This window comes from Falco biarmicus, chromosome 2 (genome assembly GCF_023638135.1).
Source record: "Falco biarmicus isolate bFalBia1 chromosome 2, bFalBia1.pri, whole genome shotgun sequence".
Lineage (NCBI taxonomy): Eukaryota > Metazoa > Chordata > Aves > Falconiformes > Falconidae > Falco > Falco biarmicus.
Genome location: NC_079289.1, coordinates 116,606,935 through 116,667,882, shown reverse-complemented (window position 1 = coordinate 116,667,882; position 60,948 = coordinate 116,606,935). Strand labels below are relative to the sequence as shown.

General features: G+C 41.9%; 1 long non-coding RNA gene across 1 annotated transcript; it reads left to right on the top strand.

Moving 5' to 3' along the window:
• The first annotated feature begins 294 nt into the window (after positions 1 to 294).
• Positions 295 to 21,442, top strand: LOC130145169 (uncharacterized). Its single transcript, XR_008820395.1, has 4 exons — positions 295 to 8,800; positions 9,201 to 9,302; positions 20,960 to 21,056; positions 21,330 to 21,442. It is a non-coding gene; the product is annotated as an uncharacterized LOC130145169 (long non-coding RNA).
• Positions 21,443 to 60,948: the final 39,506 nt, after the last annotated feature.

The following is a 60,948-nucleotide window of genomic DNA, read 5'->3' as shown; positions in this document are numbered from 1 at the left end:
CACTGGAACCAAAATACTGCAGAGTGCACCAACTGTTTGGAAGAACAAGTAAAAAGAAAATTAAGATAATTATCATAATGACTGGAATACCAATTTGTCAGTTATTTCGAGGTGTTTTCAAGTGACAGAAAACTTGAATTGCTGGCTTAAAATGAAAATAAGTGTTTGAGGGACAAAACAGAACTCTGAACTGCTGGGTTTGTCCCCTTTCTATGGTCTGATTTGCAGACATTTGTTGATATGGAGCTTCTCACACTATACAAGCAGCAGGGTCTTCATTAAAACTCCACGTTCAGGAAGTTGAGATGCAATGCCCGTGTTTCAATTGGAAGGTCATTTTCACAAGATATTTCTGGAAATGAGGGTGTAATAAGCTGTGACCCAGCACAGACAGAATTATTGTTACTGGTGACCAATTTTGGATGATCTGTTTTAACCACACGCATTGGGCAGGCTCTTGGAGAACCGTACGGAAGAAGCCAGCAGAGTTGCTCTTTGCCGGCTCTACTGAGCGGATCCATGTTTTCCTCTGAAGTACCTGACCATGACTCTGCAGAGACTCAAGGTTGGACTAGATTGGACTGTGCAGGGTTTGGTTGATGCAAGAAGGAAATATCTGTGTTTCTGTGAAAAATGGTCCAAACAGAATTTAAAAACAATAGAAACAGAAGCTTCCCACTACACACACACGTACACACATGCAGAGCCTTTTAGTTTAAGCTCTTCTGCCTGAAAGTTACAAACAGCTAGAGTGTGATTGAGTTTGTGGGATCGGAGATAAGAAGTGAAACCTGATTAAATGCTTTGGGGTGTGATTTGTTTTGTCTGTTTTATCGAACCTGTTAGATTATTAATGTCTTCTATATATTTTGAATAAGCAGAACATTTGGAAGGAAAAAAAACCTCTGTGCTAGGGAGAAATGCCTTAAAAATCTGGTCTTCCAAAGTTGTTTTGGGGTTTTTTTTTTGTGGTTTTGGTTTTTTTGATTATTAAAGAAATAAAGGTGGCAAAATTGCTCTTTCTGAAATAGGCTATAATACAAGGAGAATATAAAAGAGCTTTCCAAGAAAGCACATCCTCTGTTATATGCCACATTAAAAGGAAAACAGGAACTCTCTTTCATACCTTTAGTCTGCCTTAAATGGAGTAAGGTTAACAGTGGCTATGTGACCTATGTCTCAAAGTCATATTCACTTCCTTGGAGACTTTAGGCTTTCAAAATCATTTCAGCACTTTGAAAACGTTATCTTAAAGCTCAACATGGACAGAGGTTTCAGATAGTTCCATAAGGCAGCTCCTCCTCCTCCCATCCTGATTACTTCAGGTACACAACTGCTATTGCTGATGGTGAATGGGAAAGTGCATTTGATCTGCCACAGGGGATTTTAATGAAAATATTGTATAGACTTGTTTCGGGTGTGTGTGTGTGTGTGTGTGTAAGGTTAAATTGTGTTGGAATACCTGTAGCTGGTTTGCACTGATCATGGTTATGATGAATAAAGCAGGACCAGGCATGAATGGGTGCAAAGTTCTGCAGGAGCGATGGTGATGCAGGCAGAGCTTAGAGATGCCATGGGAGCAGTTCATCTCTAACAGCCCCTACGTCTGTGTTTCGCTCAAATTATGTGACAGGGTGTTGCACAGAGGATACCTTTTGGAAGGGAGGGCAGCGTGAAGATGCCTGATGTTGGTATAACGAAGGTAATTTCAGGCTGGGAACCATTCCTTGGGCTAAGGATGTTTCCAAAAGCCCAGCTGATGTCTGCATTCGGGCTCAAAAATGAATTTGGGCCCTGACAATCCCCTTTCCAGGAAGCTGAAGGTTTGGGTCTGGGTGCAGCTGAGCCCGTAGAGGCGCACAGATAGGTTTCACCTTCAAAAGAATGTAAAATCCATTAGAAAAGCCCCATCCCTTTGGATAGGAACTTCCTCCTCATGCTCTGCTGCCAAGCGACGTGCAGCCCAGCAGAATGATCGGTCCCTCCTCCAGGGCATCTCCACTGCAGCGGGCACACAGGGAAGCCCAGCCACCCTGAGTCGCCTTGCTCCCTTTGCTGCTGCTTCTTACTGCTCTGCATCACGTTGCACTTGTGCAGCACCCTCCGTGTTTGTGAAGAGAATTGTTTTGTTTCTTCCTACCCAAAATTTTAGGGGAGGTAAAAAGAAAACCTGCAAGGAGTGTAGGAGAGGCAAGAGCAACTCTGGATGGAGCTGAGCAGGGTGGTGTGGTGGGAGAGAGAAGAGAATGAGTGCTTAAGGCGGTTGCATTAGCATCCAAAGTTGTTCAATTGGAAGCACTGACAAGGATGATTCCTATGATTTTAGGGAAGCCAGAAAGCATATGAAGTGGTCTCCTCTTGCACTTTCTCTCCCAGCAGTCATTGTCTGCTGTACTGGGGGACAAGGTATTGCACTAGTGATGGGTCTGGTCTGATGACATAGGGCAGGATTTAGGGGGTGTCGCAGTGAGATGGCTCACTGCACAAGCTCCTCCCCCCCAAAAGGTAATATGTAAAGAAAATTAAATAATCCTTAAGAACTAGTCTTATTGAATTTGTAGTAATATCGTGATCCCAGGATGCTTTTGGTTTTCAAATTTCTGTGGGTATGTAGTAAGCGTGAAGATTTTCTTTCAAAACAGCAATGGTACTTCTGAATCAGCAAAGCGCGTACCTGGTCTTTGCCCTTCTTTCCGTGGTGTGCTCCCTTTCTGAAAGCACTGGGTTAGAGCTCTGATAAATCTGAGATAAGCCAGCCCTAGGCACAGCCAGCTGGGCAGCAGCCTGTCCTGGAGGAAGAAGTTAACACACGTAACAAGTGATACTGCCGTATCGCTGTGTTGATGCCTTCTTATGTTTTATGTGATATATTTGTTCAGTGAGCCTGATGAGGTGAGAGTGAGCTCTGACCCTTTCCCCTTCCTGCCTTGAACTCGTGATGACAAGCCTATGATGACTTCTTTGAACTTTTGCTCCTGTACTCAGACTGGGGGGTGCATACCCAGTGTTGACCTTTTGTTTCTCAGGGGCTTCAGGTAGGAGTATGTTCTTGTTCTACAATACCTAAATATTATTCAACTGAGTAACTGATTTTCTGACCTGCTCCAAAAGGTGTGCTTACATAAAACGTGAAGTCTGTAATGAATGCCAGCCCAGTAAATTTACTGCAGGGTGGACAAGAGTGAAAGTGAAGTGGTTGTTTTCTTTCAAGAGTCCATGCAAACTGGAGTAACAGTGAAGTTAGACATCAGTCCATTGGCCTAATTTATACTGGATCTGAGCTACTGCAGCCTCTCCTGGAGAATTGTTGTCTTGGCCAGTATCATGTTTGGACACAAAGTCAGCTCTAATCTCGCTTAAGTTTCACTTCTGTGTTTCCAAGGTGAGTCAGCCGAGCCTTGCGTACAGCCTGTCACCCCATTTCGGGTCACAGCTATTTCCCAGAGCCGGTTTTATAACACATTTATCCCATAAACCTCCTCCATTAAAGGACGTCAATACATATGTTAGACTTAAAGATTTCCTAACTGCTTTTACCTTGTAGCGGTGGCTGTCGTTCTGAATCTACGTGCTGAAAACATCTCCTGTCTGTGTCAGCAGGTCCTTTGCTCTGTATTCTTTCCCTACAGACCCCCTGTACTTTGTGTGCCGTATTTCCCCTATGAAGGCTGGCAGGTATGCTCGCAGCCTTGTAAAGGATTTGTTAAGAAATTATCGGGAGACCCTCGTGTCTGATGCAAATATAAACAAGTGAGCTGCAGCTTTCCTGTTCCACAGGAGATGGCATAAAAGCAGGGCTTGAAAAATGGAGGAAAACACATAGTTTGTTTATATGTGAAGGGAGACAAGCCTTCCTGGGATTGCAACCGCTGGCACTGTTACAAGGCAGCAAAACCCTGGAGCAAATCCTTAACAGGCATAAATGTTCTGTGGGACAAACGCTCCGCTGGTGTAACTGCTCGCAGTTTCAGCAGAGCCGTGGTAGCAGACACCAGCGAGGGGTCTGCTCCGTCCTTTCAGAGGGAGAGGCTTTCTGCAAGGTTTTACTTGCAAGTTCCAGATGTTCACAGCACCTTGGCTTAGCAATTAGTTTCGGACTAGAACGCCTGGGTGGCCTGGGGGTACCGGCCTAACCAAGTAAGCAGTGTGCTTTGAGCCAGGACAGCCCTCTGGAGGTGGGTTCCCCCTCAGAGGAAAGGGAAGGGTGTCCCTGGGCTTCCCCCCAAGCATGAGCTTTCTGAAGATGCAGATGTACTTGTAGCTACCAGGGCTTTGCCTGGTTATCCAAAATGGGGCCGGACTGGGAGTACACAAAAAGTAAGAAACTGGTAAACAGGGCTTAACGAAGGGGAGAGAGACCTGAGACCATGAGTAACAAGCTATGACTGGCTCCCCTTTTTGCACACAGAGTTTGCTCTAACACGCTGTAGGCAAACCCAGTCCTATCCTACCTAAAATTTTCTGTCTTTATTCTCGAAGTAGCAAAGACTTGTGTGCTGTCTGCTTGGTGAAAGCTACTGTACGTGGTTTATGCAGTGCTTGCGAAGTGCAAGTTTTCTGTCTTGTCCTATTTGAATACCTGGAGCTGTAAATGAGGCTCACTCAACCTTTAGTGTCTAGAATGGTAATAAGTTGTGCATGTATATATACATATACATACATATATATATATATATGTATACTGGTACATATATTCATGGGAAGAATTTATTAAAATGTAGTGACACAAAAGTAATTTCCACTTCAATTTCAGAGAATAAAGCAAATCCATCTTTCTGTCGGTCATACTTCTCCCACGTTGTCTGCCTCAGAGAATGGGATTTCAATCGTTCAAATGAAATTAGAATGTCATGACCTTGACCTGAATAGAAAAAAGAATAATAATAAAAAAATAAATATTTATACAGAATATGCCTATCTAATCTGTGCGGTTTCTAGGGCTGTTCATTTGTGAGCATTGTTAACTCGGCAGCAATAACCTCCCATATTGGTGCAGCTGAATGTCAATATTAACACGCGGTATTACATGCGTTAAAAATGCTCCCTTTGCGTTTCTTGGGGGTGGGGTAGGGTTGTTTTGTAGTGTGTTTTTTCTTTCCTCCTAACATGCATGATGAGTCTCAGGTATAACACTCTAAATTTTTTATTATATTCAGCCAATCCAGATCTCATTACATTAGACAAACACTGTACAGGAAAAAAGTGGATCACAGAAATGCCACTAATATTATTCATGAATTTTCCTACTGCAGTAGGTTGGAAACATGCTACAAATAGTCTCCTATAAATGACTTTGTTTAAGTTCTGTATTGTATTTCTGTATTTTTTCATTACTATTTAAGAGACTTTGATTCATTTCTTCACATAAAATTCAGCGCTTCGCTGTTGCTGTTTGTTCTCTATCGTCGACGATAATGTTCATCTCTCTCACCTCCTTTCCCCCTTCCTGCTGATCTCTGGGTATCAATCTGTACCACAGACTGGAACTTCACATTGCTGTAGCTTTTTCTAGAATAGGGATTCCCTTTTTTTTTGTTGTTTGTTTTGTTTGGTTTTTTTTAGTGTGCTTCGAATCAGCCATAATTTATGACTGCTCAATACTGTTTCAGCTACTGTAGGTAATAGTTTAATTACCCGTTCTCTTCTGATGTAATGCTGTTTGCTTACTGGTAGTTGCTGTTTTATGTTGTGTTGTAAAACAGCCCAAAATATGGGAACAGAAATAGATTATTTAGTGCATATATAAAACATACAGAATTATAACTTCTATTATATATGTGAAATATATAAGTAAACCCAAATAATATTACATAAAACAATATGGCATGCATATGGACTAGGTCAATGGCATGAAGGTCTTTTGGAGAAGTCTTACTAACGGAAAAGTTCCAATCATAAATTGGACCATGCTGTAGTGTTTAATAAAAATATTATATGTGAAATTAATTTCTATATGATGTTTTAGAACAGTTTTGAAACAAGATTCTATCTAACAAATTCCATAGGTTTGCAGACTAATTTCTGTATAAATCCGTGGCACTTCTATAGAGTTTTATTGTTTCAATTATTCCTTCTTTTAGGTTGCACAAAACCTTCCCGTACAGAAGCACAGTATCTTCTCCTTGTGGTTGGATAAAGTCCTAGGGCATCCTGTGGTATGAAATGCAAAAATAATATGCTCTTGACAAGAACAGGTCTGTGTTTATTGGGAATTGTTGATTATCTGAAAAGATCAGTTGTGCATATTAATTCAAGAAAGCTTTTCTGCTGGCTATGGTACGTGTATGTTGAATGCCTCTCCTGGTCTGTCACTGAAATCGAGAGGGTGAGGATGCACGAGGCTACTAGTAGGTTTGAGCTTCAAAAAAGAAAACGTGGTGAAATGGAGCAATGGGAAAGGCCATGAGTGCTGTGAGTGCTTTCTCGCGAGACTACTGCAGCTAGTTCACAAATCGTCCTCTTCTGTTGCTCTCCTGTCTTTTTGGGAGAGCTGGCAGACCCTGGGGCGCTGCGTCATCTCTGCTCTTTGTCACCCTGGTTCCATTCTCACTGCTTTGGGACCCCCCTGGTACTGATGCCAAAATGACACAGAGTAACTGCTCAGAGACAAATCTTGTCTTTAAGCAGCAAAGGTATTTATTTCGTGCAACGTTGGGGAGCTGGCTGGTTCGCGCCGGACAAACTAGCTCCGAAGTTTTCAGTGAAAAGTTAGGTGATTTATATAGTTTATGTGAGAGGTTACACAACGTCTTTACATACATACTGATTTGATTTTGACAATCATTCCATTCACAATAGGTGGGATCTAGGTGGAATAAACCTTTCAATTTTCTTTGTTCAAGGATTTCCTGACTTAATGGTCTCCTTATCTCCTTCAGGTGCCCACCTTATCTTTTCTAATTATTCAGAGTACATTCCTTTCTCAACACAAACAGAGCATCACCCAGAGCATTGTAACAAACCGGCCCTGACTAATCTTTTTATTTTAAGACCTTGTTCTCTTTCAGTACACTTCATTGTTCACCTGGCCAGGCAGTCTTGAGGGGTTTCTCCAGTGGTGGTGACATTACTCACCACATAACATCTCTGAATACTGCCTTCAGAAGTTACTGGCAAGTGAGCATTTTTTCTGAAGAGTTGACCTCTTGCTTGACCATAAAACTTCAACAACATTTCACAGCTGTTGTTTTTTGTTGGGTTTTTTTCCCCTTCCATGTGCTGTGGAAGGAAGGGCGAACAGCGAGCTCTGCAGGGACCAGCAGATCAGATGACCTGCTCCTGGCTCTTTCATTTGTTGACCACAAGGTTTATTTGTTGAAGTGATCAATTTTATTTATTATTATTTTTATTTGTTTATTTCAGACAGGTGAAGTGATGCATGATTCGGAGTCATTTGGCCAAGCCGAGTCTCTGTGAGTGACAGTGCGCTTTTAATAGCTTCCTCCCGTAATGATTAGGCCAATGTAATATAAGCAGTGCTTGAACTGGTATTACACTCACATATGAATATTCAGTGACGTAGTATTTTTGGTGCCAGAGCTTGTTTTCTGTAATTGTAGAAGGCCTGCTTGTCAGATAATACCAATATATCGATCGCTAGAAAATGGCACTAATTAGAGAAATCTGAAAGGTCTAGAGGGTCAGAGATGTGCTGCTATAGTTGGTGTTTATTTCTTTTGACTCAGCTGAGAGGTGTGAACTGGATTTTTTCTAACTCGGTGGTTAGGGTGTAACAGTCTTCACTTTAAAACAGAGTTGCCATTGGTGCTGAGTTGCTGTAGTCTCTTTTCTATCCTCTCGTGTTTGTGACTTCTGTTCACTAAAGTTATTAAAGCTCTTGTGCATTCTGGATATGAATAAAAAAATAAAAATAGCTATTAGTACATTCACTGTTTACTACCAGAAAACTGCTCTCCACTCCCCCCCACCCTCCCCCCCAGCAGGTTGCTGCACAGAATACTTTGAGTTATAGCTTTATTTACCTTCATCCAAGAATTTTGCAGCAAAGGGGCTGTTAATAAATCTAAGCCAAAAGGGAAACACCGGTGAAAATATGGAAGCATGTCCAGCCTCAGTCCCAGGTAAGCTCGTTTGGGGTTTAATGCAAGTCCTCTGACATAGGAACATGTAAGAGAGACAGGGAGGAGCGCTGACAGGGGTGGCATGGGGGGAAACCCCAAGCATTCACATCTGGTTTATCTGTCTTATTTCCTGAGCTGTATTTCATTGCCCTCATTCTCTCGCTGTGCTGACTGACCAAGAAATCGCTAAAGATTTCCATGCTCCATCCTGCCGCAGGTTGGTCAGGCGAGGAAGCCGGGGGGAGGGGGGGAGGGGAGAGGCATTCTGTAGCCCAGGTTGTGGCATCAAAGACTGTACAGGATAAGGCTGCAGGGCACCTTTTCACGAATGTAGTTCACATTTTCATGAATGTAGTTAAGTGAAGACAGTGCAGCCCACAGGACAGCCTGGGTGTGTTGCAATGTTGAGGAAAACCATTCTACTTTCTCCACACAAACCAGTAGCTGCCTCGGTATTCCCATGGGAGGCTGTGGCACCTGAAACCCTTCATACCTAGGGAAATTGCATACTCCTGAGTATAAGCAAGCAGGGTTTGAGGTCAAACCATTTACTGTGCTGAGGGCTTTCCAGGGCAATAACTATCTTGTCCTCCTTTTCTTGTATTTCTGCAAGGTCTAACACCATCAAGTTCTGGTCCACAGCCACACACCTTAATGTGTACTGTGAAATATACACGAGGTGTAATACACGTAGTGGGTTCACGTTCATGTGGAGCAAGGTGAGCATTGCCGTTATCAGCTGGGTTTGGAGGGTTCTTTTTCCCCGAACAATCCCAAACAATCATGTAAATTCCAGTGAATTTACATAGAAAAAGATTTTGATGCCTGTAGTTAAGAATGCAACATACTGAATCCTGGTATCCAAGCTATTTGAATCAGATTTCTGTTAGACAAGGCAATTTTTCATACTGTGACAACCACCAGCCTAATAGGAGATTTCCCTTTCCTTTTAAAGGTGCTACTATTATTTTTACTAAAGGAAACAAGGTCCTTCCAGGATTTAAAATTCGGAATATATGAAATAGGCTTTGAAGCTCAAAGCAACATGTGATTTTTATAAAGTTATTTTTTTAAATATAGTTATTTTTTGATGTGGCTGCAAATCATGTTTTCTCCTAGGCGTATCTGAACTCAGCACAGACAGGAACTCAGCTTCTGGTGAACACCCAGCCCTCTACATGTATCAGCTACTGATTGATGCTCTGCTTCCTAATTACATGGGTGAGTAGGAAAGAACTAAGCGTGTTCTGTTATGTTCGCAGGCCAGAGAGACACCACTGCAGTAGTCTGATCTGACTTCCCCCCCAACAAAGGCCATTTGCCAACACTTGAAGTAACACACATTTTCATGAATATTGGATCTGTTGTTTCCTTTTTTAATATTTTGTCTATGTCAAGCAAGTGTAAAAAGTATTAGAAAGGAGCTTCAACAAGGAGTAAAAACCAGGAGAATTTGGAGTCCAGCCATTAGGGCTGAGAGAAGGAAGAGGTAATCTTGCAGTTCAAAGCTACTGTGAGAGGCAGGGAAGAGTTTTGAGCAGCAAGAGGATAAACAAGGAAAAAGAGATGAGAATTTCCGTTAAAGAGAGCAGAGACCAAACAGAATTTTAACCTTGAGAGGATGACCTAATACAGATTATATTTTTCTTCAGAAATAGAAAAATGCAGACAGTGTAATTTGTCATGCTAAAAAGTATTTATCTGCAAGACTGTCTATTCTGCCTTTTAAAGTTTCTCCCATGCCCAGTTCTGCACATTTATGGCTTTGATTCAATATCCTTGTCCTTTTTACAGCCGTTAGCCAAAAGCCAGGCCTGTTGTATAATGGGTTGACACATCGTCATGGAGTTTGTTCTTGATGATCCAAGGCTTTACAGAAATAGGCAGACTTCAAACTGGTATCTCCTAGGAACAGCGTATTTTTCTCCACCTTACCTTGTCTTCCCCACCAATTTTTTTCAAGTAGTCTGTCCTATTGTAAGTCAAGACCATAAGGAAAAATCTTTTTGGGAAAGAGACACTGTTTTAGGAGAGACTCGTGCAAATAGCTGCACTCTACATTCCCTTGGGGTAGGATCATGTCTTAGGTTTTTGTGGCATAGCATGACTTGGCAAGCCATATGATCTCATGTTAATATATGATGCAGTGCAGCACTCCCGTGTGTCAGGGAAAGGCAAACTTGAAGCGTTCTGGGAAACTAGAGCTCTGCTGATGCACAGGCTTTGACCCTTGGGTTCATAAATGCAGTTGGGTGGGTGGATGGATTCCAGTCCGCTGCGGAGCTGCAGCGGAATGCAGCGGTGTTGGTTGCATTAGCAACGTGTTCCCGCACCGAAGGGCTGAAATAGTGCGTGGCTGTAGCTGGAAAAGGCTTGCTCAAAAGACACAGACCGCAGAAAGCACCAGGGTCTCAACGAAGCAGGGTTCGTGACTACTTCTGTATTACCAAACACCACTGTTAAACAGAACAGATGTGTGCAGCAGGGCAGCTGGGGCTGAGGACCCTGCGCTGCGTATGTCAGCAGCTCACTCGGGGTCGGCTGTAGCTTGGTGCTGTGACCTCGTGGCCGGAGACCTTTAGGCGGACTCTTGGAGCGCACCATCTGAGTTTCATCCGAAAGGAATCCAGTTGTCACACTCCAAAACCACCCTGTAACATGAACCAAAAGTGTGGCGAGATGGTGTTGCTCCAAAAGCCCAATCCTGATCCAGAGCAAAATACTGATGTACACACATCCCTGGGAACACACAGGGAACCGAGCGACTGGGAAAGAGCTGTGGTGTGATCCTCCTTCCGCTTAACCAAAAGCCATCCTGTGCTGGATGAGCTTAGAAGAGCTGAACCTGCTCGGTGGCAGGGAGACTGCCTGGGCTTCCAGCTGCGTAATCTCTCTTCCCTTCTGCCTGCCCTTTGCTCCCTCCCCAGCCTCAAGCTGTCAGCAGTTTGAGTCGGCTAGACTTCAAAAAGAGAAGAGTGAGTTTAAGCCTTCTTACATGTTTTGTTTTTTAAAAAAAACCACTTGAATATTGGTTTCTTGGTGGATTTTCAGTTCTTCAAAGTTGATGTTTTCAAGCTTTACGCTGCACTTGTTCTAATACAAATGCCACTAACATTTTCTGTGGATCTCTGATCCTTCAGGTTTAAGATGATGAAAGTAATTAGCTAAATGGTTGTTCACTAAATACAGGGAAGCATTTTAAGTAAGGGCATAGAAAGAATTAACCTTTTTTCTCTCCCCACACACCTCCTAGAGACTTGAACAATCGATTTTACATAGGTAACAAATGAAAGTTTAATAGCAGTATGATGAGTACATTTCAGTTCTGCAGCTTATTTCACGTGCTCCTGAAAACCAACGCCTAGGCACATTGTCAACAAAGGACAGGTGACATTTCTGGGAATTGGCATAAACACGGAGTCTGTGGGGCTGTTTTACTCCTTTAGCTGTTGGTTGGCTTGTTGAGGTTTTTGTTAAGGAGAGCAGACTTTAGAAAACCCAAATGGCATCTATGAAATTGGAACGTATATAAATATGCAGTTTCTTTAGTGGACATTTCCAGCAAGAATCCCATCTTCTTCCTGGGGCTACCAACCACCTGAGTCTGTTGGGTAGTTACATGTACCACTAACTAAATAATATGGAGATACTGCAAAATGAATTCCAACTGCTAAACCTTTTGTGTCTTGGTAACTGATTTTGGAAGATATTTAATGCTCTGTAGTCATTAATGTCCCTTGGCTCAGCTCACCCTTTCCACTAATTCTATGTCAAGGTGATCCAACACTTTATACATCATTCCCAATCCATCCTGACATAAGGGAGAAGGCAAGGAGGACTCCTGCTCTGTGTTGTATAACAAAAACTATGGAAAATGGTCTTCCGTGTGATCATTTAGAATAGCTGACACTTTTCTCTGAAGCTTCAGTTTTGCAAATGGTCCACAAAACCTTGTGAACACAGATTTTTATATATAGTTTTAGTATATATTTGTTATATAGAAATGGAGAGGGCATGGATTTGTACAGCTATTCCCCATGTCAAGACCTGTTTTCATGTAATTTTATACTGTATTCTGAACTAACCATGAACAACAGTATTGGGAAACAGGATAATTAGTTTTGAGGAAGAGCTGCTTACAGGCTTTCAGGTATTTCCAATCTCAGTCTGCTGTACTCAGGCGTGATAATGGATAATTCATTTGCTAAACTAGAGTAAGACTTCACACGTAAAACGTCTTGTCAGAAAATTTGTAAACTGAAGCCAAGAAGTCAAAACACAGTGAAAGCAGTCATGTATGTCTAACACAAGACATGTCTGGCTTTTAAAACTCATGAGCATAAACCTATAAATGGAAACATTCTAAATGGTAGAAAAATCCATCACTGAAGGAATTGCCATTTAATACAGGAATTCGCTATGCTGGCTATAGAATCCTACTTCGAGAATTGTTAGAACTAGTTATTCTGTACAATTAACTTTTGAATGCGTTGCATTGGATATAGAGATCACAACTGGAGATACGATTTCCGACTGAGCTGAAGCTCTCCACTTCTTTTTTCATATGCATATGTATATGGTTCATATACAACCTATGATTAAACACGTGCTTTGTCTTTTAGAAAATCAAACACGTAATGTGTGATCTAGAAATGGCTGAATCAACAAAACTACCGCATTGACTTTAGGCATCTGCTTTGATGTATTAATGTGGGGGTTTGGCACCTTCTGAAAATAAAAGATTTTCCTTTGTCTTTTGGTACTCTATGATATTTGTTCCCTTCACCAGAACGTAAGTCTTTGCTAATTTGCAATGGTGAATGAAAAAAACTTGTACGTTAATGAATTTTGTGCACTAGCAAGTAAACCATTTTACAAGGATGGCGACCTCAGTAAACATCTCCTGTTTCTCTTTTTTGTCAGTGTTAGCATATCCTGATTTATGATGCTTCATAGTATACTAGTCAATGTTCTGTCCTACGCCTGCAGAAATGATGAAACGATAATAGTAAGACTGCTTGCCTGCAGCGTATGACCTATCTTTGAAAGGTGAGAACAGTCCACAAATGCTGCTTTCTTCAAATAATAAGCAGTGCTATTTAGGAAAGTGCTTATAAACAAATGTCTTACAGGACTCTTACGCGGCATCATTTTAAAGGTTCTGCTTTTGTCAGAGAATTAAGCTAAAAACCATCTGCTTTCTGTCTTAGAAACGTTGGACTAAATCCAAATCAGGAGATAGTAGCCTCACTTGCAATGAACTAGATTCACTTTAATACTAATTGGAATACCAAGAGCCTGTAATTGCCTCCCAGAGCCTGTGAGAAGGGAGCAGCATGATGTCCTTCTCTCTTCCCCTGCTGGCCAACAGCTCTGCTCTGAAAGCGATGCCCAAGGGCAGGAGCCAGAGTAGAAGAGTGACCATGGGCTTTTTGCCTGGCCTAGGTGTCTTCCCGGTGTTCTTCCTTCTCACCTGCACCCCCCTTGCCTGTGATGTTGTTGTCTCTTATGGTCACCCGTGGAAAATTTACCTTCCTCTCCTTTGAGCTCATGTAGCTACAACCCTCACCAACAGTGTCCTTTCCCAAATTACTCACTCCTCGTTTCCCAAACCTCATGCTCTCTGCTGCTCTTATTTAACCCTTTCTTCCCATCGACATCCATTGGTTTTCCATGCACCCTCACTTTTCCTGTACAAAGGCTTGCTGCAGTGTGAGGCTACACACCGCTGCTCGAAGCAGTAGCTGCGGGAAAGCTGCTTGTCTCAAGCCCACAGGACAATGTCACCCCAGTGCTGACACGCGCTCCTTATACTGCTTTTGAAGGCAGGATGGGGAAATTGCTTCTGCAAGGAACGCAAGACAGATGGCTGTGAGTACAGCAAGTACTTACTTGCCGGAGGGAAATAAAAACCTGTGCCTATTGCACTCCAACAGATTGGTTTGAAAGGGTTCCATGCAGTTTATAATCTCTGACCTGGTAAAGAGAAACTTATTTAGCATCAATGGCTTTCCCCCCATTTAATCCTAACTCTTTCAGTGGGAAGAGAAGGTGCAAGATTATAAGTAGTAGCTTGGTAGCTACAAGCAACTGGCTTAAGCATCTTAAATCACTTTCTCTGTGGGCTATGTGGAAGTTGCAGGATGAGGAAATACTGGACGTGAGAGACAGTTGTACTTTTCCATGAACAGAAAGGTCAGAAGAAAGAGCTTGTCAGCCAGGTAGCCAATAAACATAAATTTTGCCTTGTGTGGATCGATATAAGGTCGTTGTGTTCGTAACTGATTACCTTAGATGGATTAAGATATTGGATATTATTAAGATCATAAAAGACAGGTTTGGCATCATGATGGTACTTCTTTGTCCTTGAAACTCTGCAGCTGGAGAGGTTCCCATTTATGGATGCCAGATGGTTCTTGAAACCTGGTTGCTGAAATGAGGGAAGATTTCTCCCTGAACAGGTAGTTTTCCTATTAGGTTTTCTTTGGATATTCTCTACTCCTGTTTTTATAGTTCTTCCTTCTTTTGTATTGTTTTCATCCTCAGTGTGTATCCATTTTCTCTCTTCATGTTTTGTTAATGACCAATTACTAGCAAGTAGCTTGGTTCTAAAATCTTTTTGTTTTTACCAGCCAGCACATCTGGGTGTGCTCCGAGTTACTTATATTTTTTCAGTAATCTCCTTGGAATTGGGAACATAAAAGTGGGAAGAAAGATTTTACTGAATGTCAGCTAATGTATCCATATCTCCCCACTTGCTTATCTGTTTTGTGGAAGTTAAAACAATCTCCAATAGTCTGTTTCCTCATGAGGATTACTCTATAGGTTATTTTTTTTTTCCTACTGTTTTCACCCTTATGAAGGGATCCATTAGGCTCTCATCCCTGCCTTTGCACTGTTCTGTTGCAATGGAGGGCTTCCAAGAAATAGCAATCCCTCCTTTCCACGGCACCTGAGAAGAATCCCTGTTCTGTAGGGCTCAGGCTTTGCCTCCATTCACACAATGGTAAGTGCAGAACGACAGCAAAGGGGTCGGGCTGGTCACTCTCAGTCTGTACTGGTGCACAACGCCAGTCACTAAAGCCCAACTTTGCCATTTAGTTTTTTGGGGTCCATCCCTTGTGGAAGTGTCACTGTCAGGACATCGTTCTCCTGGGTGATTTTTCTTAGACAATTATTTCAGGCTACAGCTGTTGTAATTGATCTTGCCTGACGACTTTATTGTCCCATGCTTTGTTTCATCATTGCTTTTGTTTTTTGGTTGGTTGGGGTATTTTTGTTGGTTGTTGTTGTCCTTGTGGGGTTTTTTTGGGATGTCTTTTGGATAAATTCTTTTAATTTCTTTTAAGAGTTTACCTAAGTCTTTGCTTTTCAGTCTATATGCAGTCTGTAGTTTGAATATATTTTTATTTTGCTTTATAGGACATCTACTAACGTCTTATTATAGGAACAAAGATGTTTAGTTTGAGCTTTGTCCCCTTCTGATTGAACCCCTGCTGTAGTAGCTAGTGAGTTTCATGTATCTCTTCTCAGCACTATGCCTACATTTTCATAATACGTATTTACCATAAAAATGTTAATATTAAATATTGATTGAAACACAGTATTATCCGAAGCGTGTGCGTCCTGGCACAGCAGTTTTCCAGTACCTGTGTATAAGTACTTCTGGTTTTTTCTTTGCAGTCTCCCGCACTGAAATCCTGACAGTCATTTATGATGAATCATTTTAATGACACCATGATTAGTAACACAGCATTGCTTTAAATCCCGCATGCAAATTAAAGTCGCTTGCTCTGCAGTCTCTGATAGAAATGAGGCATTTGTTCCACTGAGTAATGGGGTAAGATCAAAATACCCAGCACAAATCAATATTAGATACAGTCCAACATCACCCTTAGCTTTGCGCTGCACTAGAGAAGTCAACATAAGATGAGTCACCCGTTCCCTGGCTTGCTTTCCCCTCGTGTGTGGGACCAGCTCTGACCTCAGAGGAGGTGGCGGTGTTTGCTTGCTTGTTTGACTTTGAAACTCTTTTATCTACGCTTACAAAACAGAACTTACAGACCAAAGCCCTAAATGTCTAAAGATGGGTAACCCCTCAGGGCGGAATTTAGCAGATGACAGTGGCTGAAGGCAAGGAGGTTTGTCTTTCCAAGGAAGGGATGGATATAACCAGGGTGACCTGTAACAGCTCTGTGTGGCTCTGGCTAAGAAATGAGAAGTGGCGGTATCAGTTAAATAGCCAAAACGGCCTGAATCAATCTTAAAGCAGCTTTCACCTTGTTTTGCTGCCGGCAGACCCTGTGAGATTGTTTTAGTTCTCAGCACCAGTGGAGAACACATACCTGTCTGGCTTTTCCCAGAAAACAAGAAGCTGGGATGCTGGCATAAAAACTCTTCTGTATGCCGCTGCTCTCCAGGCAGCAATCTCATTTTCTTGTGGTTTGCATATTCCACCAGGCAGTATAACTTAAAGGGCTTTTTTGCTTTGGGTTTGTTTGGGGTTTTGTCAGTAGCTGTGCCTAGTGATGTACCTGAACCTGAGGGTGCCTCGGCAGGGCGCTAGCCGTTGTGGGAAATGGACGGAAGGCAACTGACGCAGTGTGGCTGTCAGGCGGGGGTGAGTCTTTGTATTTCTGTGAGCAACTCTCCTTTATTACTTCAGACTATACAATGAGTGTAGGAATTAACATAAAAGATTAGATCAGCGTTTCAGATACTTAAGTATTCTCTCATCTTACTCTCCTTTGACCCTGGACGCTTCATGGACCCTCCAAAGTGTCCACGTTGGTGATAAACTGGTGTAGAAAGTGGGTGGTTTTTTAGTTTGGGGCAGTGTGTGTGTGTGTGTCTTTTTTAATTATTTTTTTTCCCTCCTAAACAGTGATCAAGGTTGACTAATTACCTGAAAAGTGATTGTTAATGGCCCTTCAAACTTCTGGAGATTTTGCTCATGTTTCTTTATTTTCAGCATGCTTTTGGATGTTCTTGAGAACCACGCAAGGGAGAGCTGCTTTTAACACCCTCATTAGGGAGCAGGAAATATTTTGCTTCCAAAAGCCTGTTCTGTTGTTTTTTACTGCAAGTTTAAAAATAACAAGCTTGGAAATATTTCAAAGTTCTCTGGAGAGTGGAGCCTGGTTTTGGAGGCTGATGGCCAGATTGTGCTACCAGGTATGATATAAATCAAGAATAACTCCGTTGATTGCAGGGCCATTACTCCAGCATAACCAGGAGCAGAATGTGACCCTCAGTTTAATTTCTGAAATGGCTTCTGAATTTATTGGAGCTATGCATCTCTGCAGGACCTTTCATGGCTTTGCTGCAGTGGTAGCATGATGTAAATCAGTTTTCCTTGCAGCTGAGAACAGTGCTGATTATATATGAAACCCTAATAATGTTTGCTGGAGTTGTGTGTACCTAGGACCATCTCAGGCATTCAAACAGCTTACCCTTCTGTCTGTGACCTGAAGAAAGAGGAAAGTGTTTTACAGTAGTAATAAAGAGATTACATTAGATGAAGTTATTTTCAGTAGCTATATCAGGAAGATTGAGAGTCAATTATCCTGGTCAGGTTCATCTTTAGGACACAAGCAAAGAAGAGGGTTGAAACATTTATAGTGTACCAGCAAAAAAAGATTTAAAGATGGTGTGTTCACACCGAGTACTTGGGCCTTATCAGTGAGAACAACTGCTGAGGTCACTGATCATATTTTGGGAAGCTGGAGGGTATTGCCTCAGTCTCCTTTGGGGTGCTCCTTGATCTCTTGGGCTCTTTTACTCAGCAGAGGAAGCGAGCTGTGTGGCTTTCATCACCTGTAGCAGTGAGTATTTGGTAGGGAGAACAGTGCTGAGGCTCCTGGTAGCATTTCTGGGTTCTGTTTTTTAATTTCTCCTGTGTTGCAAAATCTTCTCTGATTTCAGAAAGCTTTCCAGCATTGTTCTCTGCTCACCCTGCCTGCACTCTCACATCTGTATGTAAGTTTTACGTACATAGTTTCCCTACAATAAGATGCTAGCTGCTGTTTTTTGTTTGTTTGGTTTTTTTTTTTTACTTTTTTTTTATTAATCCTTACAAGATGTAGAAGACAAGCTTTCCAAAAGTAGCTCTGCTATTTAGAGACCTGGCTTTATTTATTTTCTTTTTAGTGAAACTTAGCATCCTGTAAGAGAAAAGATACTGCTGCTTCTCTTATGTTTCATCTGCAGAGGAAAATCTTGCTTGAAGAAAGGCCATATGCAATGGCACATCGTTCCACTATGTATTTTGAAGCATTTGCATACCCCCCACTTCTTGGAAAGAAAGATGTCTGTTCTGAGAATGTGACAGCTGAATCGGTACCTCTGCCTCGCACAGGTACAAGAAACTGATGACAGCTGGCGGGTGGGAGGGTGCAGCTGCAGGGTATGCTGACACAGAGCCACTGCCCAGCTTACTCAACATGTGCCCCAGTTACTCTGTCCGCAAGACTTTGTCTATGTTTTGGCACCCTTTCGTTATCTTGTCAAGCAGCCACTTCTTTCTCTGCATTCATTTGTGCATTTACTGCAGCTTTTCGATATTAAAATTTTGCCCGTGGGAGCACTGAACTGTGTTTTTGATCCAAACAAGATGTTTGATACCTATTTGACGGAATGATGGAAATACTTCCAGGATACAGTGGCATCATTGCTATGTTTTCAACAGCTTATGGTGCACCATTGTTTTCCCTTTCTAGCCCTTTTCCTTCCTTTCTGGGGACTGTAATGTGCTTATGATTGTGGCCGTTTACAGTGGGGGGATTTCAGTCGGGTTTCATGTCCCCCCATTAACACATTAACATTAACACAGAGTTAATCCTGGCAGGTGAGCACCTTTACGTCCTCACTTGTGGCCCAAGTTAAAATGGTCTGCTTATCCAAGGAAAGAATCTAAGAAGTGTAATCACCACTTGATCTGCCCTTCTGAAGCAAGACTGTCTAGTAACAACTCAGTATTTTATTTTGGTAGTGTTGATTCAACAGAATTGATTGCATTTCACTGAGCAGCACACCTATTTCTTCTTCAGTCTCTCTACTCAATGGCCACTGCCTTAGTAGTGGCTGATCTGCTAAGGTAACTGCTGCGGAAAGTGGGGAGACATAGGGAGCTAATCTGGAATAAAAAAAACCACCAAGCACCAAAAACCAAAACCAAAATGCAACAACCCTCAAAGAATAGGCATTACCTTTACGTGGAGCAGCGCACTGGAGCTGGTGGGTACCGGTGGAATTCATCGACATTTGCACACGATGGGGAGAAGTCACGGAGCCAAGCAGGATGTTTTTGTACCAAGATCCAGAACCTGAGTATGATTTATCCCTCCTTTGCTTCTGTACAGCCGAGCTGCTCTGTTAGCTGCACTTAGTGGTCCGTGGGGTATCCTGTAAATATGTTTTCCTGGTTCTGTTCCCAATTGCTGTAAATCAGAAGCTGTTTCACTGATCTTGTTACTTGAGTTGTGTAATACCAGTGCAGATGAGGAAAGAATTCTGCTTATTAGACAGTATTTTTGGCTGTCAGCAGCACATTCCTATTTCTGGATGTATTACTCTTCCCGTACTTATAAACTATGAGAGGGTTAGATGGTGCTTTAGGTAATGCCCAGAGAAGTATCCAGGTAAAATTGCTCAGGGAAAGGTATCTTCTGTCATTTCTGGAGTTCTGGCATGTAACTCCCCTGAATCGAGCTGCAACTTGCAGAAGAATGTCTTTCAATAGCTTTTGTAATTAACAAAACTGCTGAGAAAGAGTAAAAAGAATGCCCCAAACTTCTAGAGTCTCTCTGAAGATGCAGCATGCGGGTGGGGGGAGAAGAACGGTTTCTCCTGCCGTGGAGAGGACATCCCCATACCTGAGGGAACAGGTTGCTGGCAACGGGCACACAGACCCCCTCCATTCCCCCTTAATTCAGGAAGCTGCGCACCTTTGCGTGCTGGATTCTGGCCAGAAAAAAAAGAAGTTAAAATGGTCTCATTATTCTAAATCGCTGCCCTGTGGTTCACAGCCGATTCGCAAGGCTGCCCACTGCTCTCTCCTGTCCCTGCCGAATCTCACCCGGGTTTGTTCTCCCCTTTCCTCCCCACCGAGCCGGTTAGCTGCCTCCTGGAGGGCAGCTCTTCCTGGGCTCCAGACAGATGGAACTAAACCAACAAAATTAGGAGGTGGCTGTCTGACATTCAGGTGTTGGCAAGAGCGCTTCAAAGATCTGGCGTGACTCTGCAGGGTTAGAAGACCATACACTTTAAACCAGCTTATGCTTTAAAACAATAGAATTTACATGCTTCAGAGGTTTCCTATCTCCTTATCTTGTCCGTGAGGAATTAACAAGTTAAAGGCATTCAGCTCAGAGTGGTGGCTTGGTTGCATGCCTTTTATTAAGTAGCTGAAGCATGAGGAGACTTTAGCTTGATCTATTTACACACACCGCAGCTTACATACGTGAAGACTTTTCTTTTGATGCACTTTCTTTAATCCTCTGCATTCCGACTTAGCCAGAAGGTGATAAAATATACCTGTCCGTTGCAATAAAAATATTACGCTTTTATGTGCTGACTTATCCCTTGAGATCCTCAAAAACTTTGTAAACCTTTTGGCTAAGCTCTTGTGAAGGGAGTCTCTGTTCTGATTTCCTACTTCAACAAATCAAGGAAGAAAGGAACGAAGTGATTTGGCCAAGGTTAGTGTCTGAGTTGCAAGGCCTAGAGCTGCATCTAACCCATTTCTAATTATGTATAGCAGGAACTCTTTTGAAATGTTTTAGGTTGTTTGGGTTTTTTTTCCTTAAACTTAAAAGCAATTGTCACTGACTTTTGTTACTGATTATTTTTTTTTTTTTTTTTTTTTTTTTCCCCCCCAGGAAAGCATTAGGGACTTTTTCAAAGAACTGGTTCCTCATCTTGCAGACTTAAAGTTCCAGGCGCAGCAGCTTTCATCTGATGCTGGATGTTATACTGGTGAGCAATGGCTTCATTGCCATGTCTTCACAGAGCGCTTCGACTGGTTGAGACCAAGCAAAGGCTGATTTTACAGTCTCAGACTCCTTTCTATTTAGGAACCAAGCCAGCTATTTCAACAAAACATGTAACTTCAAGTCTATCTAAAAGAATTTCTTAAGACTATGGAAAGAAATATAGGGTTTTTAGGCACCAAAGTCTGAAATGCCATTCATTGTTTTATATATCACTGATTCATTTTATTTTATTTTTTTCTCCTTTTGGCCTGTTCAGTGGCTCTGAGCCTCCTGGGGATTGGGAGCAACATGTTCTTGGACAACAAGAGAACAAGAGAATTGTTCTGCAGATACTTCTAAGGACATATCTGAGCCTTCAGGTCTTCTGAATTTAGATGAGTGTGTTTGTGGTAGGCCCATCGATTTCCAGGAGTGTTTCAGATTTGTCCCTTACATCGCTAGTGGTGTAACTAATGCCATTGACTGCTGGGGGCATGTTCGCGGGGTTTGTTCTCATCGTGTTGCCTTTATTCCTGTCAAAGAAAGGTCAGAAATTAATCATTAGAAATTTAGATTGTTCTACTGAAGTGGCTCACTTAGGAACAAAGTAGAGGAACCCCCAAACTTGTAAGATGGCAAGAATAGATACCTATGTAGCCTGCGACATTTGGAAAAATGCTTCTGGAAACAATCCATGGAAAAATTGTGAGTCCTGGGCAACTCTAGGCAGGCTAGTGAAGATTGTGGGTGTATAACCTGGTGAATTTTAAGATTTTTTAAAAATATGACTGACCAGTGCCCCAATACTGTCATTATTTTTTAATACCTATGTATTTACACGCGGCGAATGAAGAGACGGGACGCAGCTTGATGCAAGCAACTTGTCCATTTATTAGTGATTTTCTTACAATTATATACGTTTCTACCTTCTACATATTACACACTGATTGGTTAAATCTTAAGCGTAAAAAACACTGATTGGTTGATATTTAAGGCACACCCTTAGAACAATAGGAACTTATTAGTTTACCTTGACATAGCAACAGTTTCTATTCCAAGGTTAGGGAGTTTCTTTCTACTCGGCTTTCTTGATTAACAAAGTTACATATCGGCGCCATCCGTTCCCTTATCTGGCTACTTGTTTCTCTGTCCGTCTGGTTGCCTCCTCAGCTGTGACGGCTCAGGGGCCTGCAGTTAGCTTGTTCCTTTGCTCCCAGGGCTTGTGCCCTGCAAGTTCTGACAAGTCTCTATTCATCAGGCTATCAGTACTTGGACTCTTGTCCTTGAGGCCTTGTCCTACATTTACATATTCACCTAAGCCTACAGTGCCATGCTCAGGCACCACTCAGATGAGCAGGTTCGCTGCCAATACTTTCCATTTTTTGGTAGCGCTTTCTGTCAGATGCTCCTTTTCCATTTTTTCCCCAGTATACATAGAAGAGATGGTCTGCCTGTTTTCTGTATATAGCTCAGGAAAAGCAGTAATGAAAGGACCGTGAAATTCATTTAGGTTGGCATTTCATTTGGTAGATTTCTTTTTTTTTTTCTCACTGGTAAATGAGAAACCTGAAGAATTGCCTGTATCATCTATAAATACAGCAATTATCAAGTAGTGGTCCACTTTGGCTTGTTCATGGATGTATTTCGAACAAGAATTTGTACAAAGTTGGTAATTCTGTTTGCTTTCAGATGTTGTTTCACATGTTAAAGGTGATCATTGATGTTTGGGATTTTTTTCCTGGCGCTTTGTCTTTGAAATGATTGCTCTATAATAGAAGAGATGAATATATAGAAAACCTCCATGCTCTTAATAATTTCTTGGTTCTTTTTCAATTATTTCTTGATTCCATTCTTACATATTTGGACTTCCCACCTTTCTTTATCTCTTTCCCCTCGTTTTTCTCTGACTTTTGACTCCTCCTGCTATCCAGCCTGTGTTCCATTCCTCTAGTTTACAGAAAGCAGGAGCAGGATTGGAAGAGTAATTTGTAACTGTAATGTTTTAGTGCTTGCCTTTTCTTTTGTTTTCCTCTGGAGATTACCTAGTGAGCATGGAAAAGAGGCAGAGGCAGGGGAATACAGAAATACCTGAGCACAGTTCCCTGCCAACTGAGCCCAGTGACTTTGGATGCTTGGAAGCCGACTACTATGAATTCTCTTTTGGTTTGCCGAAGTGCTTTGGCTGAGTTCAAATATGTGTATCAACTTTCTAGTCCCAAATATGTTGCATGAGAGATTTAGAAAATCTGCATATAAAATTAAATAATCACAAGACATATACAGATAATTCATAAAAGTAATTTTAAAGTGCTTTTGGCTTCTGCATTTATTGTAGTCAATTCTGTAGCTGGTGTTTCATGAATTTTTAGTGCCAATGTAAGTTTTCAACTGTAGAAGCAACTTTAGGACTAAAATGGTATATTAGACTACCACCAGCATACAAGTTAAGTAATGAAATAAACAAAATTTTGACCTGTAGAGGAGGGATGTGCTGTGTTCATCTAGTCTAGAGCAGCTACAGTTTATGGTAGAAGATATTTTGCGGCTCGTGTCATAAGCAGGAAGGCAGAATCTTGAGGCAGAAATTAGTAGTGCCCTCCAAATGAGGCTGCTTACATAACACGGGTTCAAGAAACTGCCCATCGGGTAAGAAGGAACTGGTAGGCGCTGGATGTTTCATGACAGCAGTCTCAGGAAGTGTCTGCAGTGAGAAATGCAAACATTTTAAACTCGAAGGTAATGTTGCTTAAATAATTTGTGTAGTTCTGTATATACATGTTTGCACAGCAGCAGCAGTTATTGGAGCTGATGCTAGGTATTTCGGGTGTTTTCATTTGTTGTAGGGTTCTGCTACTTGTAATCTTGAGATGTGATGGCATTAGAAATTTTTCAAACACGTGCCAAAACAAGGAACCTGATAATTGCTTTTTTTTCCTTTTCCATTGTTCTTTGTTATGGTAACTGCTTTAATGCTTTATGTGTTTGCACCAAATTATTTTTATCTGTACTGTTTTTTAAAAGCATAAAAGATACAAACAACTGATAGAGCACACTTGCATCATCCAGCAAAGCGTCGCACTAGTATCCTTGCATAGCTTTTCTGAATCATATTTATATTGCTGTGACTGTCTAAAATAGCTTTCTGTAACTGTCTTTTTGCTCAACGTGATACTGGAACAATGCTGTTATAGTCAAGAAAAAACAAACAACTTGGCTTTCCTGGAAGTAAGATATTTATAGAGAAAAAGGAGGTGTGACGTCCACTGGCAATTCTTAAAGCAGAGAATTTCATTGCAGAGTTTCATTGCCATCTTGGGATGCTGTTCCAGGGTGCTGCAGGCAGCAGCGATACTCACAGTGTTCACAGCCACGTTCTGCAAGAGGGTAAGAGCCGCACAAGCTGTTTGCGGGCTGTGCGAGGTCCTCAGACCTACAGCCTGGCAGAGCCCTTGTGTGCAGCTGGGGTCTTCTTCAGGAATGGGGGCTTCTACTTGCAGAGCTCGGTGCCGCCGCCTGTTCCAGCCCTGTGTGTCCAGGGGGCAGGGGGTTTTGTGGCCGCAGGGGAGCAGGCCAGCTGCCCGCGGGGAGCTGCGGAAGGCAGAGGGGTGGTGGTGCCCTGGTGCACACATGAAGCACAGTGACAGGGAAGGGAGAGGGCCTTCCCTGAGCACCGCTTTCCATACTTCAAATGGTAGTCTGGAAAAAACCCTCAGCTCTTGCTCCTCGATCTGCTATCTTGTGAGAGCCAAAAGTTGGTCTGGTTAAATTCAGGTCACTTCACTGGCATCAAGAGAGGTGTGTGGATCGGTGCCAGAAAGGGATCTTGTCTATACAGCCATAACATGTGAAGGGTAGACATCACAGCACATAGCCGATTAGAATGTACTCCAAAGTTAATTGCTGTCTGATTGATGATGTAGAAAATGCCAGATTTTGAATTTTCTGTGATGGATATAATAACACTTTATCATCAAATGTCCCTCAAATGCTAATCAAGGCAGAAGAAAGAATAAAGCAAGAATCTCTTCAAATTAATCTGGATCAAAAAATCTGTTCAATTAATAAAACTGGCAAAGAGTCTAGGAATGTGGGATGAAACGAGAAGAATGAGTAGTTTTACATCTCAGCATCACTGGTTCACCTGTTGCTGAAGTTAGGGAGAAAGTGATTATTAGGTGAGATGGGGACTTTGCTGGGTCTTTCCCTGTGGGAGAGGAGGATAGAGAATGTCTGAAGAGAGATGTGGGAGAGGAGTACGCAGAATGTCTGACCATTACTGATGGCAGATAATAAAGAGGAGGATAGAGTCTGAAGAGAGGTGTATGAGAGGAGGATGGAGAATGTCTGACCTGGCAGGAGATGAGAGAACAGCTGGATATTGTGAAGGAAAGTAAGAAAGATAAACACGGTTATCTAGTAGCATATAGGTGTCTGCATGGTGTAGTGATATATAGCTATATGTAACTGCATGAATGGTTTCTGCCCTGAGCCTGGCGGTACATACGGCTGGAATTTGTACCCGGGCTCAGAGAGATAAATATGAGCTTCTCTGTGCAATGGAGTGGCTCTGGTTGCACCACAACCGGAGTCTGTGCCTTTATACGCCACATTTCCCTGCTCTTCGTTTTCTGGAGAGATCAGCATTAAAGGGATTAGGATTAGAGTTGTTTATGAGGGAAGAAAATGAAAATGGTGAAAATCCCTAAGGTGGTCTGAGAGTGCAGCAACTACCAGATCTTCACAATTTCTCTCCCCTGACAACTAAAGCCCACCCAGTACAGGAGAGAAAAAAGAAATAGCATATAAGGTTCAGCTCTTGAGGTGGTGAGGGGTGAGGACGCAGGGGGTCTGGAGAACACCCACCAAGGCTCCAGCCCCCGTGTCGGAGAGCTGAAAGGATTTATCCCATCTGCAGGTAGCTTGAAAGTTGAGGAGGTAATATCAGCCCCTCCAGCCTCTGTGCTTGGCACGGAGTCTTGTTGGCTACAGGCTTTGCATTTATACAGGTCATTTGTGGCTTTCCCCCAGAGAAAGCAGATCGATTGTAAAAATCCACTTGAGAACAGAAAATACGCGGCACTGAGCTCCCATCTGCTCCCGTACACAGAAATGTTCTGCTCTACGGTAATGTTCTGTAATGCTGTATTAACACAGCTGAAAGCTGTAATGGATGGGCCAATGAGTGCAGGACAGTGGTAGTTGTTTTTAATAGGCACTTACATGCTTAACACGATGTAATTGTTAACATAGGATTTCTACACAGAAATAAATCCACTTATTAATAAAGCCTCTGGGAGAACTGACCCAAAAAGATATATTGATGATTTTCAGCAAAGCGTGTTGGTGTGTTTTTTTAAGGCAGAAAGCAAAAGATCTGCTGTTTAGCAGACTCGAGCCTCCTCTAAGAATTGCTTAAAACAGTAACTGCCCTCCTGGTATAGGCGGAAAGAGTCACTAGAAGTCATTGACTGAACTGGTACCGGAGGGACAGAGATTTGATACCGTCTCTTTCTTTGTCATTTAAGAGAGTCCCTGTTTATGTTAAATAGGGTGGCTGATACAGAAATTGCTCTGATCTTGTTTTCCAGCTCACTCCCTCCCTCCAGCCATGACAAGGAGCTCAGGCTAGCAGTGCCTGAAGGAAGGGAAGTACAAGATCTGAAGATCATAACCCTGTCACATTGCAGATCACGGTGGAGGCTGGCCACTTATACAAACTCATTCAGATGCTTCTTTCAAGATATATTTACTGTATCCTACAAAATGGGGCTACGTAGATCTTGCGCAGGGCAAGACTGGAAAAATATGTGTATTTCTCCATGGGACACTACAAAAAATAATCCTATTTGCAAACAAAATATTTTTTTTTAATTATTGCAATATAAACAAAAAAGCTCAACATAAAAAGTAAAAAAGAAAAAATAACCTGTACTTGATGTAAAATTTGAAATAATGTTGTCTACTTCAAAATAAAATTTCACTACTGCCCGTTGCAGACTTGGGTTTGGTTTTAGTGGTGATGAAAAAATCATGCATGAAAAGGGACAATCGTTATTTACCATATCATCACCAAAGCCTAACAGAGGATTTAATTCTATTTTTTTTAATTTTTATTTATTTATTTATATATATATTGATTTATAAAAATGTTTTTTAGTTTGCTGAACTGCATAAATAACACAGCAGTAAATTTAGCAGAATAGATGATGAAAACTGATAACTATATCTATGTTAAAATGTCTGTTTTCCAGCTGCAGAAGAACCGTCATTAATTATGTTTCTTCCTTGGAACTTAAGATCAGATCTTTAATCTTAAGCCAGAGATTTAGCTATAAAATTTGTATGGGATGAGGAATTGCACCTTACTTGAAGTCACCACCATCATCCAGTTAAAGATGCCAGTAGAATGAATCAGTATCACAGGAATGAAAGTTTTGATGGTGCTGCCCCTACATCCAGGTATAAGTTGCCTCCAGGGAAAATCAAAAGCGTGTGGTTGAACATGGGTGAAATGTTGGCTGAGTCAAACAAATCGAACATAGTTTTCAGAAGTGGCATGTCAATAGTAAACATGCTAGGAAATCCCATCCCCAAAATGTGATGACCAAGAAAGAGTTGACATCAGTTTAGTAAATCCTGCTAAAATGTGTTCTTTAGTTGCAGTGGTTCCTCTCTGAGAGGGTGGAAGCTCCAGTTCTCTCTCTCTCTCTCCTGACCTATCTGAACTATTTTGAGACTTGACCTGTCCAGTATTCTGTATGCAAACAATTGCACCATATTTATTAAAAGCGGAGTGTGGCAGACCCTGTTATAAATCTTATTAAAAATTTTGACAATTGTCATCGCTTGGCAGTTCATGAAATGATGTGTTAAGGAACGTAACCTGCAGGCTGTTCTGTCAGGAGTGCTCCCCTGTTAGTTCTGTGCGGTTTCAGTCCAGTTATTCTTTTGTCTGTTTATATGCAGACATAAGACTTAACAAGTGATAATGTGTAAACAAGAGGATGCATTGTGCAGATAAATAGACTCCTACTGTTGAACGGGTCCTTAGCAGTTTGCATTAAAAATAAATACAGATGCAAACTGGAATGCAATATTTATTTTAACAGCAGGACTTTATCACTGGCAACATTCCCTGATGTTGCCAGGATTAAGTAAGTGGCTTTTAAAAGAGATTCACTAGTCCAGAAGTTCAAAACAGTTTAAACCTTTTGTTAATAGCCCCCAAGGGAAAGGTAATAACAATTAGCAGTTCACAATATGAAGAAATACCATCTGCATTAAGTGACTGAGAATTGCTGGTTTCATGCAACCAGAAGTCTGTTTACCTATTGCTAAATGCAGTCAGAAGAGGTGAAAGAGAGAAGGCACAAAGATGTGCACTGATCTCAGCATATTGAATAATATAGAAGAGGTTTTATTTAAGACACAAAATAGATTTGTATTCCATACTCCACTGAAAATTTAGAGGAAAGAAGTGTAACTGTCACTAGGCTGTTAAATATTTCCAGTATGTGCTTCTATAATTCCAAAGGTGCTTAAAAAAACCTTGTCAGAGGTTAAAAAAAAAGAATATGGTGGTTTCTTTCCTCAGAGCATCATATCACTAAGCTTGCCTTCAGCAGTTATTCTTAAATGCTAGGCTCAGTCCTGTTCCCCAGCACTGCCCTCCTCCTGTTGTTTTTGATGTGCTTTAGGTCAGACGGGTAAATATGGGGTTCAAGGGATCAGTGCTGGACGACAAAACAGTGTTTAGCTCCAAGTTCTAGATTCATGTCAAGCTCAGATTGCTAAAAGTGCCCTAGTGAAGAGCAATCAAATAGTAATGAGCAAAGCAAGGGGAGTGCAGCAGGAAATGTTCACAGATGTTCCTTTGAATAAAATTGTAGATTCACTTTCCTGTTTGATTCACTTTTGCATTGAAAGTGTTACAGCAAAGAGGTAAGAAAAGCACTGAAAACACCTGGACAAGAACTAGTTTGACTGTGTCCTGTGTTTCACTATGGATGTGGCTGTGCATTTTGTCAGGCTACCCATTTAAGCATGTTTTCTCTTGCTCGACCACCCAGTTCAGTCATTCCATGACTTGGGCTACTAGACATACAGTGAGAATATTCAATGTCTAAATCAGTGCCTAAGAAACAGTTCTGAGGAAGGTCACGTGTTGTGATGGGTTTTTGAAATAGGTGTGATCTATAATGCTGAGCAGAGACAAAATTCACAGAGTGACTGAACAACAGCAACATCCAAGCAGTAAATGCACTGGGTAAGTTCCCCATTGCTCATCATCCACTCCAGCATTAAGAAGCTTAAATCCATTTCTTTGAAGATCAGTAACATCCAAATCACATGAAATAGCTTCACAGTTTTGTGAAAGATAAACTTGTAAAAGCAGTTACAGGATTCATGGGTTCAAAGGTCATTTTCCTCCTTCTTATTTCTCAAAATGAATATGTAATTTTAGTCAAATCTTTTAAATCTCTTGCTGTTTCACTGTCCCTCTCCATCAAAGGGAATGATAATATCGCTGCTGTATGAAAGCTGCATTGCTTGTGTAATCCGTTAAGCCGGTAGAATGCTTCATATTTATATGGCTTTCTTCCATCACGGTATCTTGGAGAAAAGTTTTATTCTTTTTATTGGCACAAAGGCAAAGAAGGAATTTAGTGGAGTGGCCCACTAACATATCGTGTTTTGGCAGCTCTTTCAAAATAGAGCAGCAGAACCATGTGTAGACACAATAGATAAACTAAGGTTGAACTGCAAATTGTAGCTGATCCTTATTAGAACCTATCTTTAATGTGAAAGTTACTCAAGTTGCATATTCTGTTGTTCAAAATTTGGCCATTCTTATTGTTTGAATACTCAAAAGATTATGTAGGATACAAAGGGATATCTTGCATGCAGGAGACCTACTTTACTATAGAAATGAAGACTTGCCCTTGGAGACCTCCCAAGGAAGTCTCTGATGCTTCCCGGCTGAGAATTATTCTGCAACACCAAAATCACACCAAGGGTTTAGAGCTGAAATCTGTCAGGCAGCTGTTGTCCGACAGAAAGGGAATGACTTAAGATAAGGCAGAACTGTGATCCCTCTTGCTCAAATTTCTTTATAGTGAGCCCTGGAATTGATGACACTGGAACTAGTGTGACTTCTCATATCCTGTTTGTATATAATTATTAATGTGCCCTGTATATGTGCTATAAAGAACTCCATAACATACATGCTCAGACTTACAAAATCTCTATGATGGTGAAGGCAGACATCCCAGCCATCTTTTTATCTCCAGTTCACACTGAACGTTCAGGTTAGTAAGTTCAAGCTTAACAAAGAAGTTGATTAAGTCTCTTCAAAGACCTGCCCAGAAGACACTGTCTGTCCTGGAGGGTTGGCAGTTGAACATTGTGGAGGCTGTTGACCACTGAAGAGGGTTCATCAGAAGCTTGCTGGGTGAGAACTCCTCTCAGCGGGCAGCGTGTGGGGCTGGCTGGCCACAAGCTCTGAGGGAGCTAAAGAAAGAAATTGGGAAGGGCAGTATGGTGTACTGCAAAACACTCTAAATCCCAAATTTGCAAAAGTGTAGGAAACCTAAGGCAGGGAACGGTGTTCAGGTGTTGCTGTAGTCCTGCCTGGCTGCAGCTATTTCTTGAGCTTTATGAAGGGAGAGTAACTGAGCTACACCCAGGTGCAAAGGGTTGGCAGAGAGCTGGGAGAGGCATTGTCAGGGGCCTCCTGTACTTGGCCTGGGAGCTGCGTTGAACTTGGGCCCATCCATCATAGGTATGTTATGTGTCCAGCCATGTGCTTTGCTTATCCCAACCTTGCCTTGTTGACTTGACTTCCCAGCTTGACCTGGGGCCGGCCTTACCACTGCAGAATTGCCTATTGATAACTTGGTTCAGCTGATCCTGGTTGCAGTTGCTGGACCTGCTCTGGTCTTCTCATGTGGCTGCTGTGGGCCCGGGCCCTCGCTGGCCTGGTCTTGGCATCTGACTCCGCTTCCCTGCTAAAGCAGTGGCCTCACTGCCGCCTGAGGAGGTACAACAAAACGACCATGAGTTTGGGAAGGAATGTGGTGAACTGTTGGGCTAGAGGCAGTAGAATCAAAAAGCCGTTTTGTGAATATACAGAATTTCTGGGCCCAAGAAATTTGCCGGCAAGAATGATGGAAATTAGCGTATCAGCGTGAAGCCTCACAGGCTAACAAAACATTAGAAGAATGAGGATCTGTGGAGTCTGAGCCATCATAATTGAATGAAATTAGACAGGAGAGTGTGACTTGGGTCACAACACGTCCAGGGCCACATTTAAAAATCTGTGGAAATGTTTCCGCTAACATAAGCAAGGGGTTAGGATTTTACCCTGCAGAACTCAGCAGATGAACGTGTTGTTCGAAGGCTTAACTACAAGGCTTGCTGCTTTGTTCCCTCCGTTCCCTTAGTGCACTGCAGCATATGGTTAACTTTTCTGTTGGATTGTGGTCTGTTAATGAAGCAGACACTTGTGATAATTATACTTCCATCTCCAGACTCCTTGATTTGCCAAGCTGATCCATCAGTATTCTGGGGGATTGCAAAGGTTTATTTTTTTGTTTCCTTGGAGCTCATCGTACATGAAAAGGAGCATATTTTGATTGGTTGGCAGTCGAAAGTCCAATTAAATGTTTCAAAACCTGGAAGAACTTTTGAAGGCATTCCTTTCCTTTTTTGGTGGCTTTATTGATCTTGGCTTTTAGTGGCTTTTTTATTTATTTAACGACAGCACAAACAAGTTTAATGTTTCATTTAGATGATGCCAGCTGTCCATTGTGAATATAAATGATGAGCCTGTGGAACTGCACAGTTGCCTTGAATGAGTAAGGGAAATGGAAGTGTGTTGTCACACATCCTGCAGGTGCCTCTGCTGTGGGAATCTATTCACTCAGGGGACATTTAGTTGTACAGCTGGTCAAAGAAGGTCTTTAGGCTGTCTGAAAGTTTTCACAGGAAATTAAATGCTTTAGAGTTTGCTGCAAAGCATTATTTTATAGAATTAGTCTAATTTTGACAGTCACCTTTTTAGACTGCTAATTGCAGACCTGTGCCTCTCTCTTCAACTTGCCTCTTTTATTCTTTTTTTGTGAACTATATGCAGTAAATTTATGCCTTTAAAAAAAAAGAAAAATGGTGGTTTCCCCCCCCCTCCCCCCCCATCCTAGGATACATATATATGATATCTTTTAGTCTGTAGCAGGAATCCAGAGAGATACCAGGAAAAGGCTATGCTGACTCTCTGTAGTAAAGCAGAGAACCTGAGGACAAAAATAGTGTTGCTAAATCTGCTTAATCCTCTGATTCAGGTGGGCTTTTGACTATTTTTCTCCATCCCAGGAAGCTTTCCGGCTTAGGGCTGCCGGTTACTGAAGTATGGTTCTTTTTCTCCTCACTCTTTGTGATTACCTTTCTGTCTAGTCAATACAATTTCTCGTGGATGTACTTGCTCAGCCTAAACCACACTGGAGGATGTGCTGGGAATCTGTGCACTTCTGAAAACTGGGATGCTAGAGGAGTGTGAGATTCTCCACCCCCGGGCAAGGGTTGCTTGGATGTTACTCAGTTACCTCCACTTTATACAGTCACCTTTATATTATTTATAGCGTATGCTGGTAAAGGTCTGTATTTACCACAGCCAAAAGAGAAGATATGCTAACTGTAGTCATGAAAGACTTGGGTAAAGAAATAAAAAAGAAAACGTGCTAAATCTGCTCATACTAAAATCAAATTAAAAATGTTTTCTTTCCTTCCACATACCGCTTTCGCTTGTTCTAAGTAGTGTCATAATTAAGCTGGCTAGAGATTTTCTTTTCTCATGAACCTTATGTCCCAGGTTGCATTCCTCAGAGAGAAGAAACATGCTATGGTAACTTCTATAGGTTTTTTTGAACTTTTGAGGGGCTCCAAACAGGCTTAATGCACCCCCCTTCCCCTTTCAAAAACCAGCATCTTACCTGCTTCTAACTAATTCAGAGCCTTGATAGTTCCCTTACCAGTCCAAGAGTCTCACCTCTGTGACACATTTCTGTTTCCAGTCTTTTGATCTGTAGATTAAAGTCTTAGAAATCATATGGATGCTTTGAATTCAAAATACAACATTATACCTTGGTTAAAAGCAGAAGAGAATACAGTCTTAAGAAAAAAGTGTAAAATTAAGTAAAGCAATGCTCCTCTTTTTTTTTTTCTCACAGCTAACCTTTGGAAATTTGTCTGTGTCCAGGTAGGTCATGGTTTGTCTTCTCCTACCTTGAGCAGACCTCCCAACAACTCAGTTTCATCATAAAACCGGTGGCCAAGACCTTCACCCTCCCTCTTGTTTCCTGTGTTTCCATGAGGATTGTTTTTGTGTGTGTGTTTTGTTTTAAGGGTGTGTTTCATTTTAAACCGTTTTCTCATTGGCTTTCAAATGTTTCCCTGTCAGTAACATGCCAATTTCTTGCAAAGATTTATGAAAAGAGCAGGTAATTTTCTTGTGAAGTGTGTGTATGTGTTAGAACATTGCTTGCAGAGTCCAGATGGACCTATACAAAGTCTTGATACTCAGTTTATCTAGCTCAAATGTAGATGCGTGTTTCATTCGCTCACATGCATGTAGAAATGCCAGGTCTTCTAGGTGCTTGTGCCCCACTGAGCAGTGAATATCTTTGGAAAGAAGTCAGACTTTGAAATTGTCTAAAAGGTAAAGTAAGATTAAAAGTATTACATTCATTTCACAAAAGCATGACAGACATTCTCCATAGTTGCAACATTTCTTTTTCAAATGCTTATTCAAACAGCTGGGGACAGCCAGGATGTGCATAATCCAGAGGCCAACATGCCAGCTTGGTTATTGTTCATGAGGCTAGGTGTGTGGATGTGAGGGGTTTGTTTGGTGTGTTTTTTTAAGGAAAATGAAATATATTAAATGGGCTAACAGCAAAGCTTCTGCGTTGCATTGCTTTATCAGCGACGTGGTTAAACTAGGGTTTGCTAGTGATCTGACAGCAGATTTCCTGGACCCTGCTACAGCATAAAAGTACTGTAGATACTCCAGACAGCCCTCCTGGACTGGGGCTTCAGTGGGTTTGTACAAAGGTGTGTGTTACCACAACAGAGTACTTGGCTGGGACAGAGTGAAGGGTACACGTACCTTGCTTGCAAGCCTGGTGTTGGCGGCAGCATATTTGGTTTAGTCTAGTACAGGTGCAACAAGGGGCAAGTCTCCATGACCCCAGGGATATTATTCTGGCCTGCTCCTTCCTGGAGGAGATGATACTTTATCTTTCAGTTCTTCAGACCAAAGCTCGATGCTCTTGACCATTGCAGATGTTCTCGTTCATGTCCATGGTTCCCTTCTGCCTGCCCTCCATTCCTGGCTACCTCACTCCTGCTGGTGTCTTGACCGCTGTTCTCCTCCTGAGATGCTAGTTGTCCATCTTTTCCTCTATGGCCAACTCATAAACAACAGTACCTTTTTGTTGGGACACTGAAAAGGTCATCTATCACTATAAGACAATCTTACTGCCTAATACGAATTGTCTGTCTAAGAAGGTGGTTGGCCTCGTCCACAGAGTGTAGATTTGGGACTTAGCCAACCTAGTTGCAATTGCATCTGTGGATTTTTCCTCTGAACGTCAAAGACAGGGAAGATATCTGACTTTTTCTTAGAATGATAGTGTGAGAATAAACTGTTCATTGGGAACTTTGATGTCCCAGGGGTTGGTAAGAACCCATGAAGCAGACAAAACTTAGGCCCTTGATTTGTTTGGTATGTGCACTTTTTTTTTTTTTTTTTTTTTTTTTTCTGCTGCCAGGCCCCCTCTTTCTCTGTCCTTATTCTCCAAAAGGCTGGAAATAATTTTCTCAAGCTGTATGGAGATGCCAGCTTTTCAGCACAGTGTATTCCCGGAAAGAAAACATAAGTTTGCAGTAAGTTGTAAGTGACCAAGGAAGCACTTTTCACATGGTCTCGCTTTGTGACTCTTGACTATAGCCATTGCCAGCGCTTAAGTAATAATGAATTGTTTGCACTCTGACCCTTTGGGTCTTTACTAAGTGTATGCTGCTTCTCGCCGTAATATTCTGTGATCTGCAAAACACTTTTTTTTTTCCATCCTAAAAGCCATTTTTAGATTTCCATTCCAAGGATACTTGATACACCATGACAGATTAAAGGACACTAAGGTAGCAAATGTTAAGGGGTTCTGCAGCTTTTCCTGTACCTTTCATGGAAAATGTACACTCTGCTAATTACAAATGCATTTGGAGGACGGCAGATTAAAGTAACATAATATATTCTTTCCAGCTCTAATTTCATCAGAATGATTAAACATGCCTTCAAATCCTTTTGTATTCAAAATACGTGTGTTCTTAAGAGCCACTGAGTTTCGTGCAACTTAAGTGCATGCCTGAAGTTAAACATGTTCTTAAAACTTTGAATAGAAAGAAATTTTAAATAAGTGCCTGAGTTCCTCACAGTCAAAGCTGTCTTGCAGCTTAATTGAGAGCAAGTTGGTTAACAAGAACAGCGCAAGGCATGAACTCTTAGAGATCACGCTGAAGAAAATAATTACAAAAACAACTAGCACAGTCAAGTCAAAACTTGAAATACTAGAAAACTCCCTCCTTTCTTAGTCTAACCCAGGGGGCAAACCACCAAACATTCTCAGAGACTGGAAGAGGAGAAAAGGCTGGTGTGAAAAAGAGGCAGTGACTGCATCGGATGGGTTTGCTGGTCATGTAAGGAAGCACAGGACTCCACAGAGAGGGCTTTTTGGTTTTGGCATCATCACCCAATGTAGGATGCAATGGCACATGTTTTATGTTGGTGATCTTTGGCTGAAGCCTAATGATTCAGAGCAAAATAGAGCAGTCTTCAAAAGCTCACAGATTTAATTTTCAAATTAAATATGAAATCAATTAGGTGAGGTAGATGACTTCCCGCATGACATCCGGTTTGGGATACAGTATTTTTCTCTGAGTGAATTCAATAATTATGGTGAAAGAAAAAATCCCTACATTTGCAAGGATCTCAAAGCACTCTGACTAAAATAAGCGGGGTGAGCTGGGGAGACAGTGAGGGTTTGGGGGAGCTACACAATTCCCAGGGGTGGAAGAGAGGGGAGGAAACATCCATATCTTTCTCTGCAATGGTTCCAGTTCAGTAGGAAAGCCCAGATTGACCTTGCCTAAATGTGGGGACAGAAGATGACATAAGGAAGTTCTTCAGTATCTTATTAGGCACTCGGATATTTGTAGAAGGGAAAGGTTATGCAAATGAGTCCTTTTTTTTTTTTTTTTCTAGACTGCTGACACAAAATGCTGATGAGATTTGGGGGAGACATTTTAAATTAGAAACTTGGGAAGAGTTGACAGTTGCAGAAGGGTACTGAGGTCACCCAAAGACATCTGGTAGGACTGTCAGTCAGTAACACGAAGGCAGTTTTGCCAGGTGTAGGGTAGGACAGAAAATTGAGCTGCATTGGAGAAGGAATAGATGGAGGTCAGAGTTGAATTCTCAAAAAGTAACAAGGTTACAGATGTGAACTACACCAAATTAGGCATAGGTCCAAAAGCACGCGTTAGAAATGCTGGTATGCACAAATGCTTATGAAAGTTTGTATAATTCCTGAATTTAAACATACACCAAGTCAGCAAAATTTGCGGGAGGAAAAGAAAAAAAAGGTACATATTGAGGGTTATCTTGATTAGGGGTCTCCAGCAGACAGTGAATATAATCACCTCTGTTTATTGGGGTCTCTGTTTTTAGGATGCTGTCTGATTTCATTCCTCCTCCCCTGCATGTGTTACACACTCCACCCCCCCACCCCCCCACCCCCCCCCTATTTTCTGTGTTTAGGATTATTAGCCTTATTCAGCCCATGGATATGAATTTTTTTTTTGTTTCTCACCATTTGTTTTGTCACCTCTTTTTCTGACTGTTAGCAAAGGCTTTGCTGATAGCTTCCTGGTGAATTTTAGTGGTTGATATTGAGAAAACACCTAGAGATTGCTAATGTATTAAAAAATACAGGGAGTATTCTTACTTTGTCCATTGCTACGCTGACTTCAATGCATGGCATCGTTTTGTTCAATCAGCTGAAGACCTGCCTGTCTTGGAACAGCTGGTTTGCAAAATGGGGCAGAAAGTGGTTCAAGGACAGATCTTTATGGAACGTTGAACGGACAAACAAATAAACCAACCTGCTCCCTGGCACAATGTGACACATAAAATGAAACCCAAAGAGATACGAGAAAAACAAAGCTATGATCTAAATGCTGGATTATAGTCTTTGAGCAAAACTACAGGTGGTTTCATTCTGTTGGGTTTTTTTCCTCCTTGTCTCAATGATCAGACTCTGTTTGAGATAGTCTTTAAAACTAAACCAGCATGATCTAAAGTGCTCCTCCTGACTAATTAACCTTAGCTTGGTGATATTTACAACACTGAAATCTATCACTGCAGAAGCGTATGCAGCTGGGCATGGGCCCGGCTCAAACCCCACATCTAAGCATCTCCACGTTTGGGGGAAGCAAAGCACATGACACAGCCTTCAGTACAGAGCACTGCCTTTATTGTGAGCTCAGGTAAACCTCAGATCCAACCCCAAGCAGCATCTGAGCCGTTGTCCTTCAAAGTGTTTTATTAGAAGTGCTGGGCTGTGGCAGCAGAGGATGAATTGGATAAGGAAACCATGCTGACAACGAAGAATTTTGCTTTAATCCACAAACACCTTGGAATTCAATCCAGCTAAAACTTTGACATGGCTACAGTGATATTTCTCTAAAAAACTCCTGGCTAAGCAGTCATGCATTGACACTTCTTAGGGAAGCAGAATTCTTGGCTACATGACGGACCTTGGTATTCACAAGGATAATGCAAGAAATGCAGACTATAATGGGGGTGTGGAATAACTATAAAAGACATGTAGGAGTTTGTAAAGAGAGTGTTCTCATTATGGCGGGACTAGTTACCCACTTTTTTGGAGGAATGGTTTTCCTCTTGGTTATATGATAGCCAGGTTTTGGAGGAGGATTGGCATGTTGCTGTGGACATGGCTGTGCTAGGTGAACCAAGAACTCCTCTTGACCTTTACTGCTTAGAACTGGGCAAATCCGCAGCAAATAAGGTACTCGGTGAAAGTTTCATATATGTAGACAGTTACCTGTGAGCTCTCCCACTGCCTGGACCTTTATCCCTGCCCCTTTCCTGGGATGTAGTTCAGTGGCACTAGCACAGGAGGATGTTTGCAGGCCTTGCTGTCCTGTTGGGTATCCCAACAGGCTGTCCCACTGGTCCTCTTACCCTGTCTTCCATGCCTGCCCTGTCTCCAGTTTCCCTTCTGTTTCTAATTTGAGTAAGGTCAGGGTTATATGTATATGCATAGGACTGTGTTGGCACTTTTGCCATATGTACAAGTTGGGCCCAGGTTCTTCAGTTATTTGCTCTGATATTATTGATGGAGTTGTATTGCGATTTTTGTCCTCACCAACAGAGTTCTCACTCCTTTTCCTTTAGGGAGCTGATAGTCAGCATTCAAAGGGGGAGGATTCCTTATGTGTGATGTAGAAGTAGGTCCATGGGAGTAAGGTTACTGGAAGAAGACAGCTCAAAAATCACGAGGTGGGAAAAAGAAGTCTGGCAGAGTTCTCACTAGGTCATGGCTTACACCAGCATCCGCAGTGCTGGGGGCTTCTAGTCCTTCGTGCTGGGCACCAGGCTGCAGTGCTGCCTAGTAAAGATTAAAAAAGTGTTTTCCAATAAACTCAAGAACATCAGCGTGTGCCAGCAAGTCTGTGAATGTTAAACCTGATGGTATGCGCGCCAGTAGCTATGCATGGTATGAATATTAATACTCCTAGTTTCTACTTTTGACACAAAGTGTGTGTGGAGGGAGGTGCACGTTCCTTTCCCAGCTACTGCGCTAAGGTGGTACTTCGCACACTCTGCCTGGTTACAGCTTTGCTGAAAGAGGTACCTGGTACAAGTCAGCTGGGATTTGGCAATTGTCAGGTACCCTAACGTGTCAATGGTACAAAAGGTCCAAAGCCTCATGAGCTGCAGGAGGATTCAGATTTGCAAGACCAAACTTCATTAATCCTCATTTCTGATTTGCTCCTGTAGCCCAGCGATTTGTGATCCCCCAAGAAGCGTGCAGACCAAACAGGTCTACTTACAGAAAAAGGCCTATAGAAAGAGAGAAGCCTATACCTGAAGCTGCAAGGTTGTATAGTTTAGGGAGGAAAAGGTGGGGGAGGCTGGTCCTGTTGCTGTTTTGCTCAACACAAAGGTTCAATTTCCTTGACAAATGATGGACACTGCCTCCAAAATTGGAACTCTGATCCCAAAGGGGACCTGTGTTATTATAACATAAAGAATGGTTATTAAACTGTCAGAGGGTTAATAGTTTCATCTTAATAATCTTGATAGATGGTGCACATTTCACCAGTGCTCCAAAAGCCCACAATGAGCTTTAAAATATTTTACTATTGGCTTGCCCTTCATTTCCCAAGGAAGTCTAAGGAGAACTCTTCTTGCTAATAAATTCTTTATCATAACTTAGCTGGTTTTCTCCTTATAGAGGGGAAATACATCCTTTGCTGTGCTGTCTGATTAATCGGTCTAATTTTATCAGGAAAATTAAATTCTCTTCTTTATCTAGGAAGTTATTTAAAGAGGTCTGAGCAAAATCTCAGCCCATGAGCCTGATGACTGTTCTGCATAAGCGTCTTTACGCTTTATTAACTTATTACTTTTTAAGTGATTTCTGTCTGAAGGATTCCCTTCAACTTTGAGGGCCATTTGTCTTCTGTTCTCATGATTTCAGTATGACAAATGGGATGTCAGATATGACTTACTGTAAGACCTTAAGGGATTCATATAGGGTAGCTCTTACCCTTTCCTCAAAATGCTCTGTGCGAGGGAAGCTGTAAAGCTGGGCGATTTTGATGATGAAAACAAGTATCTCGACAGCTTTACAACAGGCAAAGTAGCTATACTCTGAACTGGAGTAGTTCTTAAAATATAATTGATTGTTCAGTGAGAAAAAAAGAACTATTAAAGTATATGTGTCTATAAATACGCATGGGGTTGATTCCAGTCATGGAAATTATAGTATACGACTAAGGATTAAGGTAAACGAGACTCTTAGCAATCTCAAAATGATGCAAGCCAATGCTTTGCTTAGACTTGTATGAGAAAAGGAACATGTCCCCAGACATGCAGAGTTGATGAAGATGTACAAGCATCTCCATTTGTGTATATCTTTTGTATTTTCCAAAAGTAACACATGCTGAATCTAGCAACCAGGTGGAGGGGCTTTGCTAATTGTCTTACTGTGTTCTAGACTCATCACTGTCTGACATGGCACTTCTGCTACTAGGGCAATACTCTTACCCTGACAATTGTGCCTGCACACAGCTCCCAAATGAAATGGGAGATTTCAGTGACATGCCCAGTGAGGTGATTCAAAAATTGTGCTTCCTGGTTTAGCTGCAAATGGGCTTGTTGCTACCTCCTTGGATCTCTAGGCTTGTGTTGTTATTATTTCAACTAGAATTTCAACACCTACACCCTGCTGATGGTCACAGGGCAGTTACCAGACTTAGCTTCCTTCTACCCTTTTATACAGAATTACCATAGCATTCCAAATAATTCAGCAATAAGAGAACGTGATCTTAGAACAGTTGAGGTTGGAAGAGACCTCATCTAGCTCAATGCCCCTGCTCAAGCAAGGCCACCCAGGCTACCCAGACCATGTCCAGATAGCTTTTGAATGTCTCCGAGGTGGGACACTCCACAACCTCCTTGGGCAACCTGTGCCAGGGCTTGGTCACCCTCACAGTAAAAGTGTTTCCTGATGCTCAGACGGCACCTCCTGTGTTTCAGTTTGTGCCCGTCACCTCCTGTCCTGTCACTGGGCACCACTGAAAAGAGCCTGGCTCAGTCTTCTCTGCACCCTCCCTTCAGGGTGGTATAAACAACAAGTGACAAGATGAGAAGAAATGGCCTCAAGTTGCACCAGGGAAGGTTTAGATTGGATATTAGGAGAAATGTATTCACTGAAAGGGTTATCAAGCACTGGAACAGGCTGCCCAGGGACATCGTTAAGTCACCATCCTTGGAGGTATTTAAAGGTTGTGTAGATGTGGCACTTAGAGATATGTTTTAATGGTGGACTTGACAGTGTTATCTTGATAATCTTAAAGGTCTTTTCCAACCTAAACGATTCTATGATTCAGTGATTCAGGTATTTATATACATCGATAAGATTTCCCCTGAGCTTTCTTTTCTTCAGACTGGGTAGTCACAGATCTCTTGTTTTTTTCTCATAATGCTCCAGATGCTCTAGTTCCTTTATCATCTTAGTGGCCCTTCACTGGATTCTCTTCTGTACCCTCATATCTCTCTTGTACTGGAGAGCCCAAACCCGGACGCAGTGGACCAGCTGTAGCCTCACCAGTGCTGAGCAGAGGGGAAGGATGACCTCCCTCAACCCGTTGACAACACTTTTCCTAATGCAGTCCAGGATATCGTTAGCCTTCATTGCTGAAAGGGCATGTTGCTGGTTCATGTTCAGTTTAGTGTCCACCAGGACCCCCAGGTCCTTTTCTGTCAAGCTGCTTTCCACTTGGTTAGTCCCTAGCATATGCTGGTGTATGAGGTTGTTCCTCCCCACTTGCAGGACATTTCTCCCATAGGTACAGGAGATCTAGGCATTAGTAGTTGATCAGTTTATTCAATTCTTCATACAAGGCATTGAGGCATAATTTGTTGTCTACTACGGCAGAGTAAGTTATGAGAATAATGCAGAAAACAGCATACTGTAAGGTAATACACACTATAAAGTTTGGAGGAAGACATTAAAAGGTATCTGAACTACTTTTACTGACTGCCTAGAAGGAGGATCTAGAGATAAAAAGTAGCTACAGAAAAGGAAAACGGAAAATACAAATGCTACAGAGTTCTGTTCTGGGAGACTCCTCATTTACGGTTCACTGCCTTCTTTTAAGTTTTAATGCTTCACGAGAAATCAGATTAAACACTCAATATTTATAGATAAGATTTTGAAAGGTATGCCTTTATAGGATTAAATGTATACTAGAGCATGGAGTAGGCTGTCCATTATTTTTGGGATTATGTCTGATACAGTGCAGTGGTCAGGCGTAGCTATATATGATACAAACTTGAGGGGCAATACAGTGGGGGGATGGCTGTGGTGCCACCTCATCTGTAAGGAAAGTGCACTGAAATATCCTACACCTCACAAAGCACAAAGTCTGGAGAAGTATCTTATGGTAAAAGATGAAGAAAAACAACAGGTATTATGTCCTTCACTGTCAACATGATAACTCGTAAGCGTTCTTTTTCTCTGCATCTTCCTCCTATTATTATCATCCTGTCTGAGCTAAATGACCTGTGACAGATGACAAATATAGGATATTTCATGGACAAATATCACACTCAGAGTTGGATATATTGTGAGAGGATTGTTACCTGCTATGCTGAAGCTTAATAGAAACGTAGAAGAATTCTTTCTTCAGTCTGGGACAAGTTTCCAAGTAGTTGATTCAATTAAGTGCAGGATGAGTCTTCATTGTGTTAGACTTTTTGGACTGAAAGGTTTGTTTTCTGTGACTTTGTATGGAAGGTAATAGCATTGGGAACTGACTGTTAAATGTGTGATGGCAGATCAGACTCAATACTGCAATTAACATTATAGAATCTTCGTGGCTTTCACGTTTCATTCCTTGAGGTTTTGGAGATATTTCAAGTTTTGCTCTCCAGCATGGAAGTTGGATGTTTGCCTCTGTTAAGCCCAGGTTGCAACAGCATCTTTATTTAGGACAGAATTTAAAGGAATGCTTGAATGTTACCCTGTTGTGGAACGGTGCTAAGTTTCTTTAGCGTAGAGAAAGGAAAATGTCTTTAAATATATAAAAAGCATCTGTGAAGAGGAAAGTAGAAGTAGTCTTTGGACTCCTGGTGGACAGCACAGGAAGCGGTGGGATTTATACTGCGTTGAGAAAGACTGATTTACACACTAGGCCAGAGCTTGTTTGTGTGGGTTATTTTGGGGGGGATGGGGTGTGTGTGTCTGTTTTTTAATGATGAGGTTTATGAAGAAAATTGTATAAGGAACGTTTTGCTTTTCCATTGTAGGAAATTTGTAAAGAACAGTTTGGAAAGCCTGTCACAAATGGCCTAAATATAATGGTCCTATGTTGGGACTGGTGGTGGGGGTATGTGAAGTGAATACTACTTGGAAGTCTCTTCTACCTATATTGTTCTATAAACCTGTGCTGCCATCAGAGCTGGGCTCATTTAAAATTCACTGCCAGTTGCATTTTTCTCCATGTAAGGTGACATTTTGCTCCTTCACAGAATAGATAACAAGTCCTTCCTTGTGAGGCTACCTTTTATTCTTTTGCAGTACATTAATTGGTGGCAATGGGCCATTTTTTTTTTTTAGGAGCACATGAATAAAACAAAAGTAGTACACATTAACTGCAGTCCCTGAGTTTTGCAGCCCTTTCTGTGTAGTTGAAATGTTACTTATGGTTACTTATGGGCAAGGCGTATTTCTTGATTAGTGAGTTCTTATTTTTATGTGCTACTTTCAAAACCCTATCTGGGTTAGGCAGATCCTTTCCTTAATCTGATGCTGTTCTCTCCTCTCCATGTAAATCCGGCATTTGTTTTATTGCTGATGTCCCAGATGGCTCTGGCATAGGTCTCTCTATGCTGAGGTATAGCTCCCTGCTGCCAAAGATGATTGGAACCGCTACAGCATCACTTTAGTTCTGCCACTTATCATTCCACGTAAATGGTGTTTAAATCTGGGGGCAGGTGAGTGAATTGTTTGAAGTTAATGATAACAGAATGAAAGGTTAAGGTAGTTTAAAGCTAAAGTTGAGGCAATCTACTCATCTTGTCCAAGGAGACTGTGACTGAAAGATGTTGGGTTCTCTAGCTGCTCCTTCAAACATGGTCTGGTTCATGAAATTCTTATTAATTAATTTATTTGTTTGGTTGGGTTATAATTCTGTATCTGGCAACTCAATGGCTGTTGCTGAATTTTAGTATTTTTTTTTACCTGCAGAATTTATTATTATCCCCTCTTGAAGTACTTTTCTTGAAGATACGTTAAGACATGCCCTTCCTACCAATTTTTAGCAGCTTGTTAATGCTAATCCAAATGATCATGTTGTGCCTTGTTTCTGACAACAGTGCCAAATTACAAATCACTTTTACAAGAAATTCAGGATAGTAAGTTAATATTTTACAATACAACTTGGGTTTTCACGCAGCAGAAGCTGTATGCCTTGCCATGCACCATTTCAGCACGGGCGCTCAGCTGAGGTTTGCATGGGTTTTCATCGGGAAGATAAAGGTCTCCAGCTCTGGAATTCATTTGCTCTGAATCTCACTGTGTTTTGACCAAACCTATATCTGATGGCCAGTGCTCTATGGCTTATAGCTCCGTTGGTCAGTGGTTTGTGTAAATATTGGGGTTTGTATGTGTGAAAAATGGTTTATGTGCAAGGAGAGATAAATTCTCTGTTATGTTGGCATGGTGTCTATCCACTGGCGATTTTCTGTGCTTCCGAGGAGTGAGGAGGCGGTAAAGGCTAACTGCCTGGACCAAGGTCCTCTCAGCTGGAGGAAACTTCAGGTATTAGAGTCCCTCCAGCTATTTCATATCCCTGGGTCTCAGGAGTGCTTGGAGCATGGGTAGTTGGGAGAGACAAGCTACAAGCACAACTTAGAGCCACTTCAAAGGTCTGGTTCTTGGAGAGGGTGCGTAAACCACACCTTGTCTCCCTGTTGGGACTGACCGCAGCTGTACTAAACCCAAAGTCCTGGAGTGCTGTAGTTTGGTGTATTTTGTATTTGCTGTGCCCAGTTGTTGAAGCCCTGGTGATGTGTAATGAGTGGGATTTGGAATGTGATCTATCTGGCATAGACAAAAATCAGGATAATGCATGTTCAAATGATTGGTTATGGCCTGTTCAGAAATAGTATGGAGTTGATATAATTTTTGCAGTGTAGCTGGTAAGCTGGAAATGTAGTGATCTTGAATGCATAGTCACCAGTGTTCCCAGTAGCAAAATCTGAAGTAGCGAAGAGGATATTCTCCCCTTCAGGTTACTGAGTCAGCTTACAGAATACCACACGTGACTGTCTAAGCATCTTTCAGCAATACAGACAGTTTATGGGCAACTTCAATTTCAGAGGCATATACAGACTGTGTCATGCAGCCAGTACTGAAATTTTGTTAGAATTTCTGAAATGCTCGAAATTAATTTTTTCCTATCCCGTATGTGTTGTACTCAGGACCCAGTAGCTGCAGTTTTGTACTTTGGGATGATACATTAAGAAATTTTAGCCTGTTAAACGTCAAATATATAGATGCTACTAACTATTGCCTATGGGAACTCAGAAAGGAAAGAGGAGCTGCTTGAATGGTAGCACCTGCCCTGGCCTTCCTCAGGGGTTGATTTCCCAAAGCTGAGGAGAAATAGAAGGAAATTTGAAATGAAAATATAATGGAAAACTGTTGATCAACACTGGCTGGTAAAACCCTCAAACTTTCTTACACATTAAGATCTCTCAATTCTACAATAAAGCAGAATAATGTCAAGCAGAAGCCCTTTCTGCAATGAAGAGAAACTACTAACGTACAACAGCGGGAAGGAGGAGACGTGGTGGTCAAACCCATCACAGACGTTAGGAAGAACAGAGGATAAGAAAGAGAACCTGTGCTTGCCAGGATAAACCCATGGCATGGCAACAGTGTTTTGCACATTAATGTCTACAGACATTTTAGAGAATATTAGAAATAAAATTAAGGAAATGGTAGAGACCTGTTGTACCAGGTGCTGGGACAGCCGAGCTCCGCAGCCACTGTGGTTATTTTGAGGAGGTGGTTGAACAGTGTCTCTGAGAGATTAACAGGCTTGCTGAATTGACGTGCCTTTTGTCAAGGATGCAAACAGTTACATGTGAAATCATATTTTATTCTCTACACATCTGGGGTTACTGGGGAAATTGCAGAATTTCTATTTCAAGGTGACTTTGGTGGTATGGTCAGTAAAATTCTTGTTAACATGATGTCCCAAGTTCAGTATTGGACAAATGATGCAGAGTTGATTTATACAGAACTGATAGATTTAGGTAAAAGTAAATGCTAGTAGAGGTGAGGTTTTGGAGAATGTCAGTCCGATTTATGGCTTTTTGGTTAAGGACTTTGTTGATATCCATGAAGATATAATAGACTTAAGACACCGATAGAAAGTTTGATGTAATATCGTGGTTGCTTGAAGATGCAGCAGGTTTTGGGTTTCTCAGCTTGTCTTTAATGTATTGGGAACTTGCCAGATGTGGAAGTTTACCCAAAACCGGAGTGGCACTATTGCTGCATCTCAGTAGCCCGTACCAGGTCCATAGTGTTCAACATTCCCACTCATCACCTGGAAGCAAATACGCTCTTAAGGTTTGTAAAACTTGTAGGTGACACAAAGGGCATGAAAATGTTGAATGTTAAGGACAAATACCAGTCTTGCAGATGTAGTAGAGCTGGGCTCCACTCACACAAAGGTCCCTTTTGAATAATATGGATTTTGATTCAGCCAAGTGTAAAGTACTACTGATTTAGGAACAGTGAACAGAGGTGGTAGCTTTGAAATGGGGAATTGTATCCTCACAAGTCTCAAAGGGCTTAGGTGTTGGCATTAGACAATCTCAAGTCTTCAGTGCAAAGTTGCGTCAAAAAGGCCTGCTGAGATCTGAGGCTGTTGGTAAGGAATTAAGGAGAAGGAGGAAAAAAGAAAGGATTTTATCTCTGTGCAGTGCATTGGCAAAGACTCTGTTGAAGCACTTTCCTTAGTTCTGAAAAAAGTGTATTTTATGATCCAATGTTAAAAATTGTGACCAGTGTAGAAAAAGGGCTCCGAAGTCATCCAGAGACTTTGTCATCCAGAGCAGACGTTTAGCAATGAGAAATGAAAAACCAGCTCAGTCAGTGTAGGTATCAGAAAGACGACTTTGTGATGACTTGATTGCAAAATTTAAGTGCCTTCGAGCAGAGAAAATGCTGGGTAGTAATGGGCCCTTCGAGCTACCATAGCAAGGCACAGCAGATCAGTCACTGCAAGGTGAGGCCAGACAAACTCAAATGTAGTCATGAGACACAGTTTTAACGGCATGTGTTGTTGTCGCTGGTACAAACTCCCAAGGGAAGTGTTTGGGTTCTGAGTCACTGTTTTTGCAATCAAGACTGAATGCCTCTCTGGAAGACATCCTTTAGCAGTACAGAAGTTACTGGGCTTGTTTTATTGGTAACTGGGCAATATTTAGTGGTGTGTGGTACACAGGAGGTTGTTCAAATTGACTGTAATGGTCTTGCATCCTTTAATCTCTGTGAATAAACACCTAAGTTAAGCTCAGCTCCTTCATTCTGTAGAGTGTGATAGGCTGTATTTCATGTTATTCTCTTGTACCAGCCTTACTTTACAGCCTGCAATATTTATATATGTGAACTGAGGAGAGGTGACTGCAGCTGGTCATCCCTGAACCATGGTGCGGTTTGCGTTTGTGATGGGGCCAGCCTGACCTGTGGGTGCCCAAGGACTCCCTTGTACCCGTCCGGTTTTGATAACGCCCAGTGCTTTGACTTTAAGTACCCTGCAGCCCAACCCTCTGCATTTGGAGCCAGTCAGCTCTGCTAGCTTTAATCACTCACTTCAGCTTTGCCCGAAGAAAGGAGCAGAAAATGCCACTCAGCGAGGCTGCGAGGCCATGAAATTGTGTTAAGCAACACTCACCAAAATGACTGGATTTTCTATTTTAGTGCAAGTGTCTAAATGTTTTTGAAATTGTAATTTTCTTGTGCTGTTATGTGTAAAGGTGACCGCTCTGTGTTGGACCCTTGGCGGTTTGCTCCAGACAGCTAATCAGCTTGATTCATTTGGCGGGGTGGTCAATCAGCACCTTCTCTGCCGCGGCAAAGCAGGATTGAGCTCTTCTCTGATTTGCAAGGATATAATGGCGTCTACTAGAAATCCAGAACTTTCTGAAGACGCATTAAGGTTTTATTTTTGTGGCAGCAATATACTTACCAGGGGTACAAAGATTATAACCCTTATTTGCCTCGCTAGTGGCTGCACTGGAGTAGGAAGGGCAATGTCACTTGAGGAATCCTGAGCTCCTGCTGGAGAGACAGGTCTGAGCGAATGCATTTCTGCTGTCAGCTCTCCTTCTAGCTCACTTTCATCTCGTATTTAAAATTGCAGAACGGAACAAAATACGATTGGTGATGTTTGGGCGATGTTTGGGTGTTCCTGGGTTTGGCCACATGATGGCACACAGCAGTCAGAGGAGCGCTGGATGTTACCCGAGGAGATGCTGTGCCTGGGGAGGACCGAAGGCTCCTGCTCAGGGCTGTGGGGCTCAGGTTTTATCCTCCCCAGCTGCTGGTTTGATCCGCAATTTACCGTGAGCACAGTGAGGGACGAGGTGGTGGTTTAGCCACCCGCTGAAAAAAATAACTGAAAAAACCCAAACAAACCCAAAACAAACAAACAAACAAACAAACAAACCCCAAAAATAACAAAAAGGGTCTGAAGCGGGAGCAAAAAGCAGGTCCGGCAAAAAGTCAGCTTTTAAAAGGGGCTGATAGCAAGAAAACGAATGTTTTTCTGCTTGTGTTGTTTTGCTTTGTTTGGGGTTTCTCTTCAAAGGATCAGTAAACAACCAGAAATCAGGAAACCCTTTTCATTTTTCCAGGATGCAGAAGAGAAATACAGTGTGGTACTTCCTTTGTGAGGTGTGAGGTGGGGGAGGTTTTTTTGGTAAATGGTCTAGTAAAAAATGTTCTTTGACTTTCCAGGGATATGGAGGCGGCTGGTAGAAACATCTCCCTGTGCTATAGGGTCGGCGTGGTCTAGTGTGTTATCAGTAAGTCAAATAGTGTTTAACAAAAATCAGCCTCAGAAGTCACTATGAAATTTATACTTAGTTTATGAGAGCTTCAGTGGTCTTAGGTCCCGCATCCTGTATTTATTTGTACTACCTCTAATTACTAATAAAACGGCAAAAGCTTTTTGGTATCGTCGCTCTCAGCAATTAATATCCCCCTTTTTTAGCAAAATTTGCATGAAGGAGAACTCCCAGTTGAATGGAAAATGTGGAGGTATATTTCATATTAACTTTAATGGTAGCAGCTAAAGACCAGTAGCCCCCGTAGCAGTGCTGCATAAACTTATACAACATTTGATTCAAAAACCAAACAACCATGGGGATTTAGAAATAAATGCAGGGACTGTAGAAATCTCTGTGGGCTCTTGCATTTTACTGTGATGCAAATACTAAGGACGATGAGAGGAGTATAGGAAACAGCTGGCAGGAGATTTGCAGCAGTGACTCCAAGGTAGGACTCCTTTTTTCCGTGCAGAGTTTCTCTGTGGCAAGTGGTACCTGGCTGAAAAAAAGATAAGGAAGGACACATGAATCTCAGTAAAGATTTGGATAGAGATTTTCAAAGGTTAGGTTAACTGCTGGGAATTGATTATCTTAATATTGTTATTCTCTACCTCCCCTCATCACCCAATAGCTTTAAAAACCTGCCCTAAATGTGTGCCTCAGCAGAAGGATTGAACTACTCCACTTCCAGGTCACTTCTTGCAGGGGGAAAGGAGGTGATACCCCAGCCCCACTGCCTGTCTGGTGTGGGCTCGGTTTCTGTGCTGCCCTCAGAAACATGCAGAGGTTGTGCATAGCTGTCAGGAGGAGTCCTTCAGGCCACTTTGAAAGATATTGTGCCTTTATTAACAACAATTTTGTGGATGTACTTCTGGATTTAAGCGCGTCAGCAAAAATGAAAGACAAAAAAGAAAAAAGAAAAGAAAAAAAGGAAAACCCTCACCCCTAAGCCCTCAGCAAGCTCTTCACTCATAAGACAAAGTGCAGTCTGATCCCTGAATAGAATATGAAAATTCCCAAGCATCAAGCAGGCATTTGACATCTTTGTTAGTAAACAAACAGCACAGTTACATTTCTTGTGACACTGAGTTATAGTACAGCGTGTTCTGCCTCCCTCTCTCTCCCTTTCCTTGTGCTTTACTCTCTTCTCCTCCTGCCCCCATTGCTGGCAAGCTGATTCCAGAGGCCAATGACAACATCCGTGTCCCTTTCTAGTTGAGTGCATTTGCTAGGCATTTGAGAGGGCTGCTTTCCTGCCCTTGAGTACCCCAGCACACAATGTGAAAGATGCAGAAGTTCATGGACTGCTGAGTGCTTAGCTGCTGCACTTCCCTAAGTGAAGGCAACTAGCGAGCAAGTACAGTAATTAGAAGTAAAAGAAAATATTTTTCTGTGGGGAATTTTGGTTGACCCCATAGCTGCTAGTTAAAATAGAAAAAAAAATGATGCAACTGTTTCTGTAGACAGAGAATTCTTTTTTTATTTTTTTAGAGGCAAAAGTTCTTTCATACATCAAGTTCATTGTACCGTACAGAGTAAACACCAGATTTTGAATGCATGCTTATAATTGTACCTTTTCTAACTTTGTGTTTTGTAGTAATCCATCATTAAAAAAACTAGTTTTGAAAACTATATCCTAATTGCTAGTGGTATCTCAAGCTGTATTTGTCATACCTTTCCTTGTGAAGAATTCCATAAAAAAAATCCATCAGCCTTTGCGTAGTTATTTTTTGGCCTGGAATGGAGTCAGCACAGTTTTCTAAATAAGAAGTGCAGTGCAAATCAGAAAAAATCATAGAATCATTTAGGTTGGAAAAGACCTTTAAGATCATCAAGTCCCAACTGTTAACCCAGGACTGCCAAGCCCAGTGCTAAACTATATCTCTGAGTACCACATCTACACATCCTTTAAATACCTCCAGGTATGGTGACTCAACCACATCCCTGGGCAGCCTGTTCCAATGCTTGACAAACCTTCTGGTGAATAATTTTTTTCCTGATATTCAATCTAAACCTCCCCTGGTGCAACTTGATGCTCAGAATTCCATCTAGTTTCACATGTAGAGAAAAAACGGACTAAATGCTCAAACTTGCAAAAATCTCTTGGGTTTTTCACTGAACACAGATGGTCAAGACCTTGGTTTGTATCTTATCCAATTGGATTGTCTTGGGTCCCTGACTGCTATACTAAGGTACTCCACTAATTTGTATCCAAAGAAAACATATATTCCTAGTTTGCTTCTCTCTGGTACCTTTTCTGAAGTACACTGTCAAGGAGAGAAACTAAGTTTCATCGTGGTACTTGTCATTGGGTAATATATCCTGAAGTTTGCATTGTGTTCCTTGTGTGCCATGATGAATATGTAAGTAAGAGGCTTTGAGTGCAACTGAGGCCAGTTCTTGCCTCAGGTTACCTGTAGTCTGTAATTCACTTTTAGGTCTGGTCGCTCTGTTGGAGCTTAATGCAGTTAGACACGTTTGATTTTGGTGGTAGGCATGCCACTTCAGATAGACGTATGATGATGGGGCAAAGCAGAAGGGCTTCCCGAACTTGAGTTAGAAATGAGCTCAAAGAAGCAAAATAAAAGTTCTTGCAAGGGAGAAAAGGGAATGCTGAGATCAGAAAAGCACAGAAGTTTTACTGTGAGTGTAGAAAAGACATCCATACACCAAAGTAAGTCTTTGGTCTCTAGGAAGTGCTCTGAAACCTTTCAGCCTTCATCTGCTGGATGGCTGAGGAATCAGGGAGTCCACTACAGAGCTCAGTATTTTGTTTCCCAGATGAATGTGCTTGAACTAGATGATGTCTCCTGATGTTCTCTCTGTCAAGACAGTTGTTCTGTTGCTGTGGTGGGCCTGCTGGCTGCTGCTGAGTTGCAAGGCAGGAGACCCGCAGGACCAGCCTGTGAAGAATCCAACACCTGATGTCTCCAGGTGCCAGCTGACTACAAAATCTCGCTGGCTGCTGTGGCAAGAAGCACTGTGTCCCTTTGGGAATGATTCTCATCTTGTCCGCCTAGAACCAGTCCATGTGGCAGTAGGTTCAGGAGAGCATGGGGTGCTCTGTCCCCAGTGTTTCACTCCGGGGAACACCAAACTCGTGCCCTACACCAGCTTGAGGAGGATCTTGCAGACAAGTCTCATGGAGCCGCCGAGTAACCCACAGATGTAGCCAGTAAGGTACAATAATACAGATTAAGTTGTTTGGCTTCAGTTATTAAGTGAACTTCCTTCCTTTCAAATTGTTCCCAAGACTCCTTTTTCCCTTCATACCCTTAAAAAGTGATCACATTATTCTTGGGTTGTTGCATATGGACTTGAATGGAATTTAAACTGCCTGCCTGACAATGATGAATGAATCGACTTCAAATCCCTTGATGTGGATCAGCTATATAGCATAACAATAATATTGTTGTTTAACATTTATATTGAAATAATACCTTGAGGAATCTCAGCCATTCGGGGACCTATTTTGCTAGGAACTGAATAAAGCACATAACAAGTCTTGTTCCGAAGACAAGACTGTCTAAAAGACAAGCTGTACCAGTTGAAGGAGACAAACAAAAAAGACAAGGAGCAGAATGATATAAATGACAGTTGCCTCTTTACAGAGCTTTAGAGACCCTGTGTGCTGCTTAATTTTCTTGCATAGTTGATCTGCCATGTTGTTTCTGGATCTTGCTCAGCCCTTTCCACTTTCATCTTCTTTACCTGTGCTGTCAAACTAACTTTTAAACCTCAGTTATTGCTGGCAAAGTTTAGAAAATACTGAAAAAATGAAGCTGTCGAGGAAATTCCCCATGACACTTTATTATTACCTTTGGGCCATACATACCCTTTTAGTTGGCTTTCTGTACCTCAGCATCCATATTCAAGCTTACTTGAATGAGTTCTATGCAAGATGTTTGCGAAGCAGTCTGTCGAATTCTTTACTTAGATCCAACTGTATTAAACCTGCTGTGTTCCCTCCCATTCCTCGTTTATTAATGTTTTCAAAATAGCAATTGGACTTGTCTGGAAATAGCACCCCTACCCCCTCACCCCACCTTTTCTTTTCTTTTCAACTGACTCATCCTTGCTGCTGGTCATGGTTCCCTGTGTCCTGCAGGGGAGGGATTTTAAATCACTCAGCTAATTGGTCTAACTATTTTCGCTGGGACCAGTGCCACAAATTTTAATAAAAGCAAACTTAGACCTCGTAGACTTCAAGAGGAGTAGACTATTCTGTTGACTGCTTTTGAAAGTTCTACCCTTTGAAAGTTCTATTCTGGTTGTTCAGTGTTACAAATATGTTAACAAGAAAGTAACACATCTCTAATAAGATATTTAAAATTAAAGTATTTTTTATCACATAGGTAAACCTTGTGCATATATGCCCATGTGCATGGAGACACTAACATGTTGGAAGAACATCAAGGCTTTATGGCCACAGTCCTGGAAATCCCTACATCAAGGTCTTGTTTAAAGCTTAGTTTGTTTCCCTGTAACCTGTGTATATGACAACACGACATTCCGTTACCTGGTCCCATGATATTTTTTGCTGCACTATCTGTGACTTGGGAATCTTGGGTTCTCTCCAAGCTTTTGGAGTTGAACGAGCTCTGTTGGCATGTGCTCTGCTCCTTACTCAGGCAGTGTTTGACCTGCCTATCACATGGCCTTCAGGTTGCTCATGGCCTGTCCTGACTATCTTGGAAGATGCAATGAGAACGTGCCATGTCCAGACACTGAGGAAAACCACATCACAGCTGGAAATTAAAATGTCCACAGGCACACCAGCCCCTCTATGTAATTATCTCTTTTCAAGGAAGGCTGGCTGGACTAAAAATTGTGCACAGCATGCCTGGATGGCACAGGCAAACCCCCAAATGCACTAAAACAAAATACAGCCTCATACTGACCTGGGAACAGAGAAGATTTCCTTTACTGGTATGAACAGGACTCTGCCTTTGCGTAGCATCTTACCCATGAAGTGATGAGACATCATCTAGTCAAAGAATATGTATACACAAATGTTACTTTTTGGAAAGCATTCTTCTAGCCTGGATGATTTGTACCATATCATTTAACATAATTTCTGTTGCTTTATGAGCCTGTGTTAAGCTGGAAGCTTTACCTGATTATTGTCAAATAGAAACAGGTCCATGTGCTAAATTTATATGCCCAGGGAAACTGAGGCATATATACTCTAAAATCTCAAGTTGTGATAACACAAACATGAATAATTCCAAATGATAAATCATTTGCTTTTCCTTTTTTCATGTGCAGATGGTGAAACAAGACTGAACCTTGCCCTGAAGTGACACGGTAATTGGAGTCAGTGCAGTATTACTGCACTTGTCCTGGCTTGACATTGTATTAAGATTAGCCAGAATTACTTTAAATCAGGGTAATGCTTGTCAAAGGCTTCAGGCTGTCTTGGACTGCGCTGCCCTCCACTTAGCTGCAGGATAGGTACAGGCCTGGCCATTTTAGCATCTGTCTGCACTGAGGCTGTTGTAAACCCCATTTAACTGTACTTTGGATGTCGATCATTTTATGGAGTCAGAATGCTTCCGGATTAGGTAGGGAAGAGTGGTGTCTCTGCCAAGTAACTGTAGGATTGTGGCTTAGTCAATTGGATTCCTGGGCAACTTGATCAAAAAATTGTATATGCAAGGAAAGAAGGCTGTTATGGGGCTGGATTACATTAAAGGGAAAAGCAAAAAGCCACGGATAAAACTGAGCACAGGAAAACAAAGGAATGTTGAGAAAAATAAATACATATGCCAGTAAATTGCTAAAACTGGTTGCTGTGATTACTTGAGCAGTACGTCAAAACACATTTGAAAAAATATGATATGCCATTCTTGTGAAGACGGCGGTATTGAAGAAAAATTAAGTAATGGGAGAGGGGGATAAACTCCAAACATAATCTTGTCCTTTGAAGTATGTACCATGCCCTGCATGTCCAAGTCTGGCATTGTAGTTTTCTCAGAGATGCCTTTTGGCCACCATAAGCCTTAGTCAGGAAAACATGCAGTGGTGTTTGACAAAATCTGCAGGAAGGGGAAATTTTGCTGTAGTTTATTGAATGATTGATGGTAATTGAAATCCAGTTCAGAAAAGCTGTTATGTTCTTGAATCATTTCTTGGCTAACGTGCTAATAAAAATGCGTTGTATAGTGCTATTGCTGAATCTCAAACAATTTAATAACAAAAAGTTGCTTACTGAGGAGCAAGAGGGGTTCCTCCAGAAGATGGATATATGATAGTAATTATGATGGCAATGGACTGGGCCTTGCTTATATTTCCTAAACAGAGGGAAATATTACAAAAGTTTTACTGATTTCAGGAGTGAGTTAAGCAAAAAGCAAACAAACAAACAAACAAAAAAACGGAGGCAATTACCTCTTAACGTAAAGTCAGACTTAGTTTTTTTGGCATTGGGGACATTTCAGTCTCCTCAATGGAAATTTGTAATCAATGGAAATTAGGCTTCACGGTGCCTAAATTGCACCTGAGAATACAAATATAACCTCTAAAGTCACTTAAGCAGTCTTGAAGGCATGGTATCTTCGTTTGCAAAAAGAATCATTAAGGATGATGTCCCTTAAGCAGAACAGTCCTCTGCAACGGGCAAGAAGTCAGGCAGGCATGGCAGAAGGTCATCACGAACCAACAGGGAACCCCTCGTTGAGCTCACATGCACGAAGATGGTGTACGCAAGGTAGAAGTGGGAATGGGCTGCCCGGGAGGAATACAGAGATACTGCCTGGGCGCAGGGACGGAGCCAGCAAAGCCCAAGCTTATCTGCAGCTGAAACTGGTGAGGGGTGTGAAGGGCAACAGGATGGGGTAGTATAACTGCAGTGGCAGCAAAAGGAAGGTGAAGCAAAGCAAAGATGAGCCCCCACTTGTCAGTGGGGCAGAAGAGCTAGTGATGTAGGAGAGGGGAAAAATGAGGTACTTGATAGGGTTTTTTCTTCTTTTTTTCTCCCCTCTGTTTTTACTGGTAAGGTGTCATGGTTTAACCCCAGCTGGTAACTAAGCACCATGCAGCTGCTCACTCACTCTCCCTCATGCAGAGGGATGGGGAGGAGGATCGGGAAGGAATGTAAAACTCAAAGGTTGAGATAAGAACAGTTTAATAGGCAAAGCAAAAGCCACACACGCAAGCAAAGCAAAGCAAACCCAGGGATTCGTTCCCCACTCCCCACGGGCAGGCAGGGGCTCGGCCATCCTCGGGACAGCGGGGCTCCGGCATGTGTAACGGTGACTGGGGAAGACAACACCGTAACGTGCCCCCCTCCTCCGTCTTCCCCTGGCTCTTATGTACTCAGCATGATGTCATATGGTATGGAATACATCTTTGGCTAGTTCAGGTCATCTGTCCGGCTGTGTCCCCTCCTAGTGTCCTGTGCCCCTCCAGCCCTCTGGCTGGCAGGGTCCAAGAAACTGAAAAGCCCTTGACTTGGCATAAACATCACCCAGCAACAACTAAAACCATCCGTGCACTATCAGCACTGTTCTCACACCAAATCCAAAACACAGCCCTGCACCAGCTACGAAGAAGAAAATTAACTCTACCCCAGCTGAAACCAGGACATTGGTTTGCCCTCTGCTGTCTCAGGTCACAGCCTGCTATTGTGTTGGAATGAAGCATTCTGTCCTGGAGAAGGTCGAGCTAGGGAACACAAGCCAACTGGTTCTACAGAAGTCCATAGAATTAGACAGGTTGCGTTCATGGTTGCTGGGGGAGCTGGGCAGTATCATTGCAAGGATCTATCACCTGGGAAAGGTCATGGATCAGGGGAGGTTCCTTTTTGCTGAAGGAAAGCAAACTTCACATCTGTTGTCAGGAAGGGCAAGAAGAAGGAGGATTTGGGGAGCTAGGGCTGCTCAGCTTCACTTCAGGTCCTGGGTAGATTATGGAGCAAATCCTCTAGGAGCCATTTCCAGGCATGTGAGGGTGACTGGAAACAGCTGGTGCACATTTACCAAGGGCAAATTGTGCATGCCCCGATTGCCTTCCATAATGAGATGAGTGGTTGTGTTGTTTACCTTGACATTAGCCTGGCCTTTGGCACAATCCCCAGTAGAAGTGTTGTTGTGACTAAACTGGTGAGGAATGGACTGCACGAGTGGACAATAAGGTGAATGAAAACTGGCAGGACTGATGGACTCAAAATACTGTGATGGATAAAATAAATGGATGGCTGACTGCTAGTGGCATCTCAGAGGTTGATACTGATGCTGATGCTCTTTAACCTCTCTATTTACAACCTGGATGATGTTTGTAACAGTGAACGCTTAGGAAACGTATGATACGAAGTTGGGGGGTGTGTTTGCTGTGCTGGAGGGCAGGGCTGCCTTTCAGAGGGACCTCAACGGGCTGGATGTTTAGGTTGACTAGAACTTCGAGGAGGTCGTCAGATGGAGTTTGTTCAGCCCCTGTGCTGGGGTGACCCCATGCAAAAGCATGGGCTGGGCCCACAGCAGAGGAAAGAGCTTTGGAGAAAAAGATCTGGGGTCCCAATGGACAGCAAGTTCACACATTAGCAGCGTGCCCTTGCAGCAAAAAAACACCACCACATTCCGAGCTGCCAGCAGGAGTGCAGCCACCAGGCTGAGGGCAGCAATCTTCCCCTCTGTTTGGCACTGGTGAGACCACACCTGCAGTACTGTGGCCAGTTTGGGCCTCTCCAGCATGAGAGAGAGGTTGAGGTACTAGACCAAGCCCAGCGGTGGGCAGGGCTGGAGAACAAGGAGTACCAGGAGAAGTTGCTAGAGCTGGGCTTAATCTTTCTGGAGAAGGGAAGGCAGAAGGGAGGCAGCCCTTATTCCGCCTGCTGGGAGGGTGTGGGGGAGCCAGAGCCAGAGGCTCTCTTCAGAAGGACACGGTGACAGGATGAGAGACAGTGGACAGAAGTTGGAATACGGAAAATCCAAACTTCGTACTAAGGATTTTTATTTTTCTACTGTGAGGAAGGACAAACACTGGAACAAGTTGCCCGGAGAAGTTGTTTTCTTTGTGTCATGATTATCATATACTCTGAGGCTTGTTCTAATATACCTTTTGTCCTCACAGCATACTCCAGCTTTATCTTTCTGAAATTTCTACAGGGCACAAGAGTGTTTTGCTGTCCTTAGCAGCACTATGGAAATGATCGGGCTCTGAACAGAAAATGCAGTGCAATGGACAGGCAGCGAACAAGGCTGAACAGTTTAATATAAGGATTTTCAAATAAATTGCCTGAAATGCTTTGCAAATCTGGCAAGGCAAGCCCCTAGAGATACAAGCCCCTCCTTGGGGAGCAGAATTCATCTGGAAAACAGTTTTCAAATATTTCTACTGCACAGAAATCCCCCTGATCTCCCTGCCCACAATGCTTATTCTATTTGGAGTTAGCTGTCTGGATGTAAAATCCTGAATTTGTCAAAGCTGCTTTTGGTATCAGTATAGCGAGAACTTCACTATGGCTTTTATAACTTTTGGAAACACTTAAAAAAATTAGCTGAAGCTATAACCAATTAAAATGTATCGTCATTATGTCTTTTTGCTGTTAATGTTTTCATGGCAAAAGGTCTTTCAGGCTAAACACTGATGAAAATGTTTATCTGTGTGTATATCTACATGTATGCGGATACATGTGTGCCCACATACATATATATGTACACACACACATACATGTTCAAAAGGACAGCCCTAAAAGACTGGAGTCCTGCTTTGGTGAACTCTCTGGTCTGAGTAGGGTCCTAAATAGGAGAAAGTTCAAGGGAATAACCGGGATACTCAGGTAATATGATTTACTTGGTTTTGATGGATGTGTTTTTAAGGGCACTGCTGTGCATGTGATAATTTTGGAGGTTTTTTTCCTCTGACAATGAATTTGTGGAACATGAATCTGTCACCTCTGTCTTTCACCTGCCTAATTATACAACTGTGTTGAAATACCCCAAATAAATAAAAGTAATCAGGGAACTGCAGGATCTGCAAGATAAAGTGGATGCTTACGTGTTTGGTTTGCCATCTGCTTTATTTTGGACCAAATACCTGTGTATTTCGTCCAAAACAACAGTGTGCATTTCTTTTATTATCCATGCTGCCTGCCTCATCTTTAATCATATTTATGTTATTTTATTACAACTCTTTACAGATATGAATTAGGTAATTAAAAGTTCCCTGGAAAATCTTTAACACCTGTTCTGTGCCTTAAATATTGCTTACAAAATTCAGAAAACTGTGAAACTTTATTTTATTGAACAGATCCTTATTATTTTAAATTGCTGCACTTTTGCTGCACTTCTATTTTGTGAGGAAGCTGTTGAAGTCAAAGAGAAATCTGGCTGCTTCTGGCTGTAATTATTACAAATTATGTGACAGTTGTTGCAGCCACAGACAGGAAAAAATGATTTTTTTATTTTTTTTTTTTCATGGAAATGATGTTTCCATGTTGAAATGAAGAGTTGCTAGTGGCTAGTTTTTAAACTGATAATTTCAATTGGCTTTACTCCATCAACCATAAGGAAAACACCTGGCAAGCCGCTTGATCCCAGCCAACTCTTGTTAACCTTTTGGCCTTCACAGTAACTATCAGCAGGCACCAAGTCAGTTCTACTAATAAACTGGCATTAAAACTTCCACCTGCTAATAACATCTTATTGCTTTTCAGTATTAAATAAAAGGAAATGGTCTGTTTAATTACAGTCAAAGAAATTTTGCAATGCTGTGCTGCCTTGGATGGTGATAATAATAACGAAATGTATTTAAGGACATGGCTACATGAACTGATTGCTACTGAGGTAAGCCAGAATGGCGGTAGCTATTGTATGTTAACTTTTTGCATGTAGTAAATGTCAACGTTCTTAAGTGAAGGTAAGATAAACTAGGAATAGTCTTTTCAAAAATATGTGTAGGTGGTTGTATTGAAAGATTTTTTTTTTCTCCTCATTGCTGCTCTCCTTAATCATTCCACTGTACTGGTGACTCTCTGCTTGTTTTTTTGTCCCATCCCCACCCCCAGCAAAAAGGTAGAGTATGCATCACTTGCTCCTTCCTAAATGGAGTTGCAGCAGGCCAGTTAGGACTTTGATAAACATTACAAAGCCAGGGTTGGTTCAGCTCAAGTTTTCCTTTCTTGAATTACTAAGATCTTTAATTTATTTTCAGTTCTGCCCTTCTCTTGATGTTCAAGAAGTCTGATCCTCCGCAGCCCAGGTACCCCACTTGCCTTGCTTAGGAACTAACACATGCTGACCAAAACCTTTCTTTACGTTGTTTGCAATTTATCATTGCACTTATGTGCTATAGGCTTAAGAGGGTCTGTTACCATACAGTTTACTTCATGGAAGAAGACATATCTGGGAAAAACATTGGTGAACCCTCGGAGACATTTGGGAACAAGAGAGGAAAGGAAGATCTTGACCCAATTGTGCTGGCTACTTTAATATTTATTTCTCACTCCCCATAGCTCCCTCACAAGCCATTATACTACTGCTTTTTCCTGTGTCTGTGTAATATACTTTTTTTTTTTCCAATGGGTACCATGAAGATGCTGTTGATTTTAACACACACCTAAAAACCTGTTCATCTGGAGTTTTTCTTAAATTAAAGGATTTTTATTCCAGAGTTTTCTGGAGTGTCTTATGAAAAAAAAAAAAAAAAAAAAAAAGTGCTGCTTGATTCAGCTTCAAATTTCCTTCATATCATTGGTGTGTAAGAAGGTTCTCTCCCTCTGCTCCCCCCCCCCCCCCCCCCCGCTTTTTTTCCTTTTCTTGAGGAACTGGAGCACACAGCAGGTGATCTTTCCTACTAAGTATATATTTTTCTAGGTCAAAGAGAAAGTCTGTGGCAGACCTGAGAAAAGGCTGAAGAGATACCTTTAGCCACATAATCAATCCTATTCTGGTATTCTATGTGC